Below are 70,828 nucleotides of genomic sequence, written 5' to 3' on the forward strand. Positions count from 1 at the left end.
TTTCTTTCTTTCTTTCTTTTCTTTCTTTTTTCTCTCTCTCTTTCTTTCTTTCTTTCTTTTTTTCTCTCTTTCTTTCTTTCTTTCTTCTTTTCTTTCTCTCTCTCTCTCTCTTTCCTTCCTTCCTCTCTCCCTTCCACCTTCCCTCCCTCCCTCCACTCCTTCCTTCCTTCCTTCTTTCTTTCTTTCTGACATGGGGTCTCGTCTGATCTTGAACTCATGGCCTCAAGTGATCATCCTAGCTCAGCCTCCAGACATTATTCTTAATCTTAGTTTTATATGGATTAATTTACACCCAAAATGGATATTGGCTAAATAAATAGGGCATTTGAAGCACTGGTATTTAAATATACAGTCAGGAAGAAAATAATGATTATGTTATTTTCTGATTATTTTAAGTATTCCTCAACTATTTTACCAATTACATTCATTGAATTGAAACTCTTAAAGGATATCAGTCTTTGGTGTCTCAAAAATCTTGTCTAGAAGAGAAAATATAGTGATTCTTTCATCTAATTGCTTTTCTGTTTATTAAACATAAAACTCAACAAAGGAGACATTTCCTCTCATCATTTTCAGACAAAATATAAACATTTTAGAGAATTGAGTTCATGATCCATTCTTGATGCCCTAAGGATGATTCACTTCAACTTGCATTTTACCATTTGCTGTTTGCTCAAATCAAACACAATATAACAGGTCATTTTAAGAATGATTTGTCAATAAATTGTGCTTTCTCTTGTGAAAGTGGGGCATGGTGACTCAGGTCTGTAATACCAGCACTTTGGGATGCCAAGGTGGAAGGATCACTTGAGCCTAGGAGTTGGCGACCAGCCTGGGCAACATAGCGAGACTACAAAAAATTAAAACAAAACATTAGCCAGATGTGGTTGTAGCTACCCTGGAGGCTGAGGCAGGAGGATCTCTTGAGCTCAGGACTTTGAGGCTGCAGTGAGCTATGCTTGCGCCACTGTACTCTAGCCTGGGTGGCAGAACCACACCCTGTCTCTAAAAAAAAAAAAAATGAAGCCGGGCACGGTGGCTCACACCTGTAATCGCAGCACTTGGGTCACTTGAGGTCAGGAGTTTGAGACCAGCCTGGCCAACATGGTGAAATCCCGTCTCTACTAAAAATATAAAATTAGCTGGGTGTGATGGCATGCACCTGTAGTCCCAGCTACTCAGGAGGCTGAGGCGGGAGAATGTCTTGAACCCAGGGGGCGGAGGCTGCAGTGAGCTGAGATTGCGCCACTGTACTCCAGCCTGGGCGACAGAGCGAGACTCTGTCTCAAAAAAAAAAGAAAGAAAGAAAGAAAGAAAACATAAGGTGAAATTTGTCAGAATCAAAATGGAGTCACTTGTGTCAAACGTTGACAAAATGAAGCTGGGTAAGACACAGAAAACTCTGCCCAAACCAGACCACTGCAACCTTACACAAAAAAAATTCCTGCAAGAAAATCTGCCCAGCAACTGCCTTGGACTGATGCCACACTTGTTATTGATCAGTGTAACCAAGGATAATTGTTTCAACACAATTTATGTAACCCTCCTCATTTTACCTTTAAAAACATTTGTCTTGGCCGGGCGCGGTGGCTCAAGCCTGTAATCCCAGCACTTTGGGAGGCCAAGGCGGGTGGATCATGAGGTCAAGAGATCGAGACCATCCTGGTCAACATGGTGAAACCCCGTCTCTACTAAAAATACAAAAAATCAGCTGGGCATGGTGGTGCGTGCCTGTAATCCCAGCTACTCAGGAGGCTGAGGCAGGAGAACTGCCTGAACCCAGGAGACGGAGGTTGCAGTGAGCCGAGATCGCGCCATTGCACTCCAGCCTGGGTAACAAGAGTGAAACTCCGTCTCAAAAAAAAAAAAAAAAAAAACACTTGTCTCCCCATGCCTCCCTCAATATGCCCATAGTTTGCTATGGCACACTTATTCAGCACTGTGATGCCCATTCCTAAATAAACTCATTGTCTTTGGAGAATCTTCCTCTGTTATTCAGGCTCACACTCATATAAAATTAAAGTATGTTAAATAGCACAAGCCACCCATTAAATGAGAAAAGTGAGAATGCATCAAACAAATTAGGATCATCATTAATATTACATTCAAAACACTTTGTAAGACATCCTTCAATATAGTGATCTAAAATAAGATACTAACATTAAGATACTATGTGCTCAATGGCATGTAAAAATAATACATTTTTATTTTAAAGGTGATTTTCATATTATACATTATGTGAAAGGGGTTCATAGGCCAAGTACTTTTAGGAAACAGCATCTTTTTCTTTTTTCTTTTTTTTTTTGAGATGGAGTCTTGCTCTGTCTCCAGGCTGGGGTGCAATGGCGTGATCTTGGCTCACTGCAACCTCCACCTCCCAGGTTCAAGTGATTCTCCTGCCTCAGCTTCCCGAGTAGCTGGGATTACAGGTGACTGCCACCGTGCCCAGCTAACTTTTGCATTTTTAGTAGAGATGGGGTTTCACCATGTTGGCCAGGCTGGTCTCACATTCCTGACCTCGTGATCCATCTGCCTCAGCCTCCTAACAGCTTCTTTTCGGTAACTCAGCTATTGGACTCGCACAATAACTTGTTAAACAGAGACTTTGAGTTCCCACCCAAACCCAAAAAACAGAGCATCCAAGAGAAATGCCAAGCCCCCCTCTGTTTTTAATAAGCACTCCAGATGATTCTGATGATGAACCTGATCTGGGAAACACCCATCTTGTTAGAAAGCAGGTCCCCAGGGCAGAAAGAAGCCAGATATCATGCTTGCTGGCAGAGGAAGGAACCGGCTGGGTAGAAGGAGCCCAGGTCTGAGTGTAGTCCTGCCCTGGAAGATCCTAGAAAGCTGGGGTAAAGGCAGGAAGAGCCAAAAGGGATGAATGGCGGATTTGGCAAGGCTTAAAAATGGAACGCGGTAGACCCAAATACTTATCTCTGATGTGCCTCCTGTTATGTAACCTTGGGAAAGTTACTGACCTCAGGTTCCTTGTCTTTATAATGGGGATTTTTTAAAAAATCGATGTTCTCAGATTGCCGTAAGGATTAAATAAAATCATCTAGGCAAAGCATTTAAACCCAAAGCAGCTGAACATAAACTGAGAGCCCAAAGAGGCTGAGAATGGTTCTGAAGAGTGATTTTGGCTGTCTTTGACCTGTCTTAGTGAAATTATTTCATTTTGTGAAACTTTCCTATTTTTTTAGGGATGAACAATTTCTTCATAAATACCATCAACCTGGGATCCCATGTCATTTTACTCAGCTGGTCCTTCAGTAATTAAGCATTCTCGCCAAGCCTGGAAATTATTATTCTTTGAGGTGGTTAAGTTAGAGCATTTAGTGAATAAGGCTAGACAATGCTGTGTTTTTAACATAGTTTCTGCAAGATTTTCTGGGTGAAGATGAGTGCTCTAGAGAAAGGTGGTTTTATGCTCACTTCAACCTCTATGAAGTGAGCAAAGCAGCTAGGTTCGGGGTTGGGAGCTGCACATGCTGAGACCTCTGATTTAATTCTCACTGAAAGCAATCTTTTATTTAACATCTTTCCACAATGAGAATATAATTGTTAGGCTTACAAATTGGAGGTACAATTCTAAAGACCATAGAGTAACTCACTGGAAGCATACTAGCTGGTAATGAGATTAGAGACTGAACTCTCAGACATCACAGGGAAAAAAATACATATTCAAATGCCCTCCTGTATCTTTCAGGAAGCCAGGGATGGACTCCCAGTGCAAATAGATGTTATGCAAATACAGTGTGCATATATTAGAGAAGTGATGAAAAATAGAAAGTAATCTTGAAACCTCCTTTTCCTTAAAGAGATGTGGCTGTTTCTGAATTGCTCCTCTGCAAGGCTGCCTCTGCCTCCTCTCCGTGTGGCTTGCTTTGCAGAGGCTGAAGGGGAAGGCCTGGGAAGACACGTTGAAATGAACCCTGCCTGGCTGCTGGGAACCAGTGTGCTCAAGATGCAAACTGAACTGCAGCAATAAAGCCAAAAGAAGGGGAAAGAATGAAATGGCGATTTTCATCTTTATCCCTTGTGGTTAGACATGGTTCCTCTCAATCTATTGTTAGACTTGACTGTATTTCCCTAAGTCTACTTGCCTTTCAGACACAATGCTCATCGCTGCTTAAAATGATTAGCATATTCCAGCAGCAATTCCTACAGCAGAATTATGCCACATGGTGATAATTCTTCGTATCTTGGGAGTTTGGGACATTCCTGTTCATAAAGTTACATATCCATAGGTTCTTCCTTGATGATTTTTTCTCTCAGTCTATAGTCTGACTAAAATCCAGTGCAGAAAAGGTGTAAGTGAATTTTATAAGAAGAACATGAATCATCTGCTACAGCAAATCCAATGTGCCATTTAAAATTTACTAGAAAGGTCTAAAGCTAGTGCCTTTCAAATCGTGAACTCACCTGGGTTTGGTGGTGCAAGTCTGTAGTCCCAGTTACTCAGGAGGCTGAGGAGGGAGGATTGTTTGAGGCCACAGTGCACTCTCAACATGTCTGGAAATAACCATCACACTCCAGTCTGGGCAACACAGGGACCCCTTATCTCTACAAAAATGTTTTTTAATATTATGAACTCAATCTGTAAGTGAGCTCATTAGCATGGAGAAAGTTTCCCTTTAAATGGGTGAGGCGGGGAGCAGTGGCTCACACCTGTAATCCCAGCACTTCGGGAGGCTGAGGCAGATGGATCACTGGAGTTTGGGAGTTTGAGAGCAGCCTGGCCAACACAGTGAAACCCCGACTCTACTAAAAATACAAAAATTAGCCAGGCATGGTGGTGCATGCCTGTAATCCCAGCTAGTTGGGAGTCTGAAGCATGAGAATCGCTTGAACCTGGGAGGCGGAGGCGGCAGTGAGCCGATATCATGCCACTGCATTCCAGCCTGGGTGTCAGGGCAAGAGTGAAAAAAAAAAGTGAGAAAATAGGGAAAATAACAAATGGTCTGATGTCTAGGTGTGACCCCAAACCTTATTTTCCAGGTAGCATTCTCTAGAAGGGATAGAGACCATGGTCACTTACTGTTAGGCGACACTGTGTAGACCCCAGTAACTGTATATATAGGTCACTTTTGCACCAACCTATACAAATTTCTTCTACTTGGAAATAAAACCTTGGTGGAATTAAAAATTGATATGGGAACTTATCAGCGGTACCAGATGATCAGTTTCTAGAATATCATGTTTCCTTTCCTGCAGTCCCTAAAAGACTGATGATTAATGATCTCTTAGACTAATAAATCTAAATTTGAAAAAGATAACAGAAACCCTGACCAGTTACTTCCCAAAGCACAGAGTACTTGTTTATCTTTTTTTTTTTTTGAGACAGAGTCTTGCTCTGTCACCCAGGCTGGAGTGTGTTGACATGATCTTGGCTCACTGCAACCTCTGCCTCTCAGATTCAAGCAATTCTCCTGCCTCAGCCTCCCGAGTAGCTGGGATTCTAGGTGCCCACCATCACCCCCAGCTAATTTTTGTATTTTTAGTAGAGAAGGGGGTTTCACCATGTTGGCCAGGCTGGTCTTGAACTCCTGGCCTCAGGCGATCTGCTTTCTTTGGCTTCTCAAAGTGCTGGGATTACAGGCATGAGTCACCACACCTGGCCTGTTTATCTTGATTTAAGAAACAAGAGTACAGAAGAATTCTCTGCTCGTATTGATGCTGCTCTTACTCTATTTGCTACCTGGTAATAAAAATATGTTGAAGGAATGAGTGGTGAAAGGCTGGAAAAATGTGGGCAAAGAGGAACTTTTATAGGGAAAGAATATATTTTTGTTACACTTACAGAATATATTTTTATTACAGTTGGATAAATATATTTTTTAAAAATTAAAAATTGGGTAGTCATAGGTTTTGCATCTGGATTTATAATTAGCAAACTGGAAAAAAAAAAAGGACAACTGCCAGATCACCAGTAAAGTTACCAACGCATTTAGGAGTTTCATTTCCTTAGGAAGTGTGCTTCTTCATAACATGTTGTCATAGAAACTTTTTTTTTTTTTCTCAGCAAGAGTCTCGCTCTGTCACCCAGGCTGGAGTGCAGTGGCACGATCTCAGCTCACTACAACCTCTGCCACCCGGGTTCAAGCGATTTTCCTGCCTCAGCCTCCTGAGTAGCTGGGATTACAGGTATGTGCCACAACACCCGGCTAATTTTTGTTATTTTAGTTGAGATGGGGTTTCACCATGTTGGCCAGGCTGGTCTTGAACTCCTGACCTCGTGATTCACCCGCCTTGGCCTCCCAAAGTGCTGGGATTACAGGCGTGAGCCATGGCACCCGGCCAGAAACTTTGTTAAAGTGTTGTTTTCTGGTCATTTTGTTGTTTCACTGAACGGCCTGGGAGAATACCCACCAAGTACTGGGTTAAGAAGAGAGGATACCAAAGTCCCCCACACCTTTGCCTCCCTCCTTCCCACGCTCCCCAACTAAGAGAAACATGTGTTCATCATTCCTCAGACAGAAGATTTCCTGGAAATGTTTTTGTTTGAAAACAAATGTTTTTGTTTGAAAACCTCACTGCTCAGAGCTAAGAACAGAGGACGAGTCCCGCTATTAAGGAATAAACCTTGTGAAGCAGGCGGTGGTGGAAGCCACCGTCTGCTTCCTGTATAGTGGAGAATCTGATTTGGGGTAATTTGGGATATGGGCAAATATGTTTACCCACCTTACTAAGATGTGTTTAACTTGATATTTATGTGAAACAGTTAAACGTTTGAGAACGGCCTGAATAATGCGTGGTACCCTGTCGTTTCCCTGTAGGTCTGTGATTTGAAGGACGGTATTCCCAGATTCGGTGTCATTTTCCCCTGGCCAGTCTCCCTTCCTCTTTTCTTATACCTCATGAGGGAAAATGAACAGCCACAGCCATAGAGAAGTGAAATCCATCGGCTATGCCCAGTTTCTGCCCAATATCCTTAGTTGTTAATGTCATTCATTTTTTTGGAAGCCACTTCAAACCCTTTTTGGAATAAAAATAGTTATTATACATAATTGAGCAGTATGTGTGCAGTTGCATTCTAGGAGGAATTACATTTCTTCTAATGTTGGACTCAAAAATCATTGCAATTAATTCATTAGAAAATACTCTTTTCAATTCCATTTTCTCTTACTTTGAAAAATACGGATTATGTGTCAAACCTGTTTTCCTGAAAGGGGCCAGAGGGAGCAAAATTAATCACCAAGGGCTGTTTTCATTGAATATAAAGTTACAAAAAGGCCTCTGAAGACCAGACAGTGCTTCAACTACATGCGGGTGTGGTTATGGATGTGAAATACGTGAATAGCATGTGATTGCTGGCTGCATGCCCGAAGCATGCCCACACGGCCGCCTGGGCAGCCCAGCTATCTCACAGGGATTGCCTTTAAGCAAAACCATCTGTCACTGTGGTCTGAAAGGCGTGGCGTGGGCTCTGCCACGGCAGCGACTTTGGGGTTTAGCCTGCCCCTGAAAGGCAGCGCAGTGGCAAACTGAGAAATCTAACTTACTGTCAGACCGGGATTTGCTGACGCTGAACTTGGAGTGGAGTTCTAGAAGGAGTATAATCAGCATCAAAAGAGATGCCAGTCTGCTGAACTTTAAAATAGGTTATTAACAAAAAGCAAAAGCTGCTGAGTAGTCTGCAATTGCATAGCTTCTAAACTATGGCTGTGGTTTAGCCTAAAGTTGCTCATCAGAACTAGCACTGGTTTCTAGAATATACACAGGGGCACAGGAGTAGGAACAGCATGAAGATCCTCAAGCAGAAACTTACACACACACACACACACACACACACACACACTCCTTGCTCAGATAACATAAGCATTATCAGTAACTTTAATTATTTGTAAAATAAGTAAAAAGCAAATGTTCCAGTTATTCTTAGTTCTTCAATCACTGGCCTAAATTGGATGTTTTTGGAAAGCAGTTTATATCTCCTTATAGATGTATTTACTTATTTTTTAAATTTTGACCTTGTGACTTCTGCTCTAGGCTAACTGAGGTCAGGTCGTTTTGAGCGTCTGAGTTAGAGAACCCCTGGGACAGAAAACTTCAATTATTTTTCTGTCTGGATGAGTGTCAGAACAATTCATCCTAGCAACTGCTACGAATGCACGTAATTCGGTAAAAGTTGCTCCTTGAATCAAGACATGGGCATTTGCTCCATTGCCTTGAGCTTCTTTCTAGCTTCAGTTCACCAAATCCTTTTTACTTGGGCAGAATTTAAGCCCCGTGGGTGAGGTATACACAGTCATAAGACAATGGGTAGCAGAAATTCGACAATTAGCTAAAATATTTGAGAGGTGCAGACAACTAAGGGAAGTATTTGGGCTGCGCTTGGAAGCAAATATTCTGGCCAACTAGAGAGAAGGAGAGAAGGGTGAAATAGAGCTTTCATTGAAATACCCTGGTCTGCATTCAGCAAAGCTGGGTGAAAATATAAATACACAAAAAAGCCAAAAGGGAATCAGGATGTGATTATTTGTTTTAGAAAGGAGGGTGACGTGGGACTCTAATGTTCTCTTGGCTTGTAGTAAGATCTCTTCAAACATCATCTTGACATAAACTTTCCCCCACTTACTAAGACTAGCCTTCAAGAAGAATTAAAATTGTGTCAGTGACACAAAGAGAAATAAACCAGGGTTCCCCATCCTGTATGGGAAAACTTCTTGTCTTGTATATCACAGTAATGCTCTTGAGATTCTAACAGAAAGGCCACAGGAGGGAGGAGACAAGAAGTTTGCCTGCAAAGAGAGGACAGGAAGAGCCTAAAGTCACCTGGAGGGTGTGGGCGGGAACATGGTGGCAGGCAGGAGGGACTTTGGAATGGCAGCCAGCATACACCACCACCTCATGGAAGCCAAGCCATGTCTGTGAATTGTGCATTGCAAGTGGTGAGAAGCTGCTTGTCCTGTCCTCATTGGGCCAGGACCTGCGAGAGTACCCACCTGCCCATCTCTGCCCAAACACCTCGATGAGCCCCCTCGTGTTACCTTCCTTGAATGGCCCAAACCATACAATTCCCCCCAAAACAGCATGGGTCCTTGCTATTCAGAGATGCTGTTGGGGACAAATCCAAGCCTGTCATGTGGGTGAAGCTAAGCGGTGAAATATGCCACCTGTTACAAATTCACGTCCATTCAAATAAATGTATAGACATTTAGTCAAACCATATCTTTCCAGGAGCCTGTCTACTCCATCAGGTAAGGGTCAATGGAATTGAGCCTTGGTTTTCTGAACCAAGAGGTCTTGCTCACCTAGTCCTAAGTGGATGACCATGTGATTAGATTGAGGCTGCACAAAATGAACAAAATGCTGGACACATAGATATGAGCAGATACCAAAGGAGGTAGACTCAACCCAGAGCCCCCTCCACAACTCCTTGAATGAGACTGAAGGATCTCAATCCCCTTTTTACTCCCTCATAGAATAAAAGCATGACTGGGTACCAGCCTAGAAAGTTTCTATGTTACGTGATACTACTCATGCAAACACAACCAGGACAACATCTCTGCCCTGCTGGGCTTTAATGATTTTACAACCAACATTCACTGTAGTTAAATGATCACAAAAGTCCTTTTCACTAAAGTCCTCTTCAGCTAGAATGTTAAATGATGCTATTAAAGTTTAGTTGAATATCTATCTCAGGGCATTTGGGTGTAAAATTCAATATTCTGGACTTAATTTGCTGGGGGGGCTGTTGTGTGTTTTGGCGAGTGGTATGTGACAAGCCAGGGCTTCTCAGGAATAAGGGGGCTTTAAACACAGATGACGCCACACTCATCATCACCCTGTGGATACGTCTATGAAGGTGTATTACAAGTTCATGGCTCTATGAATTCGTATTACATACAAGACACACTGTTGATTGATTTTGGTTCTTTTTCTTGACCTTTGACTCAGTGAATAATAACCAGTTTGGGACTAATTTTAATGTGCTTGATAAAAAAAATCATAGCCATGAATGCTTAAATAGTATCTGAGCCTTAATATCACTGTGAGAATGTCAGTGGAAATAAGCTGGGCGTGGTGGCTCACATCTGTAATCCCAGCACTTTGGGAGACCGAGGCGGGCGAATCATGAGGTCAGGAGTTCAAGACCAGCCTGACCAACATGGCGAAACCCCGTCTCTACTAAAAATACAAAAATTAGCCGGGTGTGGTCCCAAACACCTGTAATCCCAGCTATGGTGCTGTGCGCTTGTAATCCCAGCTACTTGGAAGGCTGAGGCAGGAGAAACTCTTGAACCTGGGAGGTGGAGGTTGCAGTGAGCTGAGATCACTCCAGCGTGGGTGACAGAGTAAGACTCTGTCTCAAAAAAAAAGAGAATGTCAGTAGAAATAAATGGTTTCTCAAGGCAGACAACAGGTCCTTGAAACCATGTTTAGATTATCTGTATATTAAAAGGAGTAGAAATATAAATATTATTCTCCCTCTCCAACCTTTTCTTGGAAAAATTTTCAAATATTCAGAAAAGTTAATAGAATAGAACAGTATAATAAAGGCCTAAATCCTTTCTCTTAGATACAACAATTATTCACATTTTGCTATATATGCTTCCTAGATTTACCTACTGAGTTATTTAGTTATTTATTGTGAAGCCAGTTGAAAGACAGTTTTTAACATCACAACACTTCATTACTGAGTACTTCAGCATGCAAAGCCTAAAAACAAGAACACTGCCATTGCAAAATACCGTTAGTGCACTTAAGAAAATAAACAAAGGCCGGGTGTGGTGGCTCACGCTTGTAATCCCAGCATTTTGGGAGGCCGAGGCGGGCGGATCACCTGAGGTCAGGAGTTCGAGACCAGCCTGGCCAACATGGTGAAACCCCGTCTCCAAAAAAAAAAAAAAAGAAAATAAACAAAACTTCTGAAATATCATTTGCATCCTGTTTATATTTAAGTTTTCCCAGTGTTCTAAGAATTATTCTCTATCTTATGATATAGTTTCATTTTTATGTACTAGCAGTGACTTCATTGACAGTTGGCTTCATTCTGACATCAGAAAGCAGTACTTGAGAGGCTAATCTAATACTGAAATTAGCCTATTGGTAAATGCACCCCTAAACCCAGTTACTTGGAGGCATTTTATCTGAGAACAAAGTTTACCTGGCAGGATCACTAGAAATCTATGTTGGTGAACTGTCTATGTGTATAGCCATGTAGCCGACAATTAGCAAATGTTACTTTGAAATTTTCCCAGGTCCAAATCACCATGGAGCACTTTACGGCAGATGAGGCTGGGGTCTTGATGTTCCCCTGTTCATGCGTTAGGACAGCTCCCAGTCTACTGGAAATTTCAGTTGCAGAGTCTCCTCATTTCATGACCAAATAGACTTAAGAGGTTCCTCAGATGTTGTTGTGAGGATTATCAGACCCAGATAGGAATTTTTACATGATGAAAAGATGTCCATCCTACAATCCCAGTGCTCAGATCTACTTTTAAAAGCACGTGGAGGCCGGGTATGGTGGCTCATACCTGTAATCCCAGCACTTTGGGAGGCTGAGGCAGACAGATCACCTGAGGTCAGGAGTTCGAGACCAGCCTGACCCATATGGTAAAACCCCGTCTCTACTAAAAATACAAAAATTAGCTGGGTCTGGTGGCGGGCATCTATAGCAGTGAGCCAAGATCATGCCACCACACTCTAGCCAGACTCCGTTTCAGAAAAAAAAAAAACATGTGGGTACACCCTCAGCCAACAAGACAGGATACCTGCACTGCCCCTGGGCGGAGAACACAAACTTCACCGTTTGCTGTTCTCGGGACACAGCAGTCTATAGAACAGAAAAGGGCCCTCCTCTCACAGGATGTACATGCTAGTAAGGAGACAGGTCATAATGCCTGCATGCCGTACGCTCTGAAGAAACACAAAACACACTGAAACAGAATGATGGGCAGCGGGGGGAGTGAGCTCTTCCAGGTGGGTGGCCAAAAAGGGCTTCTCTGAGTCGGTGGTGAATTCAAGCCAATATCAGGGAGGGAGCCATTTGGGAGCACACAGGGCAGAGTTTCAGGCTGGCACAGCAGCGACCACAAAGCGTAGATATGCCAGGGACCCAAAGGGCATATCTAGGAGGAATGTACCAGAGAATACAGGAGTGTGAGGGACACAGTGAAAGGCTGGGGGGACAGTGTGAGGCACAGGCCATGTAGAAGCCTTGCAGGTCAGGGTAAGGTTGCGGAGTTTAACTTTGAAGCATTAGAGGAAAGTCATTTGCAACCCACATTTAGTAACTGAATGGACTTCGATGGCCTGCTTATCTGTGGACCAATTTTCCTCTGCTCCTTTTTGTCTTCTACATTTTCCCAGGCCTTAAATTGTAATTTATGCATTTTTTATTGTATGTATATTTTGGCAAGTCATCTTAAATCTTTTGTGGAATCAAATAAGACACATCTGTATCTACATATTTATAACTATGTTTCTATCTATCCATGTGGTAAAAATTCAAAAGTTACATTACTTGTTTGGGGCTTATATTACTGGTTAATATGAAGACTGATATCTGCTCAAAACATTTCAGAACAAAGTTCAGGCACAGAAATTTTATTTTTATTCAGAATATAAGAAAACGCTGAATCAAAGTGTAGCAATGATCTCTTATTTTATTTATTTATTTATTTATTTTAAAGACGGGGTTTCACCATGTTGGTCAGGCTGGTCTTGAACTCCCGACCTCAGGTGATCCACCAGCCTCGGCCTCCAAAGTGCTTGGATTACAGGAGTGAGCCACCACTCCCAGCCAATGATTTCTTATTTAATCTAACCATATAAAGAGATCCCATGTTTGTCGTGATGTAATAGATAGTTCCAGCATAAATATTATGGGCAAACATTATGTCTTTATGTCTCAAGTCAATGTTGATTTCAAAATATTTCAGATTTGAACTTCAAACTTTCCTTATTTTTCCTACATAGTTTCCACAAACAAGCTCACTAACTCTGCTCATTCTAGCCTATAGAAAGTAGGCTGAGTGAATGTCTCAATGAGCTAATAAATGTAAAAAAAATAGTTTACCTTCAACTCCCAAAATAATGTTAAATCACTTAACGTATGAATGCATTCACACCATTAGGGATAATACAGTGGGTTGTGGAGGAGGTACAAACTGTCCATAGGCTGTTTCCTGAATAACCTCACAGCTTATATATTTATTTTAGGAATGTTTACTGGAATGCCAATATGTGAAAAGCATAAAACTCCAGTGCCCCGCCCCGTTCCACCCCCAATCCATAGGATTATTTAGTGCTGTGACTTGGGTTTTCATCGATTCTTAGGAGTCTGGGTGTTCAAAAATGGCAACTTAAATTTAGCAAATAGCTCAGTAGCAGCTTAGGCCTTGAGTCACAAATTCCATCCTTAGAAAGCCAGCAGCATGAAACATAATTCACACTGGCAGAAATGCAGAAATGAGATAGTCAGGAATGAGGCTGGGACTGCTGTGGAATAGCTAGGCTGAGAAGGAATACACAGATAAAAGATTCATAGAGAATTCACACTGCAGAGAGTCTCGGTGATCATCTGTAGCCCCCCTTTCTTTGTATGTGAGGAACAGAGACAGGGTAAGTACGAGTGATGGGCTGTGGCCACATAGATAGTTCATCTGCAGTGACAAAAGAGAAGTGACCTTGGAGATAATTCAAAGAATAATTTGCTTAGATGAACTTTCAAATCACTGCACTAGTGCTTGTTCATTGCATTAAATTTGGAAAACACGAAAAATGCACAAGGAAAAATAAAAGTCAGTAATCCCACTCTTGAGAGATGATCACCATGAACATTTTAGTTTGACCCCTTTTAAGATGGTCCCTGCCTAGGATATGAATGAGCCTCCAGTAAAACCTAGACTTGATGATAGGTTGCAAAATTTTCCCCAATGTCCCATTATTGGCCCTTCACAAGATCAAGGGACAGCATTGTTCCTGTGGGAAAACCAGTGTTGGCTCTTGTCTTTCATTCACTTATCCATTTGACAGTTATTTAGTGAGCATTTATCATGTGTCGGGTACCGTGCCAGGCACTGGGAATACAAATAGGAATGAGTGAGTTCTAGTCCCTGCCTTCGTGGAGATTACACTTCAGCCAGGAAAACACAGCAAACACTCATTATAATTATGAACCAAGGCAGGCCACCAGGAGATGGTACAATAGTGTCTCTTGACATATCCCAGATCAATTGAGGCCTATGCTAGGATCAGCCTTGCTGCTCAGCGTGGCCGGCAGATGGTCATGAGCTCTGGCAGCCTGTCAGAAATGCAGAATCCCAGGCTCCATCCAGGTCTCCTGAATCAGAATTTACTTTGTAACAAGTTCCTGGGAAATTCACAGGCACTGGAGGGTTTGAAAAGCCCTGTCTATGGCCAGGCGTGGTGGCTCATGCCTGTAATCCAAGCACTTTGGAGGCCAAGGCGGGTGGATCACCTGAGGTCGGGAGTTCAAGACCAGCCTGACCAACATGGTGAAACCCTGTCTTAAAAAAAAAAGGAAGAAAAGCCCTGGTCTAAAGCAAGAGTAGCGATGAGCAGTTCAGGGCAGGGGTGGGAGGCATTCCAGGCTGAGGGCCTGTGAGCAGTTCCCCTCGGGAAGGCACAGGGCCTTTGGAGACCATGAACACCCGTGTGCTGGAAGCCCGGCCAGATCAGGGGGTGAATCTGCAGGAGCTGGGCCAAGCAGGGTCTTCATGTGGGGCTAGCCTGCCACTCGGGGCCTCTCCAGACCCTCTTGGAGGAGCCTTGTTTCCTCAATTGCTAAGGAACCAGGATCTCTTCCAGCCCCCTTGGTTGTTGTGAGGATCAAATTGGTTACTGTATCTGAAAACATTCACAACTCTGAGGTCCCATTCCTTTGGTTTTGAAAAGAAACACAGAAGAGCTACAGTTTTTGTTGTTGTTGCTGTTTTTTGAGCCAGAGCCTTGCTCTGTCACCAGGCTGGAGTGCAGTGGCACGATCTCGGCTCACTGCAATCTCCGCCTCCTGGACTCGAGCGATTCTCCTGCCTCAGCCTCCCAAGTAGCTGGGACTACAGGCCTACAGGTGCGTGCCACCATGCCCAGCTAATTTTTGTATTTTCTGTTTGGTGAAACATGGGGTTTCACCACGTTGGCCAGGATGGTCTCGATCTCTTGACCTTGTGATCCGCCTGCCTCAGCCTTCCAAAGTGCTGGGATTACGGGTGTGAGCCACCACACCAGGCCAAGAGCTGCAGTTTTGCGGGATGTTCACTGAACTGTCTTACCATGTCTAGAACAACTGTGACTAGAACAACTGACCGGTGAGGCAGAACTGAACATGCAAATCATGGAGCTTTTGTGAACAGCTGGTCAATCACATGAGGCTCCAAACTCTTTGCAAACACAGATAGTGATTTAAAAAAAAAAAAAAAAAAAAAGACCCTCTTTAGCTCTCCCTTCAGGGGTTGAGAGAAGTAACGTAGATGGGGTGGAATGGGGGTCACATATAGTGGAACCTGTGGGGTTAGGGCACCACAGGGCCAGCATCTCCTCTCCCATCCCACACTCACTGCTCACTTCTGGCTCTAGAAGTTAACCTTATTTTTCAGACTCCGGGCAGCACGGGGCCCCCTATTGTGTCGTCAGCTGTCAGATGAATGGGTCACAGAGGGAAGCCTGCAGGGATGCCTCCCGGCCTTTGCATTGTCTTCCTCTTCACTTTGAGGGCCAGGGAGAACAGATAGAACTTAAAAAAAGAAAATCTAAATCCAAACAAAACCACCGCCGAAGAAAATAAACAGGACACCCCAACACCCCCTCAGAAGAAAGGCCTTGAGTTTCATGAAGTCTTCTCATTACTTACTCGTATTAATCGGACTGAAGTGTCTGGTTTCCAAAGCTCTTACCTACAACAGGGCTCCTCCTTGGTTACACCTTTGTAATTCTAAACCAGGCTTGGAAGATGGGCGGGTGACCCTGAGAGCTCCTCTTTGTTCTCCATTTGCAGATTCTATTATGTAACATATCAGCTAATCAGCTGGATTTACAACCCAAAACCGCTCCACCTCCTCTGTATCTCTTATTGACATTTATATAACACAAGTCCTCAAAGGTGTCCACCGCACCCTTTCGGCATGTATCATTTTATTTAACCTCACAACGGTCATGGGCTTTTCATTTTTGTTTTAAATTCCCATTTCATGGAAAGGCAAATGGAGGCAAAGACACATCAAGTGAGCAGTTTAGACTACACGATTGGACTTAATCAGCGTCTGGGTAGGACCAACAGTTAGAAGTAGTCAGAAGTTTTAATACTCACTTCAGAGATTCTTTCATCATCATCCTTATTTGAAAATTATTTTTGTCTAATATCTTTAATAATTATATCATTTCTAAAGCTTTCTTCCACAAAGGGGCATTAGAGTTCTTCAATTTACTGCAAACATATCTTTTTTAAAGAAGTCGGCCCTTATATTGAAGCTATAATACAAATTTTCTATTTTCTTTTCTTTTCTTTTTTTTTGAGACAGAGTTTCACTCTTGTTACCCAGGCTGGAGAGCAATGGTGTGATCTCAGCTCACGACAACCTTCACCTCCCAGGTTCAAGTGATTCTCCTGCCTCAGCCTCCTGAATATCTGGGATTACAGGTATGTGCCACCATGCCTGGCTAATTCTGTATTTTTAGTAGAGACAGGGATTCTCCATGTTGGTCAGGCTGGTCTCGAACTCCCGACCTCAGGTGATCCACCCTCCTCGGCCTCCCAAAGTGCTGTGATTACATGTGTGAGCCACCACACCCGGCTATAAAACAAATTTTAAAATTACTGGCATTATACTGTAAAGCATAATGAAGAACATCTTATTTATTTATTTATTTGAGACAGGGTCTCACTCTGTCACCCAGGCTGGACTACAGTGGCGCAACCTCTGCTCACTGCAACCTTCACCTTCTGGGTTCAAGAGATTCTCGTGCCTCAGCCTCCCGAGTAGCTGAGATTACAGGCACCTTCCACCATGCTCGGGTCATTTTTTTGTAGTTTTAGTAGAGACAGGGTTTCACCATTTTGGCCAGGCTGGTCTTGAACTCCTGACCTCAGGTGATCCACCCACCTTGGCCTCCCAAAGTACCGTGCCCGGCCATAAAATCTTATCTAAGTTTAAAGGGGATTTATATTTCACAGGGCAATAAATGCAGCAGATTTCTTATTTTTCTATATCTACAAGCAATGATGATATTTTATAGGCTAATTTCTAAAGAGAAGCACTTTTTAAATGATAAAAGCCACGTTTTGTTCAGAAATGCTACTGTTCACCGACCACGTAAGTTGTTTTACAGCACATACCAGTTTGACAGGCTCCAGATGGCAAAATGCTAAGTTGTGGGTTCAGTAGTGTCCAGCTAGTTGTTTTTCTGAGATCCGGCAGCATGTACGGTTGAGAGAGGACACCGTGTTGCCGCCACTTCTCATAGCTGAGTCTGCTATGGTAGACCATTCATGTTCTTAAGATGCAAGTCTTAGCAAAAAGCCTCCCACAAATCCACTGGCGATCACAATGTTCTGTTTAATCCATTCTGTTGCTCCTTCAATTGTATGGTTGATTTCAGGTGCTGCTTTATTTGCTCATTTCTTGGTCTTTTTGCTTTATGTCTTTTTTAATTCTCTTCCAGTCAGTTTGGAAGTCACTGCAGTTGCTGCAAGCTTCCCAACTTTTTCGGGAGCAAAAATCCTGCATACCAGCCAGTCACACCACACATTCCAATCTGGGTAGCTACTGAATATTTTTCTTTCTTTTTTTTCTTTTTTTTGAGATGGAGTCTCCTTCTGTTGCCCAGGCTGGAGTGCAGTGGCACGATCTGGGCTCACTGCAACCTCTGCCTCCTGGGTTCAAGCGATTATTCTGCCTCAGCCTCCTGAGTAGCTGGGATTACAGGCTCGCGCCACCACGCCCAGCTAATTTTTGTATTTTTAGTAGAGATGGGCTTTCACCATGTTGGTCAGGCTGGTCTCGAACACCTAACTTCATGATCCACCCACTTTGGCCTCCCAAAGTGCTAGGATTACAGGTGTGAGCCACCTCGCCCGGTGCAACTGAGCATTTTTCTGTAACACCATAGGTCCCACACTGGGGTCAAATACTCAGTTCTACCACTGATGTCTTCTTGCACACTTAGTTAAATCCAACACTTCGTAACAGTCATCATCACTTTCAAATTCTTGGGGACTGGGGTTAGAAGTCACCATGACACCACGGGTGGCCTATTTTGGGGTGGCCCCTGCCTGCCCTCCTCTTCCTGGCACTTTCAGAAAATAAGTAACAAGAAAATACTGAGAAGAAAATATGAATAGTCTTATTAAGCAAATGGGCTTGTGACCGGTGGAGGGTGTCCAGGTTCTCAGAGTCTTGAACCAAGAATTGGACAAAACACACAAAGCAAGGAAGGAATGAAAAAGATTTATTGAAAATGAAAATACACTCCACAGTGTGGGAGCAGCCCGAGCATAGGGGATCAAATGCCCTGTTACAGAATTTTGGGGAGTTTAAATATCCCCTAGAGGACTCCATTGGTTACTTCGCTTACACCCTATGTAAATGACTAGGATAAAGTCAAGTCTTTTACAGCTATGCCCTTTGGAGAGAATATTTCCTGTTATAGCTGAAGTGTGAATTGGTCTTATGTTCCCGGCCTCCGGAACCTATTTTCCTGCCTCAGGCTCACTGCCCGATGTACACAGAAGCCAATACCACGGTACTGGCTTTTGAGAAAAGAAAGGCTTTATTGCAAGACCAGCCGGCAAGGAGACAGGAGGCAGGTTCAAATCTTTCTCCCTGATTTGGGGTCTGGGGCAAGTTTTAATGAAGCAGAGGGCAAAGGAAAGGACTTAGGAATGTTGGCGTGGCAGGGTCTGTTTGGAGGCCTTCAAATTTTGCCATTTATGGTAAGGTATGTTGAGGTGGATTTTAGTCCCTACCTTCTGGGCCCAGAGACCCTTCCCTTCTGAGAGTTCGCATGTTCGGGTTCCAGTCATGTCCCAGTCTTCTGCCTTCCAAGGAGAGGAATAATTGGTGCCGGGTGTTGTTAGGTGAAATCTTTTTCTGTTGTGCATGCCTAGGGATTTGTGACTTAAGAGTTTTTGGCTGTGCTATACCGGTAGGGTAACTCAACATTTTGTTATAAACAGAGTAGGCCCATTTGGGCTAGTCCCGTCGTCACAGGAGCCCTTATCCCCACCACCTAGAGTCAAGTGCTGCCGGCACACTGGCTATTTACTTCCAGTGCCCACGGCCCCGTTTCCATATACAAAATGACACAGGAAACATAAGCGTTTATTTAACGAACAAGTGTATGTAAGAACACAGACAAAGGAAAAGTCTCTCCTGGCGCTCTCCATCTTGACCTGTTCACCGCCCCAGACCAGGTGAAGAACTGTGAAGCTAGGCTATCTGCAAGTCACTGGCGCAGTCATAACGAAAGCTGGTCATGGTGGTGGGGGACATCTGGGTTGGGAGTGACTCGAGGCAGGCCACCTGCCTTTGGGCCTCCAACATTTCGGTGCTGCGCTGGGCTTTCCAGGCTTTTCAGAGCGCCGCGGGGGCGGGGGCGGGGGTGGGGGGGGTGAGGGGCTCGCCCCGGCTCTCCCACCCCTGCCTACACGCTGTGAGGTCACTCGAGTCATTTCTGGAGCTGACTTGTAATTCTCAAGCGCCATTAATTCTCTTCCCAGTAGGAACGGCCTCAGTAACGCGCCGCTGAGTCCGTTTTCAATGCCAGCCGTTTCCTCAGGTCCACTCCCGAGGCCCCTCAAGCGCACCCACGGCGTCCGGCTCCCCAGGGCGCTCTTTCTCAGGAAACCTTCTTTTCGCCACTGTTTTCTCCTCTCTTCCCACTTCTCCGAGGGCTGCCCAGCGAGCCGTCTGTCCGGCCGCGGCCCCGGCCTTGGCGCGGCTAAGGCACGAGCGGAATGCGCGGGAGGACGCGAGGCAGGGACGCGGGGCAAGGAGGGGACGCGGGGCACCGAAGGCAGCCGTAGCCTGGGCCCTCCTCGGGGCGGGTGGGGGCGGCGGTCGGCCCGGCCCGCGCCCCCCGCCCCGAAATTCGCGGCCCCGCCTCCGGACCCCCGGCAGTTGCCATCCCCTCGCGGGCCGGGTGGGGCGCGCAGCTCCCAGCCCTGGGAGGTCCCGAAGATCGCGAAACGGAAAGAGAAAAAAGTCTGCGCCGAGCGCTTGGCGAGCAGGGCCCGCCCCGCCTCCCTTCCCGGCTGGTCCAGTCACGGACCTGCGGCTCCCGGGCTGCGAGGGAGGAGGCGCGGGGGGCGCTAAGCGCGAGGCGGGGGCGAGCGCTGGGGGCTCGGGCCCGCTCCCGGCTCCGGGGGTTCCCGCGGCCGCAGCAGCGAGGGCTCTGCGGAGGCGGCGGGGGCGCGGCCGGCCAGACCTCTTCCCTTCCAGGGCTGCCCGCGGCGCCCGTTTCCCGGGAGGCGGGCGGGAGGCGGACGCGGCCGGGCCTCGACGTCGACGACCGCGCCGCCCGCGATGGGAAGCGCCTTATAAAGCCGCGCCCGGCCGGCCCGAGCCACTTGCCGCCGCGCCGCCCCGAGCGCGGGCCGCACGCACCTCCCGGAGTGCCGGGCCGACCTCGGACGACCCCGGCCCCGGACGCGCCCCGGACGACTCCGGCCCGGACTGACTCCGGACGACCCAGACCCCGGCCCCGGACACGCCCCGGACGATCCCGACCCCGGCCCGACCCGTGACTATCCCGGCCGGGGCGCGCCTGCTGCGGGCGAGCGGGCGGGCGGGCTGCGGGGCCGGGGCGCCCTTGGCGGGGGCATGCGCGCGGCATGGCCTCGGCGGTGTTTGAGGGCACGTCGCTCGTGAACATGTTCGTGCGCGGCTGCTGGGTGAACGGCATCCGCAGGCTCATCGTCAGCCGGCGCGGCGACGAGGAGGAGTTCTTCGAGATCCGCACAGAGTGGTCGGACCGCAGCGTGCTCTACCTGCACCGCAGCCTCGCCGACCTGGGCCGCCTCTGGCAGCGCCTGCGCGACGCCTTCCCCGAGGACCGGCCCGAGCTGGCGCGGGGGCCGCTGCGGCAAGGTGTGGGGCCGGGGACGCGGGGCCGGGGGCGCGGGGCCGAGGCCGCCTGGAAGTGCACGGAGGAGGCGGGGAAGAGACTTCACCCGAGATTGCGACTTTTCCCTCCTGCCCGCAGACTAGGGGTGCCTGGGCGGCGGGCAGGAGGACGGGGGCCTGCTGAGCCTGGTGGCGCTCCCGGCGGAGGAGCGAAATGGGTCGGGAAAGGGTCGAGACCGGCAGGGCGGGCGGCGGACGGTCCGGAGGACTAGTCACTTCCGAGGAGGGCGGGGGCGCCCGGTGCTGAGCGGCTCCCAGGGTCGGCCGGGCCCCAGCCCCCTGCTGGGTACCTCAGAAGGGCAGGCCGGCGGCGGGCGCTCTGGGAAAGCGTCTGGGAGCAGTTAACTGCGGGGTTCGATGCCAGGAGTCAAGTCGGGTCTAGCAGCCACCCCCAAGTTCTCCCCGCGGAGGGCGCGCCCCCGCTCTTTGAGTGCGAGGGTGCCACGCAGCCCTTCCGTCCCTCTTCGGAGGGGCCGCCCTGCCAGCGGCTTCCGCAGACAACCGGGGTCCCCCCACCCCACCCCAGGAGACTAGTCCCACTCTCATTTGATCAGCAGCGCCGCTTCCTCCCCGACCTTGTGACCGTCCTGGCCCTCGGGAATTGTTTTCAGAAACCGTGGTGGCTTCCCTTTTCCTACGGCTCTGTCCGAACTTCCTTTTGGAGGCCGAGCTGAGAGGGGGCTCGAGGGAGGGAGGACGCAAGAGAGAGGTGCTGGAGTTGAGACGGGAGGAATTGCGGGGTGCAGGGGGGAGACTGGGGAGAGGAGCTACCTGTGAGGGCCAGGACGGGAGAAGGGGTGGGAAGACGAGAGGACTTCCAAGCCGGGCCTCCCCGCACTCCCCAGTGTGTGACCACCTGTAGCTCAGATCATTGGGACAGTGACCCAATAGCGTTCCTTTTCGCAGTCCTCCTGTAAGCAGAGACCCCCTCCCCCAGAAGCTTGGGGCCAAGTTACTAAAGCAGAGGGTGGCCGGTGCAAGTCTCCCCAGCCTCCTGTCTGGCTGCGGTCTTGAGATAGCCTTGGCTTTCCCCTGGCGATGGCCCCCACCCCAGTGTGTGAATTGCGTGGATAATTAGCTGGGTTCTCATGACGCATCCTTTGGAAGGGCTCCCACAGCCAGCCATTTGGGGCCCTGAGTGAGAAGGCCCGCCTCTCAGGCCTCCCTCTGCTCCCCAGAGCCTCACATTTATAGCTGTTCTCCAGACAGTTGGGGTTATTTCAAGCATCGAAGCAGTTTTCCTTGGATTTGCTGTTTGTTATGATATTTTAAATTTTACAAATGAATGCCCAAATCAGGAAAGCATCGTGAAGGAACAGCGGTTCATTCAACGACCTTTCCTGGAACGAGGCTTAAACACATGGAATCCCTGAGCCTGGCTGTGGTCAGGCGTCCTAGCTCTGTGACCCCAGGCAGGCTGGTTGCAGCAGGCTCCTCGTGGGGCTCCTCCCCTGTTAACTTTGTACCTGTGGCTTCTGACGTTTGTGAGAACTGAAAGGCACGGCGGAGGGTCTGACAAGAGCAGGTCTTTCATAAATGCCAGTTGTCACTGTCACCACCCACATCAGCTGCTTCTGGCTGGGGTTGGGCCAGACAGTGGAAAGAGGGTGTGGTTTTAGTCGCCTCCACGCAGGTGGAAATGCCTGACCTGGAGCAGCAGGGAGGGCATGTGTGGAACTAGACTTGCCCTGCACACGTCCTGGCTCCACCTCGTTTGCGCTCATGTGGATTGTGAATTGTGCTGGGTCCCTTACGTGGTCACCAGGTGTGTGGACATGCAAGAATGTCTCCAAAGAGTGAAGAAAGGTTGAAGACGTGCATGGTTACCACCATGGAGAAAAGACTCGGAAGGGATATGAGAGCTACCTCCAAGTACCTCAAGGGGAACTCGAATCAGAAATAGGGGTCAGAGGATGGTGGCAGGGTTGGTGGGTGGTGTGAGGCCCAGCGGCTGGGTATAAAGGATTTTTTTGGGGAGTGGGGAGGGGAACGGAGTTTCTCTCTATTGTCCAGGCTGGAGTGCAGTGGTGCCATCTTGGCCCATTGCAACCTCCTCCTCCTGGGTTCAAGTGATTCTCCTCACTCAGCCTCCAGAGTAGCTGGGACTACAGGCTCGTGCCACCATGCCTGGCTAATTTTTTGTATTTTTAGTAGAGACAGGGTTTCATCATGTTAGCCAGGATGGCCTTGATCTCCTGACCTCGTGATCCGCCCGTGTCGGCCTCCCAAGAAAAGAACTTTCTAACACTCACCATGGAACTGTTGAAGCTGCTGCCTCTGTTGAGTCCTGGTGGTGGAGACTCCTGCGAGGGCCAGTCTGGCACCCGCTGGAGGGAGTGAAGAAGGAAGCCTGGGGGCAGAGAGGGAACCATAAGTCCTGCCTCCATTCTAGTCCTTGGTTTTCCTTGGGGCAGTTAGCTGGCCCAGCACCACGTGGGTTTTGTTGTGCAGCGCCAGGGAAGTCCTTTCCTTTTCTTTGATCCTTTTAAGTCCAGGGAAATTATTTGCCAAGTAAAATATATCCCAGTAATGTAAAAGCAGATTGCCCCTTATTTCCATGCAGATTTATTATTTGCATAAAAAGATTGTCTGGATATACGAACTATAAACACAAAAAGCAGCCAGATGTGTGTGCCCTGCTGTGCTGTATTGACAATGCCAGCTTTTCTCTGCATAATTCCCTATCAGATTCCCCAGTTTACAAGTATTGAACTGTTTCTGGGCTGGGTTAGATTTGCGTCCTCTAGTTCCATTTAAGAGCTTTGTGAGGAAATCTGAGTTTCTGAGCTTCTGCTGGCTCTTGGAAGTGTCTGCACACCCTTGGAGGGTGTGGGAACTTTGGCCCCATTTGCAGTTTTGAATCTGCTAGCAATTAAAGGGGTGCTGAGCCCTTTTCTTGGTCCCTTGAGTATTGCAGTGGGAAAGAAAGTGCGTTTCTCTCTCTGCACACACACTGGAGTGGTGCTTGGAGGCCATCCTTGGGCCTTGTATGTTTCACATCTGCTGGGATACCTCAGCCCTTGCCTGGGGTGGAGGCACAGTGCTCACTAGCGCACCCTGCTGGCCTTCTGTTTGTGTGAGGTTGGACCAGGCTGTCCTCAGGACTTGCTCAGCTTCTGTTCTCTGGCCCCTTACCTCACACTCTCGTTCTCCCATCTGACCTTCTCCATCTGGATAGGATACGCCCCATCTCCCTTTCTTGTCTCCCAGCTGTAGGGCAGGGAGCTGGCTGTTTCCTGGGGATATTATCGCTGGGTTACCAAGGTGTTCCATTCTTTTTTTTTTTTTTTTTTTTTTGAGACGGAGTTTCGCTCTTGTTACCCAGGCTGGAGTGCAATGGCGCGATCTCGGCTCACCGCAACCTCCGCCTCCTGGGTTCAGGCAATTCTCCTGCCTCAGCCTCCTGAGTAGCTGGGATTACAGGCACACGCCACCATGCCCAGCTGACTTTTTGTATTTTTAGTAGAGACGGGGTTTCACCATGTTGACCAGGATGGTCTTGATCTCTTGACCTCGTGATCCACCCGCCTCGGCCTCCCAAAGTGCTGGGATTACAGGCGTGAGCCACCGTGCCCGGCGGTGTTCCATTCTTATGTTTTCCAAACTCAACACCAGTGGGCCCAAGTCTTTCATTTAAATTCCCTCTGTGCGATACATAACATGGTTCAGGGTTACCCTTTATTTACATCTGTCACATGTAGGAAGGTTTAGGCTTTAAAACATTAACATGCTGGATTTCCTTATTGGCAGTTTGAGGCTCCTAGACGGTTTTGGTCATTGTTTTCATAGTTTCAGGCTTTGTCATGTCTGAGCCAACCAGCTCACCCCTGCAGCAACAAATTGTATTCCCGAGTAGTCAGGTGATCTTTGATTCTTAGCAGCTGTACAGTCCACATTTTCGTTTTACATTCATTCATTCCATCAAATGTCTACACAGTGCCTACCACGTGTCTAGGTGAGGGTGGCACAGCAGTGAACAAGAGACCAAGAACATCCCTGCCCTCGTGATTCTTATATTCTGGTTGGGAGAAATCCAATAATAAACAAGATAAACAAGTAACAAAATATAAGAGATACTGATAATGTTCAAAAGAAAAAAGTAAGCAAAGAAAGGAGCTGTGACTTGCAGGAGCAGGGAAGAGGTTTTGTGTTTAGATGGAGAGATCAGGGACAAGTGACCTTTGAATAGAGACCTGAAGGAAAGTGGGGAACAAGCCAGTGGATACCTGGGGAAGAGGATTCTGGGCAGTGGGAAGAGCAGTGCAAAGGCCCTGAGGCTGGCATGTGCCTGGTGGGGTTGGGGAGTGAGGAGGTACAATGGCTGGTGTGGAGAGTGTTGGTCAGGAAGGGAGGGAGAGGGGCATGTTGTGGTCACATTTGGGCTCTTTGATTCAGAGAGGGCTCTGAGCAGAGAAGTGATGTGGCCTGACTCAAACTTGGGCTGCTCTCCTGAGAAAGACCAACGAGGGCAGGTGCTGGGGCCTGGTGCAGCAGAGCAGGTGGGAGAAGCGGGCAAATGCTGATTTGCATCGAGGGAGAGCCACAGGGGCCCTGCAGTGCCAGACGTGAAATGCAGAGGAGTGTGCGGATGACCCCAGCGTTTTCAGCCTGAGGTGCAGGACTGGCAGGATTGCCATGAAGGAGTCTACGGGAGGAGCTGGCATGAGGCAAAAGGTGGCTTGGGAGGCGGGATTTTAGCCTTTTTTCTTAGTAAGGCCCGTGATCATGAGCCCGTGTGGTGCTAATGTACCTGCCCGTGCTCACCGTCATCACCAAGGACATTCATCTACCCGCATGCTAGGAGACTCTCAGACTTGAGAGCTGAGTGCCAGGGAACTAGCATCCGGGACATTACCAGAAAAGGGATGGATACAGGTGTGACCACCTGAGTCCCACTGCCGTGACAGCTCTAGGAAGATGTGTGTTTCAATCCATGGCCTGAACCTGCTCATGCTGTTCTCAGGTGGACAATGACAGGGGAAAGCTCTGTGTTACCCCGAAACACAAGGGAGACGCCCACCTGAGGGGCCAGCTGCAAAGCCGGGGAGTTGACTTTCTTAGGGACAGTGGCTAAAAAATGATCATGGGCCACACCAGTCCCGGGCAGCAGAGCAGGGGCACAGAGGCACCATCTCTGGCCCAGCCGGTGGGCCCTTGCAAGTGGGGTGCTGGGTGAGCCTGCCCTTTGCCTCCAGCCACAGCCCTGCCCCCATGCAGAACCTCACCTGTGTCTTCGGCCCCACCCAGCAGGGGTAGTTTCACTTTTCAGGGGACTTGGATCTTCTTTTCTGACTCACAGACATATTTTTGACTCTCTTGACCTGGCCAAGTCACCATGTACTGGGGGCGCCCTGCTGGGGCTCCTGTGGGACCACCCACCTTCACGCAGCCTCCTCTTCCTCTCTCTTCCTTCTGTCTGGCTCTTCTTTCCCAAGCCTAAAGCCTGCCTTCCACTCTGCTTCCCCTATCCTGCTGTACCTGGGATCCTCTTCCTTTTCTGTAAAGGGCCACTGGGCTGCGTTTGGTTTGCGGCCCCTGACATCCCAGATTGAGCTCCTGGACCTCAGGTGACACCTGAGCTCACCTCCCAGCTGGGACCGGACACTTCCACAGACGGACCTGCCTCCAGGGCTACTGCCTTCCACTGTGGCGGTCGGTGCTGAAAAGCCGCAGCTTCCTCACAGAGCAGCCAGGACTCGGCTCAGGAGCACCTGGATCTGAGCTCCCTGCTTGGTGGTGAGAGGAGCTGAGCGCTCAGCACGTGTGGTGACATTCTTCTCCAGACAGACGCCTCTAGCTGTGCCCCCTCTTGCCTTGCCCCACAGGGAGTGGGGACATCAGACAGACCATGCAGCTCTTTTGCCAATTTACACCTGCACGATTTCTTCCCATGTTTAAGAAACTGCTTATGTGTTAGACTCAGAGGAAAACACAAGGTGGGCAGCCGTTGGACCGGGCGCAGAGGGGGAGGGCAGAGCTTGCAGTTCAGACTTTGACGGGTGCCAGTTCTCAGTCTCACCACAAAGATCGAGGCCTGCCGGATTTCTGGGTCACCCACCTGGGACACAGCTGGGCCGTGGTGGGAGGGGTCAGCCCGTGGCTCAGCCACCTGGGACACAGCTCAGTTACAGTGAGAAGGGTCAGGTTCAGGGATCCCCCTACCTGGGTACACAGCCAGGCCTTCCTAGGAGGGGTCAGGCTCAGACTGAAAGCACTGGCTTTGGACCCAGACAGGTAGGGTTGGATGCTGGCTTTGCCACCTACATGTCACTCCAGGCAAGTGGCTCAGTTCCTCAAGCCTCGGGTGCGTTGCTGATGCTATAGCAGTAATAACATCTGCACACAGGGCGGTTGCGAGCATCGAAAGCAGTGGTATCCGCAGAGGGCCCAGCACCAGGCTGGACGCGTGCAGGCTGCTGGCTTTGGGACCGTCTGCCCTTTGCCCTGGCATGTGCTGCATTCCCTTGATGACAGTGGTCTGCGGGAGAGTGTTGGCTGGCTCTTGGCAGGACGGCTCACTCATGGGCCTACCTCCCCCCATCCTCCCTGAGAGAATACCCCTGCCCTGGCTAAAGAGACAGAGTCCACAGAGGGGGTCATCACCGACTTCAGTGGGATCCCTAGGACTGGGCCTGTGGCCTTGCTGGTCCAGAAACTAGAATTGGTGCTGGGTGTGGGCCAGACTTGGATTACCATAAAATCCCGGGGCCAGGGTACCTGTGACCCTAAGAAAGAATTGTTGGATGTGGTGACTCACGCCGGTAATCCCAGCACTTTGGGAGGCCGAGGCAGGCGGATCACTTGAGGTGAGGAATTCGAGACCAGCCAGGCCAACATGGTGAAACCCCATCTCAACTAAAAATACAAAAGTTAGCTGGGTGTAGTAGCACACGCCTGTAGTCCCAGCTACTCGGGAGGCTGAGGCTGGAGAATTGCTTGAACCCTGGAGGTGGAGGTTGCAGTGAGCTGAGATTGTGCCACTGCACTCCAGCCTGGGTGACAAGAGCGAGACTTTGTCTCTAAATAAAATAAATAAAAATAAATAAGGATTGCCAAGTGCACAGAGTTCTCCATGGGAAGCTGTCACCTCCTTTCACAGGGTTTGTGAGACCCTGCTTGTATTTACTGGTCTCAGCCTTCCCCACTCCTGCCCTCCACATTCCCCATCGCACTCCCCTTTTCCCCAACCCCTTTCACCCTTATATCTGTTCACCCTTCAGGCTGCCTCCTGCCCCGGAGTGGGGGGATCCCCTGCTGTACCTCCTCTTAGCATCCGGATTTGCCAGGTGGGGGACACTTTGTGGTCCGCGTTTGCCTCCTGCTGGCCCTCCTGGCTAGCATGAAGGTGCCGGGAGGCCGGGATCTCGTCATCTTGTTGGCCGTGGTATCCCCAGCCTGGTGGAGGAGGAGCTGTGGTGCTTTGGGTAGAGGGAGCCAAGTGCTTCCTTCCCGCCTGGGTGGGCCGCTCCGCCAGGTACCTGTGTTGCTGCAAGCCCGACTGGCTAAGTGGATGGCTGTTGGAAAATGTTGAGTGTAAAATTTAGCCAGGGGATTTGACTTTTAGTGGGGAGAAAAATGAAAAGGCCTAGAGAAGGCAGGATTATGGGAAGAGCGCAGCTCAGTAAGGTTAAGTCAAACACGTCTTTTCCACTCACTCCAGGAGCCTCGTTCCAGGTGCAGGAGGCAGTAGCTGCTGCAGAGGAAGAAAGGGAGGCTTCCCTCAGGCCCCGGCTTGGGTCCTCCGGGCATTCTCTGTTTCCTCCACCCCTTCCATCTCTTCCTCCTGCGTTCTCAGCTCAGCTCTTCACTCCTGAAAAGCTGTAGGGTGGGGGGTGGGGCTGGCTGTGGACCAGCTGCTGGGCACCCCTGGTGCATTGCAGGGTGGAGGTGTGGGGGGAAGCCTTCTGTCCTGGCGCAGGTGGAAGTGCGGAAGTGCGTGAGTCTCAGAGCAAAGAGCAGCCCCAGGTTCCCGGGGAGTTAGAACTTCCTTGGGATGCTTAGTTATCCATCGAATCACCAGCTAGTGAGTTCTTAACTGGCTGCTTCTAAGTATTGACTGCCTGTTTAGAAAACAGGTACTTAGGAAGTTTTAAAGGTTTTCCCGAAACATTTTAGATATTTATTTTCCAAAATGTGTATTATACTCCACCTTTAGAGAGTGTCTGCCTCCTATGCAGACACGAGATGAGGCTCCATCCCCCCTTCACTTCTGCGTCTGTGTAGTGTGCTGATGGGCACGTTTGTTAAATGGAAAGGACACAATGGAAATGTAATTTATGATTTAGTCTGAAAGTTCACTTCGAAGAGCGTTTCCCCGGGGCTGTCTGTTGTGTGCATGTAGGAAAGCGTCCTCAGAGCACTCAGAGAGGCCTGTTTTTGGGTAGTGGACGGTCCTTCATGCGTGACCTCCCAGCGCACCCGAGCAGCATCCCTCTTGGGGTTTCAGAATTGTGGGAGCAGGACGCCCTCCCACTAGTCAGATGGCCAAGGGCCTCCCTGAGGAAGCTGGGCCAGTTACCACAAGTGTGGAGCCCAAAGCCTCAACACTTCCCAAAAAAGTGCGACTCTGGACCCGGGTTTCTGAGACTCAGAAGCCGCGTTTGTTTATGTTGGCTCTCACTGTCAGATCCTTGTGCTGACTCCAGCGCGTTCAGTTGTGTCTCCAAGAACAAATCAGGTGCTTGTGTTTGCAGAAAGCAGCGAATCCCAAACTGACAGATACCATGCTGTGTTTTCAACTTCCCAGGCCAAACTCCTTTAGAAAGAAAAGTCCCACCGCTGCCTCCTGCTGATACTCAGCCCCCAAGTGCGTGTCCAGCTGACCCACTGGTGTTTATGTACTGTCGTGTTACCAGTTTTTTGGTTTCAAATTCTTAACTCTTTGGCTACATCTGGATGAAATTCTCATGTCACAAATTGTGTAGGATGACATTTTAAAAGTTGAGGTCATATTAGTGATTATACTTTATCAGAAATTAGAACAGTTTCCGGGGCTGTGAGCTCTGAGCTTAAGACGTCCCTAAGCGTGCGTTGCAGTGAACGCCTTCCTGCGTTTTCTGCGGAGCGTGCGCGCCTCCTTCTGGCCAGTCCTGAAAGCTGACTCAAGCTGCTCTGCTTCCGTTTGACGGTTCTCTTAAGAGAATAGGCAGCCCTCTTACCTGCCTGCGGTATTTATCTGTGTGATCTCAGACAGTAAAACTAACTCGGACAAGAGCCCCACAGAATTGTTATACCATTAACAATATTTGGAATATAAAAGCAAAAGTTTTAGATGATCTTAATTGTATTTAAGTGCAGTTTTGAAAACAAGTTTTCAAATCGTTGCTTATGATAAACAGGTGACATTTGGAAAAGTTCCACTAGCCATCGGAAGCCGAAGCACTTGAGTTACGAAGGAAGAGTACACCAGGTAGGATAGAAAGAAACACAAATGCGCACAATAGTTTGCTCTGGGGGAAGCAGTATTTCTTAAACTCATAGTTCTTCTCATCTGTCCCTGGAAAATAAAGCAGTGTCTTAAATGTGGATTCTGCTCAGAACCTTTTCTTTATAAATTTGAGTAGTTGTCATTTGGTGTGGTGGCAGCAGGCATTTGAGGTTTTCAGCTGTGGAACAGAGAGTAAAACCATCCAAAATTGCAAAATGAAGACTTCTTTCATTTCTGCGCTGTGATCCCAGTGGACAGCTACACAGTTTTTTTTAAAAAGCATTTTCCTTCCACATGAAATACACTCATCCGTTTGGTGTATTTAAAACATTTTAAAAACAATCGAAGGGGGGAGTAGGGAGATGTGAACTTTGGCGTTTTAAGAAGGCCAGGCTGTCTGTAGCCTCTTATCGGGGCCACATCTTGATTGGGGGTGGGGGGGAGGTCTTTGCTGCTCAGGGCAGCACCCGACCACATTCTGGTGGGTGTGCTCCGGAGCTCCTCTCGCAGCAGCTGGAGCAGCCGCCGCCCCACTGTGCTGCCGTCAATCATGTGGGTTTCAGTAAGTTTAGCAGAATTCATCACTTCATGAATCAGCTGCGGCCCCTCCTGGCGAAGGGACCAGCACTTGTTGTCTTTCAGGTGGACTGTCTCCATGGAGAAGGGACTGCAGTGTCCTGAGAAAGCTGATCCAGATGACAGTTTGTCACCACGAGCAGCTGGAACAGGGAATTCTTTAATGGAAGTGGCCCTAACTAAAAAGCCTAGGGCTTAAAGAGTAAGCACTGGTCGTTTCTGTGCTTGCAGGGAGGGATTCCAGCTCCTCACTTTCCCCATTTAAATTTTCCCAGGCCGCTTTTGTTTGGTTGGTAAGCGTGTTTACATTCTCAAGGAGCACAATTTGGCCTCCATCCAGAAACATAAAAACAGGTGAAAGGAAGCAATGTGGTTCTGCACATTTCTGCAAATAAAGTCAAACCAGCGTGGCTCAGCAGTTTTACTGCCGCTTGGCCCTGGAGACTCTTCTTTGAGGCTGGTGACCTAAGAGCCTGCTGCTGGTCATTTCTGCCTGGGATCAGGCAGAGAGAGGGTAATGACGAGAAGACTGAGGCTGGGGTGCTGCCCCAGGGCAGCTGGAACCCACACAGGAGAGTAACTAACACCTGTCTACTTGTGCCTCGTGTGATGCAAGTTTATTCTGCCAGCAAACAGCCAGCGACCATTGCATCCCTTGCGTGGTCCGGGCACTGTGCTGGTTGCTGGTCACTGGGAGATGAGCCTATGGCGCCTCCTGCCCTATGGCTCCCACTAGTCCCTGGGGAGACCCGCAGGTGAAGCACAGTCATCGTAGAGGGGCAAGAGGCTGTAGAGGGCGGGATGGGCTTTCTGGGCCCACAGGGAGGACCCAGTCCCATCGTCACAGAGCAGGTGGCTTTTGCCCGAGTGGATTTGCCCCATCGTGAGCCTGGAGGTGAGGGAGGCCGGAGGACAGCTCTCCTGGAGGCTGTTGGACAGCGAGGGCCTGTGTCTCAGGGTTGGCGTGAGGGTGGGTTTTTACAGGGCACAGAGTTGGTGAGGTAGGTGGGCTGGGGTCGGGTGGAGAAGGGTCTGCACGCTCAACTAAAATACTAACGTGTCTCAGGGTTGGCGTGAGGGTGGGTTTTTACAGGGCACAGAGTTGGTGAGGTAGGTGGGCTGGGGTCGGGTGGAGAAGGGTCTGCACGCTCAACTAAAATACTAACAGGGTTTCCAGGGGCCCGAGCAGGTACACTTGCCATTCTGTAATTTAGTCTGGAAGATGAGTCACAAAGAAGATAGTGTAAGCAGATAAAATACAGGATCCAAAGTTAGGTCTGAATGTCAAATAAGCAGCAAATATGTTTTTAGTGTGAGTCTGTCCCTGCTTTTGCATTATTCGTTGTTTATCTGAAATTCACATTTAGTTAGGCATGCCGTGTTTTATTTGCTAAATTTGGTCATACTAAAAGGAGACCAGTGAACCACAGAATGTATTTATCTCCCTAGTGTTACCCTTGGAGGTTAGCAAGCCAACCAAGAGGTGCACATGAATCAAATCAAACATGTAGCCAAAGAGATGTCAGCCAAGCAAAGATAAAAGTGTTATGAAACCCTGTGATACTTACAAACTGTTAGATCGCGCTTTCTGTCCTATGAAATGAGTATACATGTGCTGGATGCATTGACTATGCAAGAAGCTGATCTTGTAAACTGAATACAACTACTGTGTCATCATTTGATCAACTTAAAACTAGTATTCTAGCTGTAAGAAAAGTTGAAATAGAACAGTAGTTTTGCGTGTCTTCAAATAAAGAAGTGCTTTGTGGGAATGAGTTATATAATTGTCTTTTCTTTAAAAACAATTTTTTCGGAATTTTGAATTGGCTCCGTTTTCCTTGGTAGACTTCCCTGTAGCAAGCAGAGGATCAAAGCATTTTGGTTGAAAGAGCGGCGCATATATACATCTTGTAGTATATAAATATTTGAAATTCTGTGTAGATTGCAGTATATAAATATTAGAAATTCTATGCAAGGAGTTCAGGGCTTGGGGAAGAGACATCCAGAGAGTCGGTTACTTTTGTTGTTTTCTGTTTTTCTTCCTTCTGCCCCCTGCTCGCCTCAGCATGTGGGGAGGTGGGGTGAGGTTGGGGAAGATGGCAGAGGGTGGTCCAGTCCCTTCCTCTGGTGACGGCCAGGGAATTGTGTTTAGGTGTAGGCACAGACCACATGGACGGAGGCCCCAAGGTTTACTAGTGGGTGACTCGCAGACAACAGAGCCTGCCCCGCTTGGACACTTATACCCTGCACAGCTGGCCGCTTGGGCCCGGGTGGCTGAGGTCAGTGGAGGGGGCAGGTCAGACACTGCCAGGCAGGGATGCCTGCTAGGATACCAGCTGAGCCAGGCCAAGGGGCAACTGGCACGTGATTGAGGAAGTGGGGAGAAGGTTCCTGGCCTCCACTGACTCCTGTGGACCCCAGTTATGAGGATGTCCCTGTGATAGCCCATGCTTTCAGGAGTGCCTCTATCTATGTCTAGGGAGCCGTGGCGGGAGTTTCCATGGGCTCTGTGCTCTGGAGCCTCTTAACTTTAGTCAGGAAGTATGAGAACTTATTTTTTTTATTTTTTATTATTTATTTATTTTTTGAGTTGGAGCCTCACTCTGTCGCCCAGGCTGTAGTGCAGTGGCGTCATCTCGGCTCATTGCAACCTCCACCTCCCGGGTTCAAGTGATTCTCCTGCCTTAGCCTCCAGAGTAGCTGGGACTGCAGGTGTGTGCTACCATGCCTAGCTAATCATTTTTTTTTTTTCTTTTTTTTGCATTTTTAGTAGCGACAGGGTTTCACCATGTTAGCCAGGATGGTCTCGATCTCCTGACCTTGTGGTCCACCTGCCTCGGCCTTCCAAAGTGCTGGGATTACAGGCGTGAGCCACCACACCCAGCAGAAATTATTTTTATCTCTTTTTATAAACCTATTCAATGAATTGCTTGAAAACTGAACAGACTTTTACCCTGTAAAACAAAATCAGACCAGAACTTCTGAAAACCTTAGCCTCTGTGACTGGAAATACTAGGTTGGTGCAGAATTAAAGGCAGTCATCACGGTTTTTGCCATTAATAGTTCTAGAACTTAAGGCTTTGTGGTTTCGTCGCCGCTCACAGGCACGTTTGCATCAGCCTTAGTCACATCAGTGTGGGGGAGAGGCCAATATCCTTGGGAACCTACTTCCCCATCCCTGCGAAGCTGAGGGATAGCAGCTGTGATGGGAAGACTTCTGCTCTGTCTGTATTTCTCATGAGGAGCTAGAAAAGCACCCGAGTCTTCATGCCTTGAGTTGTGGTGTTTTAAAAATAAAATACTGTAAGAGCCACTCAAGCATGTGGTTGACCGTAAGAAGCACGGAAGCTCAGATTCCTGGAAAGTGGCATGAGTCATGTCCACTTTCTCCAGGCAGACATCTGACTTCTTTTCCTTCTGAACATGGCATGTAAATGACTGGTCTAAACAGGGGCTCCATTTCCAGGGGTCTGTGATCTGAGCAGCCGTGGCCAGCAGAGCGAGTCCTTCCCTGTGTCATTGGGGGTGGGCTGGTCCTGGGCCAGCACCCCGGCTGTGGCCACCATGCTCATGGGACCTGAGCCGCCCTGGGCTGAGCTCTGGCCGTGACCAGGGTGATTATGGAATCTGCCAGGCTGCCCCACTTGGAGGGATCTTACGCCTCTCATCCCACTTTGAGATTGACAGCACCAACTCCATCACAGACTTATCGTTCATTGGGTATCTGAAACGTCGAATGAAGCTTAGAGCAGGCCTTCCAGGATGGGGCTGTAGCTGCGTGAGGCTGAGCAAATGTTCCCGACGTCTCATTCATTACAGAGGGCCATGCTGGCCGTTCGTGGGCGCCTGTTGTGGATTGAATTGGGAGCGCATTTCCTGATGTGCTTTTCTGACTTTGGGCATTTCTGTCTCAATTCTAGGACTGGTTGCCATAAAGGAGGCCCATGACATAGAGACTAGGCTCAATGAGGTGGAGAAGCTGCTGAAGATGATCATAAGCATGCCCTGTAAAGTGAGTGTGGTCCGGCCCCGGGCTGGGCGGGGATGTGGGAGGCCTGGCACCTCCCACTATGAAAGGCGTCCGTCTCCCAGAGAGTTGACTCACTCTGGCTCATTTGCCAGTTTGTTCCCCCGCTAGAAGTACCGGGTGATAGGGATGAGGGTGAAGGCGTGCAGGTGTAATCAGGGAAAGAAGGCTTTTGTGGGCTCCAGTGGCCCTGGTGCTTCCTCCCTGGGAACAGAGTGGAAGTGAGGGATACAAGGAGACGTGAGCAGGAAGGGCATGGGGCCCCTCAGCTGCGGAGGGCTTTGCTTTCTGCCTTGGCTCAGAATCCACTGTCTTGCGAGGGGGGTTTTAGAACAGACATGTAGAAGCCATGCGGAACGCTGGCGTCAGCACAGTGGGGCACATTGCGTAGATTTGATGGATTTCCACGTCAGCCTGTGGCCTTCGGCGTGAGTGGTGGTTAAGAACCTGGACTTGAGCGCCAGGCAGTCCGCCTTCACTCCTGGCAGCTTCCATTTCTTCCTGGCAAATGGGGAGAGTGGACACGGCCTACAGTTATTATAGAGGGAGGGAGGCGTGAGTGAAACTGCATCGATCGGAGCTGTGATTCCCTCCACTGCCCACGTCGCTGAGGCCTTGTATTCCTGCCGCCTGAGCTATGAACACATGAGGGCTGGGCAGTAAGGGCAGCCTCGCCCCTGCGGTCAGCCATGGGGCGTCCGGACATTCATGGGGCATTCGCGTCACATGGGCCACCTCTGTGGAGGAGCAGGGCCACCTCTTGATAGATAGGGCCAGTGTGTGGAGGCTGTTCATTTTTAGTAATCCCTGTGTATCTCCCCAGTATTCTAGATCAGAAGTTGTACTCACCTTCTTTGAAAGATCTCCTCTGGATCAGGTGTTAAAAAATGATAATGTACATAAAATTCAACCCAGCTTTCAAAGTCCAGTCAAAATATCAGGTAAGAGCCACGGGGGAGGCGTGGGGTTGGCGGGGGGTACTGCTGTAGGGTCTGTGGGGACTGTGGGGGCTGAGGCTTCACAGAAACCCTCCCAGCCGGCTGGCTGTGCAGCTGGGCCACACTTTCCCAGAAAGGCAATCCGAGAGAAATGCACATTCAGGGAGAGAGGCTGTTTTCTGATTTCCCCTGAGCGCTGTGTTTCCCTCTGCGGCTCTCACTCCTGCTGTGTCCACTGGGGTTTGTTTGGCATATAGATAGAAACTCAAGAAATGGTATAACCGTGAACACATTGATGATATAGTTTGAAGCGAACTACTGGAATCCACAGTTCAGCCTGCTGAAGCGAGACAGCCCATGTCACGCGGCATTGAACTGGGTTATTACTTTTAGGGGCAGCCATAACAAAAGGGACACACAGGCTTAGGTCTCTTTAGTGTGGATGTGGGACTGTGTCTCCTGGCGCAGGAAGGAAAGAAGGGGAAGCCTGGGCTTCTTGGCCAGTCCAAGTGTGGTGACTTACTAAGATCTGGGTTACAGGTGTCATGAGAACACTAGACTTGTTTTTTGCAGCACGATTTTGGCAAAGGCTGCCGAGGAGGATTTCCTAGGGAAAAGAGCTCTGTCCTGGGAGTCTCTAGGACTGGGTTTCCCCAAGAAAGTGGCAGTTGCCTTGTGACATAAGAGGTGACAGTTGCATGCGATCTTGCCATGGCCTCCCTGGTGGACAGAGAGGGAGGGGAATCTCAGGAGACACGGCTTGGTCAAAGGAGAGCACCTCCATGACGCTGTGATCTGTAGGAAGGAGAGCAGGGACCTGTTTCTGAATGGAGGAGGAAGCAGAGAGAAGGAGGGGTGGAGGACTCAGAAGGATGTCAAGGAAGAACAGCAGATGAGGGGGATCTGAGCTCAGGGCTGACTCAGAAGGAATTGGGGAGACCAGATGACGATGGGGATGAGTGACGGATGCTGTTGGCTATGAACGTGGCCTTGCTGATTATGGGCCACAGCACAGGCGGGATTCTGAATTGTGTGCTTGGGAGAACTGGGTGGGGTGGGCAGGTTCTGGAACCTGGGTGGAAGATGGGTTTGTAGATATTAATAGGATTGTGTGTGCACAGGGTGGCGGTACACCTGACCCTGTCTGTGGCTGCTGCTTTGTTTTGCTTTTTACTTTTTTGTTTTTACTGACACATAATCATTGTACATATTTATGGGGTAAACTATGATGTTTCAGTAAATGTGTACATTGTGTAAAAATCAAATATTTAGTATGTTCCTTATCTCAAACATTCATCTTTCCTTTGTGGTGAGAACATTCATAATTCTCTCTTCTAACTATTTTGGAATACACAAGGCAGCATTGTTTGTTTTTTTTTTTCTTATTTATTTATTTATTTATTTTTAAAAGATAGGGTTTCACCGTGATGGCCAGGCTGGTCTTGAACTCCTGACCTCAGGTGATCCACCCACCTCAGCCTTCCAAAGTGCTAGGATTACAGGCAAAAGCCACTGCGCCCAGCCCCTAGTCACCCTGCTGTGCAGTAGCTTGTTCCTCCCACCGTAACTTTGTGCCCACTGACCAGCCTCTCCCTGTCCGCCGCTGGCCCCTCCTCAGCCTCTGGTAGCTGCTGTTCTACTTACTGCTTCTGTGATCTCCCCTTCTCAAGACTTCGCATATGAGTGAGGTCTTGTGACATTTGTCTTTCTGTGTCTGGCTTATTTCACTTAACATAATGCCTCCAGGCTTAGTCATGTTGCTGCAAATGACAGCATTTCATTCTTTTTAATGGCTGAATAGTATTCCATTGCACACATGTACCACATTTCCTTTATTTGTTCATTGGTTGGTGGACATTTTGGTGGTTTCCATTGTGTGTTGTTGGCACCTTTGTCAAAAATCAGTTGGCTGTAAGTGTATGGATTTATTTCTGTGTTCTGTATTGTGTTCTATTGATCTCTGTGTGTTTTTTATGCCAGTACCATGCTGTTTTGGTTACTGTAGCTCTGTCGTGTGTTTTGAAGTTGTGTAGTGTGATGCCTCCAGCTTTGCTGAAGATTGGTTTGGTTATTTGGCATCTTTTGTGGTTCCATATACATTTTAGGATTGTTTTCTCATTTTTGTTGTTGTTTTGTTTGTTTTGTTTTGAGACACAGTCAACCTCTGTTGCCCAGGCTGGAGTGTAGTGGCACAGTTACAGCTCAAGTAATCCTCCTGCCTCAGCCTCCCAAGTAGCTGGGACTGCAGGTGCACCTCTCCATGCCAGGCTAATTTTTGTATTTTTTGTAGAGGTGAGGTTTTGCCATGTTTCTCAAGCTGGTCTTAAACTCCTGAGCTCAAGTGATCCACCTGTCTTGGCCTCCCAAAGTGCTGGCATTATAGACATTAGCCACTGCGTCCAGTCTACGATTGATTTTTTTTCTGTTCCTGTGAAGAATGTCATTCATATTTTGATGGGGATGGCGTTGAATATGTAGATCACTTTGTGTGGTATGCTGCTTTTGATATCTCTATAAGATAGCTTCCTGTGTGTCCTTAGACAAGAGCAGTGAGTGCAGGAGCCCCTCCTTAGCTGGCACTGGGTCTGAAGAACCTTTATGGAGAGTGAAGATGGCTGGGTCCTTCATCCTGGCTGAGTGTCTACAGATCCTCATCTCATAGGGCTCACAGAGGGCTCTGGAGTCCTAATTGTCTGTTGCTCTGTGTTTTGCATTTTGTAGCGTGGAGCATGGGGAAGCCTCGTTCTTTAGTCTGAGCTGGGAGAGTCCTAGCACCAGTGTTTCTGTTTTGCTCTGTTTTAGGCAACGGAGAGCAAGGAGCAGCAGAGAACTCTTAGGGCCTTGCCTTGAGGGAGAGGCTGCACCGCTGCTTCAAGCCGACCCTGAGGCTCCCGAGTGAGAGTGACAGATTAGAGTGAGAGGGATAGAGTAGAACTGCCTGGAGCTGCCTTGCTGTTGGAGAAGCTCCTGAGGCTCAGTGCCCGGAACGTGCTCCAGCCCGCCCTGGCCTCCTGTTTCCATCAGTGACTTTTATGAACACATGGCCCATGTGTACCCTAAGGGGTGAGCATAGTGAGATGAAATTTAACAGGGAGAAACGTAGAGTCTCATGTTGCAATTGGGAGTATGTTCTCTTTGCCTTTTTGCAAGGGCTGAGGACAGGTTTCAGCCACTGCTGTCTGTGGCCTTCCGTGCATGATGTGGGGTGCAGTGTCCAGGTCTAGAAAGGGTCCTGACCTCCTTGTGCAAGTCAAGACTGTCCCTGGGATGCAGCAAGATGAATTATTGCATCCAGAGAAGAGTGTCTGGTGGGCAGGGGTCAGAAGAATAGGGGGAAATGTGGAAGAGCAGCTGTGAGGAAGGGATGCCAACCCTCAGATGTTGGCGGGCTGCCACGAGGAGGGGCCAGGCAGCGGCTGGCACAGGGCCTGTGGCTAGAAGTAACTGTGGATGACTTTGGCTCAGCACAGAACACGTTCTGCCTTCTGGGGCTGCCTAACGTGGAGTCTGCACTGGCCTGTGGCTGACAGTCTCATTGCAAAGGCCGGGGGCCTGGAGGTGTTACTGCAGGAGGCAGCAGGCGGTACAGCCTCTCAAAGCCTTGCAGAGCTGAGGGTCCCGAGTACTCTGGGTATCTGCCCCCTTCCTCTGCTTTGCCAGTCACCGAGTCAGATGTTCTCCCTCTGAACTCCCAGACCCCCTCTGATTTCTGCTCCCAGTCTAGCTGGACCCTCACAGTGTCTAAGGGAATTTCCTAAGCTAGAGCAGTTGTATGAGCTGGTGGCGAGGCGGTGTGCTCACCCACACCATGCCAGGTACCTCCCATCAGGGATGCTTTTTCATGAAATTACTATTGACAATGGCCCCGACATCCCTTTGAGAAAATGGCTCACACCTCAGCACATCATATTCTCCATCTTGGTCCCATATTTAATGTGTTTCTGGATCCGTGGGTCCCCAGGCTGAGGCTCGGGGTCTGCAGAGCCCCAGCATCACCTGAGACTGTCCACATGGCTTTCTCTCATGCCATCCCCTTTCTCCAGGTCATGAACCCCAGGACTGAGCCAGTCATCCCAACACTCTGACCTCTGAGGCTCAGTTGATTGTCTTAAAAGCTCACTCTCACAATCAAGCCAAGTCCTTGGCCATTCTGGCCATCAGAGCCTGGCCCATACTAGCCTTTTGATTTTGCCACCTCCACTCCAGAGTCTTGGCCTCCTGCAGTGGACCGGCCAGCCATTGCATGTACTGTGGCCCTGCAGGGTCCTTCGTGCAAACCTGCCTGTCCTCTCCTGTCCTGGTTAATTCCATCCATTCATAGCAAGAGCCACACCCACCCTCCTCCTTCGTTTCTTATGCTACTGACGTAAATGTAGGGAGGCAGTGCCATGGGAGACGGGCACTGACCCTCTGTGCACTCATCATGTAGGCTGGGGATGGGGGCCCACAGGTGCCCAGTGCCTAGGCTTTTCTGGGACAGTTTAGTTGTCAGGGGCTCCACTAGATGGCGCCCGGTGCTAGCAGTCACGGGAACTGTGTCCACATCCTGGGGCCACGGCGAGGACAGTCAGGATGGATGGACGGCAGCCCTTGGCAATGCCTCAGACCAGTGCAGCCTTCATCATTCTTTGTCCGATGCTTATCAAATGTAAGAAAGCAGGAATCTGGAGCATTCTGTCCCATGGCTGCAGCTGTGCAACGTAGAAGGAAATGCAAACCTCGGTTTTGATCTGGTAACTTGGACTCATCAGTATCAGCCACAAAATCTCAACATTCAGGCTTAAGAGGCCTGGGAATGAATCACAATTTTATTTTTCATTAATCTGGCTTCTGGCCAGTCTCAACCTTATGTTTACTATGTAGCGGTAGCCCAGCTAGCCAGATAATAAAAGGGCACTGCTTTGGGTTTTGTTCCGCTGCTGGAGCGCGTTGGAAATACAGCAGGAGAGAGGAGGTGAAAGGGAGGAAGGCTAGAGTCTGAATGCTTTCACGGCTGAGACTGTGTGTCTGCTGAAAAAAGGAATAGTTATTGAAGTGAGGGGCTGCAGCCTTTGTGGGGTGCATGAAAACGTGGCTGCATCTAAAAAACAGAAAAATTGCCATTAGGCAGACAGGCACACTGGTAATTGTTGCAAAAAAGATCCATTGATTGATAGAGGCAAAGATAGGGGGTGAAACTTTGAGGAGAAACAAGATTTGCATGGCCTCGAGGCATCCTCCCTGAATAATTACACAGGGAAAGGTGGTAGCTTCACTGTGGAGACAGCTGGCAGAAGCCTCCCCCCCCACCCCCATGTGCCACTCCAGCTCTCATGCAGCCTCGTGGTGTAGGCTTCCTGCCAAAAATGCATCACCTTGATGGAAGCACTCTGAAACTGCCAGCAAACCCAAATGGAGGGACATTTGCCAATATAGCTCAGTGCTATGTAAAAGTGTTATGGTCATGAGGGACAAGGAAGATGGCAGAACTGTCAGAGGTCATAGGAGACCAAGACAGAGGAACTCATGGCAGCAGGGGTCCTGCATTAGGACCAGCATGGAAAAGAGGAACATTGGTGGAAAAACTGTTGAAATTCGAGTGAAGGAGATCTTTTGTTTAGTTAACCATATTGTGCTAATGTCAGTTTCCATGGAAGAGCAGGGCTCTTTTCATGTGGAAAATATGAGTGTAAAAAAATAGCTTGAAAGTGAATTATTTCATGGAATCAGTCATGCATGCGATTAAAATGGTTACATTGGTCAAAGATTCTTGCTATAGATATCGAGCGGACTTCTAAAACATTCACGTTGTATATTTGAAGAGAGACCCCAGATGCTATAATTTTTCTTTAATGACAACATTTTCTTCCCTTCTTTTTTATTTACATCATAACAGATGTAAGGCCATTACCAACGATGGTAACAGCTGTAAGGAAATGCAGATCTCAGCCTTGATACGGTGACTTGAACTCATCAATTTCAGCCACAAAATCTGATCGTTCAGGTTTAGGGGGCCTGGAAATAGAACATTGTTTTTCATTAATGTGGCTTCTGTATCATCTCAACCTTACTTTGACTATATAGGGGTAGCCCAGTTGGCCAGTTAATGTTAATGAAAGGGCACTGAATAGTCAGGATAGATCACCCAGGACTCTTGACTGAGCCTGCAGCATTTGCTGGATTCTTTTTTTTTTTTTTTTTTTTTTTTTTTGAAACGGAGTTTCACTCTTGTTACCCAGGCTGGAGTGCAATGGTGCAATCTCGGCTCACCGCAACCTCCACGTCCTGGGTTCAGGCAATTCTCCTGCCTCAGCCTCCTGAGTAGCTGGGATTACAGGCATGCGCCACCATGCCCAGCTGATTTTTTGTATTTTTAGTAGAGATGTGGTTTCACCATGTTGACCAGGATGGTCTCGATCTCTTGACCTCGTGATCCACCCGCCTCAGCCTCCCAAAGTACTGGGATTACAGGCGTGAGCCACCGCGCCCGGCCTGGATTCTTTACATACATCATCTCCGTCTGCACACTGGACTTGGGAATGGATACCGTTATTCCCATTGTACAGATGAACAAACTGAGTGAGAGGTAACCTGCTCTCCAGGCATAAGTAGCAGAGCGTCCCTAGCTGCAGAGTCGACATACCCTCCAACCTGCTTGTGCCTCCTGAGGAGCCAGCATCCCACACTGCGGACACGCCATACTTCCTAAGGCTCTGGCCGAAGGCACATGGCAAGTTACCGGTGGACCCTGTTACAGGTTAGGCTCCCTGGTTCCGTAGCCGTGAATCTCAATGAAGCCTTTTGCTTGAAGGTACAAGTTCATGGCCTACACCATCCTCTTGTGAAAACTGACCCAGGAGAGCAACTCCCATTTAAATATCTGCTGTCCCTGGTTGAAACAGGGCACAGACTACAGGCTTAGCAGGATCATCTCCCTAAATCAGTGGTCCCTACAGTTAGAGGCTTGCTAGAGCTAAGTGCTTTTTCTTCTCTTTTAAAACTGCGGACCTGTACTAATTTGTACAGCTTTCCCTAGGACTTTTTTGTTAAAGTGGCCAAGTAAACAAAAATATGAACTGCTGCAGAATCTGTGCTCCATTTTCGACTAGGACAGGCGTATGAAATGTGCACGTTTCCGTAGCTTTTAAGACAATTTGCTTTTCAGTGAACCATCCCTTTCTGAACCCAAGTTGGGAATGAATGCTCTGGAGGTTGCTGCACGCCTGCCAGCAGTGTAGCCCGGCTTGCCCCAAAGTGTTTTGAGGTCCTGGGGCCGAGAGCAGAGGTGGGATCTAGGAGGGAACCGGAGCTTCTCAGGGACCATCTTTAGTGAAAGGCAAGGGTCTAAGCGAGGCCCCTCTCTGGGCCAGGCCTGAGGCAGCAAGGTCCATGCAGGAGGCATCAGACACACCTTAGTGTTTGCAGGGCCCAGCCAGTCTTCCAAATAATTAAACCACATGTATATGCATGTGGCTTCTTATCATAGGTTAAGGAATTATTTCTTACAGGTCTATTTTTTGGGGCACTGGTAAAGACTCCATTTTGTAGAGCTCCAAATTTCACATTTACGAAAGATTAGGCATGCAAGGTAACCCTTCAGAATTTCCTTCAGAAGTGATTTGCAGCAGTGACATTTGTTTTAACTTGTAGGCCATCATCCAACCAACTTCCCTTTGCAAAGGGGTGGGAGAAAGGGGAGGGGGCTGTCAGCAGGCTGCCTGGAGGTTGCTCTGAGGTTTCATGTGCTTCCCAAGAAAGACAGATTTGGGTCAGAGTTAATGAAAACAATAAACGCAGTGGTTCTGTGCTGCCACCCATTTTAGATAGAGAGGCGAGGGAATCTTAGTTTGTCTTGTTCAGATCTAGCAGTTTTCAGTCTGCCTGTTCAGTGAGGCTTTCGTAAGCATCTTTCTGCCCCTTTTGTACCTGGAAGTGTGGCTGACCCCAGAGTTGGGACACTGACCCCTCTTTGCTTTGCAGAGCTCCTTCTCAGGGCCTGCAGCCCCACCAGGTGGGACAGGGAAGAGCTGAGGACTGATGGCCCTACGAAACACCAGCAGCCCCTTCTCCAGAAAGACAGGCGGAATTTTAGCGATGACTTCAATAATCTGACTGACGAATCGACATTTTGATCATATGGGGGGGCGAGGAGAGAATCTGTTTTTCTTTCCTCATTTTTGCGTTAATTTCCCTACTTGTCTTCATATGGAAAGAAGTTCACAGGACTGAGAACCAAATACCTAGAAAGATTAAGAATAAACAGAAAGTGACCATTTCAGTTACACAAAAAGCAAATCCATACACCAGAACAAACCAGTCTGAATTGTGGTAAGGCATAAGAAACAGTGAAGGAAAACAGTCGCCCAGGCAATCAAGTCATCCGATGGGGCAGTGAGCGGTGTTCCTGTCGGGCCTGGCGTGTCCCGGGAGAGGGTGGGCTGTCTGGAGCTGTGCCCCAAATGGGAAGAAGATAGTCCCTTGGGTTTGAGAAGGCACCAGGAATTTGGAGTTGTTTTTGGCATGTCTTTTATGATGGGGTACATAGAGGTTCTGATTCGAAAGAACAGGCAAGGTGGTCCTGGGTGTAGAAGTGAGGTTGGGAGACGAGCAGCCTCGTGAGCAGCTGGAGGGATTCAGCGCCAACAACTGGCCATTGCTACCAGATCTCATCTGCTGAGCGAGGGGACGGAAACGCCGTCCCTCAGAAAATACAAATGAACGCTACAGCTGAGCATCCACCACCCTTGCTTTTTATACTTAGATGGACCAGATGGTGTTATGGGATCCAGGAGTTCATGGGATTTCAGAGTGAGGAGGATCCTCAGAGATTAATGCACCTTTGAAATTTTCCAGTGGAAGAAACTGAGTCCCAAGGCTGTGGAACTCATTGTCCTGGCTCTCATTCTTCATTCCAGCCTTTCCAGCCAAGGACGAGCGCAGACTTCCACCCTCTGTAGCTAATGCATGCGGCCAGTGTGGACATAGGAAGTCATTTTTCTTTGTTGGCTTTTCTAAATTACCCAAATCTGTGCTTATTTGGAAAAAAAAAAAAATCATTTACATACAGAATTATATCAAGTAGAAAAGTGAAAATCACCCTTTGGTTTAAAATACACACTGAGAAGTAACTCAGGAATGGACAACCAATAATATCATGTGTTCTCACTTACCAGTGGGAGCTAAGCTATGAGGATGCAAAGGCATAAGAATGATATGGCATTTGGGGAATTGGAGGGAAGGGTGAGGGGGAAGGGTTAAAAGACTAAGACTACACATCAGGCATAGCGTACACTGCTTGGGTGACGGATCCACTAGAATCTCAGAAATCACCACTACAGAGCTTATCCATGTAACCAAGACCCACCTGTACCCCAAAAACGATTGAAATAAAAATAAAATAAAATGCACACGGATCTCATTCAATCAGAATACAGCAACCCAGGGCAGCCGGTATTGTTACTCCTGTCTTCGCCATGGGGAGAGCTCAGCAAGGTGGGTACCCTGGGCACAGCCATGCATCACTGTGCCATAGATCCGCTCTCACATATAAACTCACAGATGTGAGCCCGGTGCTCCTGCTGTGCACTCCAGCTTTAAGCCCACAGCGAAGGGCATATGGTGAGAGTCGTCAGCCAGCAGGGCACCTTTGTCTGGGTAGACACGCAGCAGGCCTGGTGCCTGTGGGGGTTGACCTCTGCCCTGACTTTGTGCAGTGGGGCTCTGAATGGGTCTCAGGTGCACAGCGTTCTCTTACAGTGTGGAAGAGAGAGGTGGGGAACAGGTGGAGGAGAAAGGAGGAGGATTGGGGTCAGCCCCAAACTAAGAACTCAAGCACCAACCCCTCTGGAGGACTCACCTTACTGCTTTGATTTTCAGAAATCATGAGGTCCAATGGATTTTGTTTAGCAAATACCGAAACAATAGTAATTGACCACAGTATACCAAACGGAAGAGACCAGCACCTGGGCGTGGACCCGACAGAGCACTTGTAAGTATGCTGGTTTCAGTATCATTTCATAGACTGTCCTAAGCCGTTTGCCTTGCAGGATGGGGCTGTTTTTATGGAAGTCACTGGCTACCCAGAGCCACCCAGCAGTCCCTGTGTGCATTTGGACACTGATTTTAAGTTTGTCTTTCCTAGAGTCTGGTGAGATCTTGATTAGTGAATCTGTGGAAGATGGAGTTGCCAGCTACGAGGGGCATTTAGGATACATTTTGGGGTTGGGGGCCTGGCTTTTGTGGGGCCCTGAAGAGTGTGATGTTGTCTCCAGGGCCAGGAAGGCCACATACCTCACACACAGCAGTTCTGATTCCCTGGGACGGCGACACGTTTGCCTCACTGGCCGGCTATGGGGTGGAGCCTGGCCTGCAGCCCTGTGCTAAAGGTGTAGGCTGTGTCTGATTACTGAGGCTGGACAGCCAAAGCCAGCACTGTCTTCTCCGCTCTTTCTGTCTCTGATTTGACTGTCACACATGCTCTAGAGAGCCCAACACTGGGGCACTGTGAGGCACAGCAGCCTCAGCCTTGGCTTTCCTCCAGGCATCTTCTTGGTGAATTACGGGGGCACCAGAGCTTGGCCTCTCTTTCCTGACACAGCCAACTCCAGGCTGCTTCTTGGCTGTATGAGCTCAAAAAGTTACTTAACCTCTCCTGACTTCTCTTACCTTCCTGGGACCATTCTGCCGGTTATGTTGAAGGCCACGGAGGACGAGTATAAAACATCCCACTCGAGACCCGCCCCCCCCCAGAGGCAGCTCTGGCTGCAGAGTCTCCCTGTGGGCCCAGGAATGACATAGGCTGGGGATGGCCCAGGTCTAGCCCCACCCATTTGCTAGCCCTCCGCAGCAGCAGATTGAAACTAGAACTAGGCCGGCCACGTGTGCCGAGCCCCACATCCGGGTCTGTGAGCTGCGGGGTGTGAACCCAGCCTGAGCCGGGGCTCCAGCCGGTGGCCTGAGCCTCCTCTGCTGACCCCTGCTCTGTGACTGAGCATGGAGGGGCGTTCCCTGTCAGGCTTGTGGGACTGGCACCTACTAACAGACCCCACGTTCTCAGTTCTAAGTGTGTCTCTCGGGTAGACGGTTCGAGAATCTTTCCCAGTGGAGGGGTCCTGAGCTGCTGGTGGCAGGAGCTGTGCCGGCCTTGCCCTGACCCCACTGTACATAACTCATTCCCTCATTTCGTGTGGGTCCCCCATGCTCGCAGGCTGGCACCATGGAAATATGAGGCTGGAGTTAACTATGAATGAAAGAAAGAGGCCCTTTGGCTTGGCAGGGGTAGTGACTGGCCAGGGACTATGAGGGGGCGAAGGCAGATGGGGACCCTTCCTCATCATCATTTGTGCAGGCCCTGAGTCTGCAGTGTTTCCAAGGGCACCTCTTTCTATCTCCAGGAGGCCCTCAGCATCCTGGAGTGAGGCCAGATTTAGGAGACAGGTTCAGCTGTGAGCAGCCTGGAGCTGGGGAGAAAGGCACGGAGAGGGAAGAGGTCCGGGAGGCGTGGCTCTTGCGCTGCCCGGGCTGTGTGTGGACAGGAATGACAGGTTTTGAAAAGGCAGCCACCTGTGCTGGGACACCTGGCTCACAGGGAGAGAGGGTCGGGAAAGTCTCCATGATCCCAGGAAAGCCTAACAGAAACGCCTGCCATGGGGCTCAGGAGCATTTGGAAGGAGTTCCGGCTCAACCTCCTGGGCCTGTCTCTGGCTGCTCCAACCCAGGCAGCGCAATGGAGTTGGTGGTCTAGTTGCAGTGTGTCTCAGGGACGATCTGTTTCTACACTGCACTGCTGTCAGCGGGGTAGGGGTTGAGATTGACCAATGGCACAGAGAGATGCCATTTGCAGAGCTGGAGGCCTCACCCCCCCACACAGCTGACCTTGCCGGCACCTGAGGCTCACCGTCCTTGCCGGCATCCAAGGCTGACCACCCTCGCTGGCACCTGAGGCGGACTGTCTGGTCTGAGCCTGTGAGCCCAGTGCTGCCAGGCCCATGGCAGGGCCCCACAGCAGAGTCTTAGCAGGCTGCTCCCCATCTGGCCCCAGGGGGTAGTGGGCACCAGTGCCCTGCACTCAGGGAATGAATGAATGTATCTGATAGAGACGGGGCTGGCGGGACTTCTGGGCCCCTGCAGGTGACAGTCTCAGCTGGTGAAGAGATTGCCTGACTTCTGGGAGGTCATTCAGGACCAAGGGACCAGGCAGTTCTGTGGGGACCTCCGGGGGGCTTCAGTCCTGTGACTCATTTACCCCGAGCATCCCAGTCCCCCTCTGTCCTCATGTCCCCAGCGTCATCTTGTGATCTGGGCAGGGAGGACAGGCAGGTGGTGGGACACTGTTTGGGCAGGCACTGTGGACCTATCCCTCACCTGACTTGAGCCTTTCAGCAAGTCCAAGATTCCCCCTCGGGTTTCCGTTCAGCCCTGGTTTAGCGAAGGGATTTCACTCCCTAGGATGAAGTGGGAGAGCTGCTCTGTCCCCCTGAGCTCGCACAGCTCTCCTACCTGCAGCCAGGTCTCTCTGTGCCACGGCCTCCACCCCAACCTCGCACTGCCAGGACCATGAGCACAGGGAAACCGAGGCAGGGGCTGACCCCCCCCCCCCCCACACACACACACACACACTCCAGGCCTGGCCATGGAGGCAGAGGGGAGGCCCACCTCTGTGGCCTCAGCCTCTCCTATCCAAATGCCTTAAAGCTGCCTTCCCCCTTGAGGTCAGCGGAATTCGCACAATGTACTAGGTATAGGGGACTTGTGCTGGCCCTGCCTTCTTCTGTGTCCAGCCAGGGGCCCGAGACTCTGTAGTCTTCTTGGTCACAGCAAAGCTTTCCAGATATGGCTGAGTTCCTGCAGCTGTCGACGGGCCAGGGCCACCTGCAGGCACTGGGAGGCAGCTCTGAGGTGGCTCCCAGGAGGGCGGGGTGGCCTCCCTGGCTTGGGCTGATTCGTAGGTTGAGGCAGATGGCAATAGCACAGGCAGCACTGCTCCGACCCCCTTCCTGGGGAGAATGTTCTTCTTGTGCTTTTCTCTTTGTTATGCCCTTTTAAAGACTTGGAGTCTTTTACCAGCTTAGGAGGCCGTGCCGGGGCTGGAGAGGGAGTGGAAGCAGTTCAGTGCGTGGGGGTCAGTATAGGGGGCTTTTACATCCCCTTATGTTTGGGGTTTGTATTCTTCCCGTAGTTGTCCACACCCCATTTAAGCTCCCCACATTTGGATGCTTCTCATCCGCCAGAGCCCGAGTGAAACACACGCCCACATGCAGGCTTCCCCGCTGGAAGGTGTCTCCCCGTGTGACCTCCACGGGCCTCGCCAGCTCCTCTCCAGCCTCCTGTTCCCTCGACAGCCTCCTGTGCGGACATGTGCCGTCTCCGCTGTGGTCAGGCTGTGAGCCCGTGACCATTCTCTCCATGCTGTCCCCAGGGCTCAGCACGAGGCAGGCGCCTCTTTCCTGAGGACAGACCCTGCCTGCCTTGTCCACCACTGATCCCAGAGCCTGCTGGGCATGGAACAAGAGGTGAAACTCTGCACTCCATGAATGAAGGCATGAATGGAGGCCTCGCTAAGGAGTGACTAACTAAATACAGACGGCAGTCTCCAAGGCAGTGGAAACCACAAGCTCTGGCAGTCTCAGAGTAGGAGCCAGCTCACCAGTTAATTTGTAGCCATGGTTTTTTGCACACTTCCTAGTGGGCATTGAAAGCCATGCTCACAGGCCCAGTGATGTTTGGTGGTGATCCCAGCAATGAGCCAGCCCTCACCTCTGTTTTCTCTAATTTCAGATTTGAGAACGGCAGTGAGTTTCCCTCAGAGCTGGAGGACGGGGACGACCCGGCAGCTTACGTCACCAACCTGTCGTATTACCACCTGGTCCCCTTCGAGACAGACATTTTGGACTGAGCCTCTCCATCGGGCCTCCCCCACCTCAGCCCTTCACTGCCAGCTCTGGTGCTGTCCACTGTGCTGGCCGCCATGGCCACAGCTGCTGCCCCAGCCCTGGACCTCCCAGACGACCCAGGCCCCACTGACGCTAGGAGACCGAGGTGTCCTGCGAGTGGAGCAGCGGGGGCTCCTAGTGGTCCAGGCTGACCGTGGAGTCTCCAGCAATCCAAGCCCACGGCCCAGAGGCCACAAGGCCTTTGTTCTGAGGGTCTTCACTCCCTGCTTGGTGCTTGCAGGGCTGCGCACTTCAGGCCCGGGGCAGCTCCTATGAGCTCGCCCTCACTGTGACTGCTTCCTAGGAGCTGCATCCAGCTTGGTCAAGTGGCCCAGTCCCCCCGGCCACCCTGGCTCCCCACTGTTCCCTCCCACGGCAAACACATAAAACGTCTTGAGGGAGATTTTGACAAGTCACCCATTCCAGATGCCACAGGCAGGGGATGTTTAGTAATCCAGGATTTCTCTGAGAACTGGGAGGTGTGGCTTTTTGTTGTTGTTGCTTTTGACCTTTTATCTGAAAACTGGGTTTGGGTCAACCCTAGGAGTGTTTGCAGAAGGCCCAGCACGGTGGGGTATTGGCTGCAGGGCAGAGAAGGCGTTCTCACCAGACGCCCGTGTGCGCTTGAACTGAGCGAGCCTTAGTGGTTCTTCCCAGAGGAAAGGAATTTCTTCCCGGCCTGCCAAGTCTCCGGGCCTTCAGTACGGGCCCCGGGGCTGCAGCCACACTACCCTGGTGTGCTCATTGACAGAGTTGCCACCGTGAACCTGAAAGGACAGAAATGGAGGGAAGCCGGGCTCCTTGCCCACGGGAGAGGGCCCCCGTTCTTCCAGCGTCTCTGCTCCCAGTGTCTACTAACGACCGACATTTGCTAATGTAAATAATAGTAAATTATTGAGAATTCTAATTCTTTTACACAGGCTGTTTTTAATCTATTTTAATTAAATAAAATCTGTGCTCTACTTTGGTCTGTCCAAGATGTTTGTGTATAAAATATAAAGGCATGGTTCTTTTTGTCCCCTGCCTTGGGACGGGGTGGACACCAAATACCCCGACTCCTGGGGCCTGGCCCCTCCCATTCTTCCGGTCACATTCTGTGAGTTAGAAAGTGTGTTATGTTCTTACCCTAGGGGAATGATCTGCGCACATTGGAAAATGAACACACAGCTTGTTTTATTTTGGAAGAAGAAGGGGGTTGACAGGGATTTTTCTTTTCTTCCATACTTCTTTTTGGCAGCCACAGGAAATCTCTTTGATGACCCAGCTGCAAAGCACATGGGCTTTCCTTGGGTTTTTCATTTCCCTCTGCTTTCCAGCTGCGTTGTTTAAAGCATTTTGATTTCAAATAGACTAGTAGGCAGCAGACTCGGGTTGACTAGTTGCCTTTTTCTTGACGCGTCAAATTCGGTTCTGTGCAAGGATGGGGCTTCCTGCTTAGTAGCTAAGGTTAGAATTGATCAGCATGTTCATTTACTGCCCATCTGACTTTCAAAGATTGATTCGCCGTTTGGTCTCATTCTCCGGCTGAGAGGCGCTTCTCCCAGCCATGCAGTCACTGCAGTGCCGCTTCCTCAGCCATCCCCTTGCGCAGGCTGTGTTCCTCTGCCAAGACCTGAATTTGGCTCCGCAGCCCCATCCCCTGGCTCAGCCTTCACTGAAGAAGTTTCTCTTCCCAATCCTTGTATGGTGAGGTCTTGAAAGTAGGGATAAGATGTCTAGACATCTGTTGTCCTATTAAGCACATCAGAGCATTCCCTGGCTTCCATTTTTTTTTTTTTTTGGAAAAACCTAAGTCTTCTAAGTCCAATTTTCATATTCCCACACTTGAAAGAACCCTAAGTACAAACAAGTGTTTCTTTAGTACAATGATACGTGCTTACTAGCACTCAGCGGCCCTGCTGGGAGCAGTATGGAGTGGTGGGGACTGTGGTGAGCAGGAGCGCTCAGGCCCCGAGCCAGGGAGCTGCTACCCCTGCTCAGTTGAGCTGGTGGTTTTGCCTGGAAGCATGGGCCCGGTATGGCCAGACATCCTAGTTTTTCCATGAAAGCTAGAAATCTGACTCTTCTTTGTGAAATATCACAATTTCAAAGTGTTGGCAAAAAAATAAAAATAGATTAGAAACCTGACCAAGTGAAAGAATTGTGAATTTTCAGCCTCTAAACTGTCATTTCAGAAAATCAATCCCAGAGCAGTTCAGGTTCATGTGTGAGTTTTCACTCTTGCCCGCACAATCCTCCAGGGACTGGCTTTTCTCCTCATTTGGCTTTCATGCTCTTTGTGCTGCTCTGGCAACCAAGAGACCCTTGGCAGCCGTGGCTTGGACACTGCCCTCAGTCACCGACAATTGTGTGAAGGCTGCTGTCATGAACTCCGTTTACTACCTTAGGCTCCTGTGACGTGGTGGGCGAGTGAAACAAATTCCTGCTGCCAAATTAAATCATTTAAGTCACCCAAGTTTCCTGTTTGAAAAGTGCTTTCGGCATACACGGTTTATGGACTGTGGAATCATCCCTTCTTTGTCCGTTTTGTAATAAATACCCATTTTCATGTATGAGGCCTACTTAAAGTGACAAATGCACAATGTAAACATCACCTAGGCTCGCCACATGATGATTCCTGCAGAACTGATGCGTTTTAGCACTTCCCTCCTTGTGGGGAGGCACATGAGCACAGACCACCCAGTAACGGAGCCGCCTGTGGGCTCATTTATGAGCATACAGTTCTCGTGGGTCTAACATTTATTAATAGAAGTACACGTGGGGGTGTTGGCAGCCAAACTGCCCTGAGCAATGTGTCCTAACCTTCACCGGTTTCTCCTGCTGGGATAGAACATATTCTTGGCTTTCATTTAAGAAGCATTCTGTGAAATTATAAGTTATAAATGATAAAATTATAATTTTCTTTTTATTGCAACTAAAATTGCATGTCCTCTGTGCCTTCCTCCTGTAGGCCCAAGGTCGTAAGATGCAGATTGTATTATTGTTCAGGATGGCAAGGCCAACAGATGAAGAGGTGACTGCCATTGAAAAGATAGTTTGTAATACAGGCAGATCCCACATCAAGGGGGCACATATGCCCTGGGGAAGCATACGGGGAAGGACCAGGATACGTCAAGAGGCAGAAGAATCAAGGGAAGACGTAGCAGGAGACTTTACTGTGGTTACTGTGAGGAGGAGATGGGGAGGCGGACTAAGCAGGCTTAAAGACTGGCTAGTTTGCCGGGCACAGTGGCTCAAGCCTGTAATCCCAGCACTGTGGGAGGCCGAGGCGGGTGGATCATGAGGTCAGGAGATCGAGACCATCCTAGTCAACATGGTGAAACCCCGTCTCTACTAAAAATACAAAAAATTAGCTGGGCATGGTGGCGCATGCCTGTAATCCCAGCTACTCAGGAGGCTGAGGCAGGAGAATTGCCTGAACCCAGGAGGCGGAGGTTGCGGTGAGCCGAGATCGCGCCATTGCACCCCAGCCTGGGTAACAAGAGCGAAACTCGGTCTCAAAAAAAAAAAGACTGGCTAGTTTGATAATTTCAGCAGCCTCCTGGAAATGGGGGCTGTTCCCAGTTATCTGGTGCCTGGTGCTGGGATGATTAGGGCAGGTGGATGGTGACCCAGAGTATGGAAGCCAGTAAGGGAGGTGGTTGGGCTCTGGATTGGTTGGTTTGCATGTGTCAAGCAAACTGGCAGATGAGCCCTTTAACATCTCTAGGAACTGGATCATTCCTGGAGGGGCAGTCCAGCGTCAGCATGGCCCCATGATGTCAAAGCATCAATTACAGAAACCAGAAACCATGGTGATGACACACACCAATCCCTGTGGGTCCCTGGTTGATGGAGGCATTTGATTTTATCTTTTGTGGGAACACAGAGAAAACCAAACGTGGCATGCTTGTATGCTTCATGCAAAAGAGCTTCCAACATGAACAAGGCTCCATGTAGATGTAAATGTTGCTTTTTAAAATTTGAATGGGTGATATATTCCTGTGGTCCAAAAATTTAAAAGCTTTGAAAGGTTTTGTAGAAAGTATCACTCTGCTTCCTGTCCTTATTCTACCTCCCAAAATTGGTTAGTTTCTGGTGTATCCTGCCAATATTTCTTCATGCAAATGCCAAACAAATGTAAGCATACACTTTTTAGACAATAGCTGAAAGAATTCCTCTCGAGTCCATATAGTTTAGCATTTATGGTCAATAACAACGTTGCTTGAAGCTGTGTCTATATTGTTGTCTGTCTGTCTGTCTATCTAATCTATCTGAAGCACTTTGGAAATAGATCATCTGCTCAAACTTCGTAAGTTTTGCTTCTAAAGGGCTTGGCTGATGTGCAGCACATCACATCTTAAATAAGTGCAATTTTATTAGAATTCTGGGCAAAGCATTACACTCCTGTTATTCGCTGCTGTCTGTTTTGGGGGTGGAGGTGAGAATAGGGGTGGTGGGGAAGTGCCCCAGGATGGTGAATTTGCCACAGGCCAAGGGGATGCTCTTGGTCTTACAGATAGTAACCTTGAGAGCAAATGTCTCTCCTGTGCGCACACTCACACTAAACAGGCTTGAGGCAGATGTCGTAACACCAAAATAACTGCCCATTTATATATTTACAATAGAAATAACTGACCCCCAAATCAGAATACTTAGAAATTATGTCCTGCCAGAGTATTTACTCCCTACAAGTAGGAAAAGTCAAATAATGATCTAAAGCTGGCTCTGCCAATATAGGAAATGTAATGGAGGGAATTAATTAAATTAATGCCTCTGAAAATATTATTGGACCAAGACTTTGGAGTTTTCACAGAGGGCATTTTCACACCAAAAAAAGAAAATCAATAAGCCATTTTAAAAAGTGACTGTACCATGCTTTTTTCCCCCACTGTGGACAAGTGAAAACTCGACATAAGCAATGAGTTTATTGGAAATCTCTGAGCTGAATGAAGAGACAACAGGAATGAATTCACCCAGGGAGTCTAAGCCGTAGTGTCTCTCATGTCAGAGCAGCCTTGCCCATAGGTGGCTGTGACTGGAATGTTCAGATGTGGGTTAGGAGGGAGGACCCTCCTCCTAGTCTTAAAGAGTCCCACCTCACCAGGGAAACATTTCTCCAGGAGGAGTGTGATGGGAGAGGACAGGGCACTCATGTTTCCATGCTCTGACGGTGCCCTCTTAGATGGAACTACTATGGCTGACTGCTAGATTAGACACTCTAAGTTGGTTGGGTTGGTCTAGATTTCCTCTCCACCAGATGGTGCTTGATGGGCAATGAACAAGTTTGCTTCTGCAGCGCTGCTGTGGCTGACTGCCCTTCCTCCAACATGTTCTTCCTTAGACGCTTCGGTACATATAGACAGGTCTTACAGCCAAGATTCAAGATCCATTCTTTCCATTCAAAAAGAATTGACACCTATCATTTATTCTAATCAATTAAGTGTCAGTTTTGGAACATAATGTACAAATAGCAATCTTTTATTATGATTGTATTTTTTTAATGACAGGGTCTCACTCTGTCACCTAGGCTGAAGTGCAGTGACATGAACATGGCTCACTGTAGCCTTGACCTCCTGGACCCAAATGATCCTCCTACCTCAGCCTCTCAAGTAGCTGGGACTACAGGTGTGTGCCACAACACATGGTTATTTTTTTTAATTTTCATAAAGACAGGGTCTTGCTATGCTGGTATTAAACCCTTCCCCTCAAGCAGTTCTCCTGCCTCAGCCTCCCAAAATGCTGGGGCTAAGAGAGAACAGATCTGGAGGTGGAGATTTGGGAAGATCATAAGGAAAGAGGAACTATGTAAAGCCACGAGACTGGACTTGATCACCATGAGAGCAAGAATAAATAGAAAAGAGTTCTCAAGACTGAGCCCTGGAGCTCCCTAACATCAAGAGATCCCAGGGAAGCAGAGTGAGGCACATGTGAGCTTGTGTTACACAGCGAACGCTGACTGATACAAGGGCTAATTTCCTTCACGTGCAAAGAACTCCGACTCCTCTTTCTTATTCAAAGAACCCCTATGAATCAATAAGTAAAATAATAATAAAAGGAGAGTGAGACGGGTCAGGGAATATGAAAAAAGTGAGAAGAATGTGGAGTCCTGGAAGCCGAATGAAGAAAGTGTTTCAAGGAACAGCCAAGGAGCAGTGTATAAGAGAGACTTCTTATACATACGATGAGGATGGGAAAAGGATCTGGATTGGAACACAGTGGAAGTCACTGTCGACCTTCACAAGAGCAATTTTAGTGGAGTGATGAGGGCAGCAAAGACATGATTGGAATAAAAAGGCGTATAGTAAAAATTATCCTTCTCCCTCCTATCAATCATCTGCCCATCTCCTAGAACTCCTACTCCGACCCAGGGAACCACTTTTATTACTTTCTTATTTACACATCAAGAGTTTTTATGCAAATGTAAGTATACATGAAAATATATATTCTCACTCTTTACTTTTTTATACAAAAGTTAGCATTCTATGTAGACTTCTGGATACCTTGCTGTTTTTCCTAAGCTATCCTGAGGCTCTTTACCTATCTGTTCTTAAAGAGCTTCCTCATTCTTGGTTGGCTTCTGTACAATGGTTCATTGTGGATGTACCCTGACCAGTTCCCTGTTAATAGACATATGGGCTGTTTCCAGTGTTTTATTGATGATTATAAAAACAATTCTTCAGTGAATGACCTTTTCACAATACATGTGTGGGTATATTTATAGGGCAATTCTTCCAAAGTGGCTTTCTGTGTCCAAGGTTAGATTAATTCGTAATTTGGTCAATGTTGCAAATTTCCACAGGAGTCATGCCAGTTTGCGTTCCCGTCAGCAACATATGTGAAGACAGTTAAGCCTCGATTCATGGAAAGTAAGATTATTTGAGATATTTTGACATTGAAAAATAAGAAGCAAAGGATGCACCTGAATATGCAAAATTTCTTATCCATGAGAATATATTTGCAGAATAGAGATTCTGATTGATTTGCAGGGGTTCTTTCCATTACCACAGGAAGGAAATTAGTCCTTGTATCCGTTAGCTTTTGCTGTATGAGACAAACTCCAAAGTGGGTGGCTAAACAGCTATTTATTCAGCTCCTGGTTCTTTGGGCCTGCAATATGGGTTGGGATTAGCTGGGTGCTTCTGCTCTTTGGGTCTGGGCTGGGCTGATCTTGGCTGGGCTTGCTGAGGAACAGCTAGGGTGGGAGCACTCAGCTGGCTGTTTTTTTTCTTTCTGCTCCATGTGATCAATCAGCCTCCTCCATCAATGGCCTAGGCTTTTTCACAAGGCAGCTCATGGTTCAAGAGTGCTCAGAGCGCGAATGCTCTCATGCAAGTGCTTTTCAAGCCTCTGCATCACATTCCTACTATCCCATTGGCTTAAGCAAGTCAAGTCCAGTCTCCAGGTGATAAGACACGACCCAATGCTATGGATACAGGGAAGCATGAACAAATTAAGGTCATTACTGCGATCAATCCATGGCGGTCCACAAAGGCCTAATCTTAATTCTCTGTCCTAAGTATTTTGGGTTATCACTCTAGTCCCTTTATTGATAAAGCAAGGGACTGTGCTAGAAGTGGCAATGATCCTTGAAGCAACGGATCACAACAGTTTCAGTTCTGGAGGATGAACTTCCTTACAGTGAAGCTCTTACCTTCTGTAGAGAGACCACTCATGATGGTGACAGAGTTATGAGTACCGGGTGCAGGACTATGTGGGATGTGGAATGTGGATCACTTTCATGGCTTTAAAAGCAGATTTTTATTTTCCAAAGTGGTCGGTTTTCCTTCACTCAAAGGGAGCTTAATGACCAGGTATCCCTCTGGCATTCCATACAACCCAGCAGGACAGGTTTGATCTTTGCTGATTTCAACTGCTAACGTGTTTCAGTGGAAACAGACCACATCCAAGCCAGAGCTCTCAGAATCAAGCTGGGACAGTCAGGTGACTGAAGTGAAATGTTGACTCATTGAAAATAGTCTTCTTGACCCTTGTTCCCATCTAATTTATATTTTTCTAATTTATATTTTTCATTTCATAAATGGAGTTGAGTTGACTGAGTCAGCCTAGGAACCTGCTATTTTGGGGCGAAAAGTCTATAATAAAATCCATGAAATTAGTCCTCTGAGAGTGTGGGTGGAGAGGTGACAGTGGCTGTGTGATCCCTGAGGCATGACTGTTTCTGTGACGTGATGTTGTCACCCATGTGCAGGCCTGGGAAACCAAGGAGAGCCCTTGACAGAGGGCAGGAAGAGAAGGAGAAAGAGAAGTGAGTTTTATTGAGCACCTACTGTATCCCAAGTACTGTACAAGGCACTGTGTATACAGAGATGCATAACATGCTCTCTCAGTCCTGAATAGACATCTGACAGCATGTAAGAAATTCCACGAAAACACAGTATCAAGAAGGAAGAGGAGAAGGTGGCGCAGATAGGGAAGGAGGAAAAAGAGAAGAAACAAAAGGAATTACAGCAAAAGAGAAGGTATGTCAAAGACCAACTACCTGGAGGGGCATTGGAAGACTTTCTTCACCATTGTCGAAAGAGGCCCTGACTGTTTCAGTCTCTGGTTGGCTTTCAGATAGCATCAGCTCACAAAGAGTGTGAGCTTCAAATCCACCCCGGTTGCAGGGGCGGGCAGGATCCACAGCCTGTTTATTCCTGAGAATGCGCTGCACTCCCGGCTCAGATTTGAGAGTTAAGAGTTATGTGGCCTGGAAACTTCTTTCACTGTCATCCTTCCACTGGAATTTGGTGTGGTTAAAAGTATTTGGACTTTAAGTCTGAGAGACATGGGTTTAAATCCTCCATCCTGTCTGCATTCACTCACTGGTCTCACAAGTAGGTGTAGGGCGGCTACTCTGCATGGGCTCTGGGGTTATAGACAAGGCAGATGAGGGTCCCGACCCTGCGGGGGTTTACATTCTAGCTGGAATGACACAAAATGCAGTGGTTAGTTACAACAGGGATTGTGGCCGGGTAAATGCATGTACCATGGAGAGACCCGATGTGGCTGGGGATCTGCAGGAGCTTTCATGAGTGAGTGACTTAACTGAGTGCTGAAATGTAGAAGAAGGATAAGTGAGGGGATGGGACGTAGAGGAGGGCAGCCAGAGCGAGAACAGCATGTGCAAAGGGCCTGAGGCAAGAAGGAAGCTGGCCTAAGCGTGGTCTCACTTCAGTTTACGACCTGCTTCCCTACATTGCTCAAGAAGAGTGAGTTAGGCTGGTCACAGTGGCTCAGGCCTGCAATCCCAGTATTTTGGGATGCCAGGGCTAGGAGATGGCTTGAGGCCAGCAGTTTGAGACCAACCTGGACAACATAGTGGGACCCCCATCTCTATAAAGCATTTTAAAAAGTATCCAGGCACAGTGATACACATGTATAGTCCTAGCTACTCAGGAGGCTGGAGGATCAAGCCTGGGAGGTCAAGGAAGCCAAAGAGCTATGATCGTACCACTGCACTCCAGTCTGGGTGACAGTGTGAGACCCTGTCTAAAAAAAAAAAAAAAAAAAAAAGCTGCATTGAAAAGAACAGTGAGTGTGAAGTGCCTCATTGGGTGGTTCATAGTAGGTCTTCTCTTTTATCCAAGGACTTTGAATGTCCACCTCCTCTTTATTAAAGCCCTCTGGAACTTTGCTTTTCTTAAAAAGAGTGGAATTTAGATGACTTTGCAGCAATTGGGGTCCAGGAAGCCAGACGCCCCCCATGGCCCAGGACTGGCCTGTGAATGATAAAGAGGTGAAACTGTGTTGTTGAGCTAATGAGTAGGTGGTAGATGGCTGTTGCCTGAACCAGCTCTTGGTGGGATTGGCCAGGAGAATGTGCGTTTTCCACTGTTACCTACCTTTGTCAAAAAATTACCAGTCTCTTCTTCACACTGCATGAACAAGACAAATGACTATAGGATTTCTCAGCGATAGGTCTCCACTGAGCCTTAATTATTCATATGGATGGATTAATTATTCAAGCTGACGAATTAGGGTGTGCAGTGCGTGGGCTCACCAGTAAAACAAGAGCCCATGTGAACAGAGTTCGGCAGAGACAAGACCGGTTGCTCTGCCGAATTTAATTCAATGCATGCCTGGGCAGAGGGGTTTCTTCAGTCCTGACTTACCCTTAACTTCCAGGCTGCACTCCGTGGGTTTCAGGAGTGACTTCGTTAACACCTTCCGGACCAGAAGAGAAGCGTTGTCAGAGCCTGTCCCTGGGGTGCGGCTGGGCTCCTGAGCTAGGCAATGTTGATCTTGAATTGATGATGTCTCTGCCAAGGTTGCATTTGTGTTTGCTTCTTGATCACTTGCTGTGAAATGTGTTCACTAGTGGTAATGAAGCAGATCTTTGGCATAAATTCTCATCCCAGCAGGGACTGATGAAATTGAAAATCAGCAGAGTCAAGGAGAGGGAGCCCAGTCTCCCAACAAATGTGGATTCCTTCGAGATGTCCCACTAGGATGGCGGGAGCAGCCTCTCTGGAGCCTCCGAGCACTTCTGCTGCCCCACATCACCTCCTCACCCTGGTAGATCCCAGCTCTCTCTGGGGACCCCACTTTCCTTTCACCCCTTCCAGGGAAAAAGGCTGCTAATTTTCCATGTCCACCAAGGTTAGCGCATTACCAATTGCAGGCCATAAGCTCTGTCCTGCACAAGCACCAGTATCTCTGAGGCTCCAGCTCCTCCCCCCTCCATTCCATCATCCAGGGCCTCATAGTTCCTCATAGTGCCCCTCACCTGCAGGCATGCTGACAGTGCAGACTTAGCACCTTGCTCTCCAGCTCTCCAACCACACTGTCTTCTGCTGCCTTCAGACATGCACTCCCATGGCCACATGCTGGACTAATGATCTGAAACTATGCAACCTATAAAAGAATAACCCAAACCTGCAGCAAGAGGCTGCAACCTCTTGCTCTTTGTAGCTCGATGTCTTACTGATTCTAACTGCAATCAAATGCCTATGTGTATGTGTTTGTATGTATGTGTGTGTGTATGTATGCATGTGTATATATACATACACACATACATACACAAAGTATATATACACAGATACATGTATCTGTGTGAGCACATGTGCATAATGCATACGTGTGTACATGTATGATGCAATATGTACATGTATGATGCATATGTGTGGTGCATGTGTGTACGTGTATTTTGCATGTGTATATACGTATGAGGCATGCATACATTTGTACATGTAATCATGGTAAAATATACATAAAATTAATCATTTTAAATCATTTTAAGTGTATAGTTCAGTGGCATTTAAGTACATTTACGACACTGTGCAAGAGTTTCTACCATCCATTTCCAGAACTTTTCCATCTCCCTACCTAAAACTCTGCACCCCTTAAACGCCAACTCTCCATTCTCGTCCCCCAGCACCTGGTAATCCCCTTTCTATTTTCTGTCTCTGTGAGCCTGACTCCTCGGAGTACCTCCTATGAGTGGAATTGCCTGGTATTTGTCTCTTCAGGGACTGGCTTGTTTAGCATAGTATCCTCAAGTTTCCCTCGTGTCATGGCATGTGATGGGATTTCCTTCCTCTTTAAGACTGAATCATATTCCACTGTATGAATGTACTACATTTTGTTTGTCTGCTCCTCCATTGATGAATACTTGGGTTTTCGCTTTTCCGCTGTTGTAAATAATGATGCTATGAACCAAGTATCTATTTGAGCCCCTGCTTTCAGTTCTTTTGGGTGTGTACCCAGAAGTGGAATTGCTGGCTCCCACGGTAATTCTGTTTAACTTCTGAGGAATTGCCAAACTGTTTTTCTCAGCAATTGCATCATTAGTTGTGCAAGGGTTCCAATTTCTCCACATCCTCGCCAGCACTTGCTATTTTCCATTTGTTTGTTTAAATAATGGCCACCCTAATGGGTATAAAGTGATCGCTTATTATGGATTTGACTTGCATTTTGCTTTGCATTTCCCTAATGACAGTGATGTGGAGCTTCTTTTCATGTGCTTATTGGCAGTTTGTCTGTCTTATTAGGAGAAATGTCTTTTCAAGTTCTTTGCCCATTTTTGAATTGGGATGTTTGAGTTTTTTGTGTTGCACTGTGGGAGTGCTCCATATATTTTTGGTTGGCAGTTTTTGTTCCTTTCCATGGGTTGCTTTTTCACTGTGTCTTTTTTTTGTGTGTGTGATGGAGTCTCACTTTGTCACCCAGGCTAGAGTGCAGTGGCATGATCTCGGCTCACTTCAACCTCCGCCTCCCGGGTTCAAGTGATTCTCCTGACTCAGCCTCCCGAGCAGCTGGGACTACAGGCGACTGCCACCACACCCAGCTAATTTTTGTATTTTTAGTAGAGACGGGGTTTCACCATATTTGTCAGGCTGGTCTCGAACTCCTGACCAGGTGATCTGCCTGCTTCAGCCTCCCAAAATGCTAGGGTCACAGGCGTGAGCCACTGCTCCCGGCCACTGTGTCATTTGATAGACAACAGTTTTTAATCTTGCTTAAGTCCAAGTGATCTATTTTTCCTTCTGCCACTTGTGCTTTTGTTGTCATATCCAAGAAATCACGGCCAAAGCTAGTGTTGTGAAGATTTTCGCCTATGTTTTCCTGTAGTTTTTTTTTTTTTTTAATAGTTTTAGCTTTAATGTTTACGTTTGTGATCCATTTTGGGTTAATTTTTGTATATCATGTAAGGAAAGGGTTCAACTTTATTCTTCAGTGTAAGAATATCCAGTTTTCTCAGCATTGTTTGGTAAAAAGACTGCCCTCTTCCCATTGAATGGTCTGGTACCATTGTTACCAATCATTTTGCTGTGTGTGTGAGGGTTTATTTTGGGGCACTCTATTCTAGTCCATTGGTTTGTATGTCTGTATTTATGCCAGTACCTCGTTGTTTTGCCTAATGTAGATTCGTAGTAGGCAATCAGAAAGTCCAAGACATTCCCTTTGAGTATTTCTACCCCCTAAGATTGCCTTGGTGATTTAGGATCTCTTGAAATTCCTTATGAATTTTAAGATCAGGTTTTCCACGTGCAAAATGTTTTGTCTTATTGGATTCTTTCAATTCATTGATCTCACTCATTTCTCTCCACCATTAATCCTCTTACATTCTCTTCCATGGTTCATCCTTATCACTGCTTTCTTGCAAACAGTCTCAATTTTCTTGCCCCTCTGTTCATCACGCAAGCTTAGGTTCCAACCATCTGTCTTCTGTTGCCTGAACTCATGTGTCAGTACTACCATTGTTGCTGCTGCTGTTAGGGTAATAAGAACAACTAATACAGGCTAAGTGATCGTTAGGAACCAGACACAGTTCTAAGCACTCTATATGAATTAACTCATCCAGTTCTCTTAATTCATTGAAATATTGATGGAGAATACAAGAAAGACTAGAGTCCCTATAAATTCATAATTGTTAACACAAATGAATACTCAGCACTGGCCTAAAATCTTACTATTTTTCTAGTAGACTGACTTTTCCACTCTCCAAAAATGATTATTTCTTACTTTCTTCATGGTTTCCAAATCTCAACCTTCCACATTTATTCTCAGTGGATGACCTTGCTTCATACTCCATTGGAAAAATAGAGGCCCTCTGGTGGGAGCTCCTGCTACCAAGCCATGGACCTACGTTCATCTGCCTTCATCTGCTCCTTCATTCTTGGTGGGCTAGGATTTCTCTGCCACAGTCGCTCTACAGGGAACTCCTGATCCATTCTTCCTCAGTCTCGAAAGAATTTCACTCCCTTTGCTGTTTCCTGTCTCATCCTCATTAACCTCTTCATCTACTGGATGCAACGTTTACTACCATCACCACCCTGGATTCCACATCATCTGGCTTAACACGTCGTTTCCTTGACTCCATGTTGTCTGGCTTAGCACGTCCAAAGTAGCTTATCTCTTCCTTTCTTTCCTTCTCTAAACCCCCTTCCTCCTAATGATCCATCTTGGTGAACAGCACCTTCATCTACCAATTTTCTCCATCAGGAACCTTGAGAGACCTTCTTCACACTCTCTCCTCTCCCTCCCTCCATCCATGCAATCAGGATATCCTGTGGATTCTACCTCCAAATCCAATCTCACGTCCCTGCACTTCTCCAGCCCCACTGCCACCTGCCACCTCCTCATCTGGTCACTGCCATCTCTATTCTGCAAGCGGCAGCTACAGTTATTTTCTAAACCCAAAACTGAATCAGGTAATTCTCTGCTGAAAATCCTATAATCACTTCCATTGCATCTGCAGTGAAATCCAAACTCCTCTACCTGGCCAGCCTCGCCCAGCCTCACTGGGCTGCTGCCAGGTTTTCCAGCATCACTTCCTTCCTTCTTTCTCCAGCAACTCTGACCTTCTCTTAGTTCTTCAGAGACACCAAGCTCTGTTCTGCCTCATGGACTTGGCATGAAACATTTCCTCTACCTAAACTGTCCCTTCCCCTCGCTCCGCCCTGGGGCTTCCCTGATTCCTCATCCTTCACATCTTCAGATAAGTGGGTATTAGTCCATTCTTGCATCACTATAAAGAAGTATTTGAGACTTGGCAGTTTATAAGGAAGAGAGGTTTAATTGGCCTAGAGTTCTGCAGGCTGTACAGGAAGCATGGCAGCATCTGCTTCTGGGGAGGCCTCTGGGAGCTTTTACTAATGGTGGAAGGCAAAAGGGCAGCAGGTGTGTCACATGGTGAAAGCAGGAGCAAGTTAGTGAGGGGGGAGTGCCACGCACCTTCAAATGATCAGATCTCACAAGAACTCACCCTCCACTGCTGGACAGCACCAAGGTGTTGGTGCCAAACCATGCATGAGAAACTGCCTCCATGATCCAGTCACCTCCCACCAGGCCCCACCTCCAACGTTGGAGATTACATTTCAACATGAGATTTGGATGGGAGGCTGGGTGTGGTGGCTCATGCCTGCAATCCCAGCACTTTGGGAGGCCAGCGTGGGTGGATCACTTGAGGTCAAGAGTTCGAGACCAGGCTGGCCAACATGGTGAAACCCCATCTCTACTGCAAATGTAAAAGTTAGCTGGGCATGGTGGTGTGTACCTGTAATCCCAGCTACTCAGGAAGCTGAGGCAGGAAAATTGCTTGAACCCGGGAGGCAGAGGTTGCATTGAGCCTAGATAATGCCATTGCACTCCAGCCTGGACAACAGAGGGAGTCTACAAAAAAAAAAAAAAAAAAAAAAAAAAAGAGAGAGAGGTTTGGATGGGGACACATATACATATCCAAACTATATCATCTTCCTTGTCAACACAGTGTCAGGTAGGTCCTCATTCATCTTTCTCAAAGTGCACTATTTATTTTCCCTCATACTGTTGACCTCATGTGAAATTATACATCTATTGCTTTGTCTCTTGTCTGTTTACCTGTTACACCTACATGTGATTATATCAGTTCTGTGTCTATTTGGGCTCATGGCTGTTCTCCTGAATCTAGCACAGGGCCTGATCATGTAATATGTATTCAATGAATCTGCAAGTCTGCAGGAAGGTGAATTGTCTCTCAGGTGTTTAAAAGTGAGCTGCGGGGTTGATACATAGCCTATGTATTTACTCCCAGAAAACTGGTCAGCCCACTGTGTTTCATAAAAGGAAAACATGGCCACAGCAGAATCCCAGCAGAAGTCTGTGACAGGGCTGGTTGGGGAGGTGGGGGCCAGGCAGCCTTGTAAACTGTAATAGAGCAGATTTTTATTCACTGGGAATTTATGGATTATTGTATCAGAATGAAACTGAGTTTTTTTTGTTTTTTTTTTTTGGGACGGAGTTTCGCTCTTGTTACCCAGGCTGGAGTGCAATGGCGCGATCTCGGCTCACTGCAACCTCCGCCTCCTGGGTTCAGGCAATTCTTCTGCCTCAGCCTCCTGAGTAGCTGGGATTACAGGCACGCACCACCATGCCCAGCTAATTTTTTGTATTTTTAGTAGAGACGGGGTTTCACCGTGTTGACCAGGATGGTCTCGATCTCTTGACCTCATGATCCACCTGCCTCAGCCTCCCAAAGTGCTGGGATTACAGGCGTGAGCCACCGCGCCTGGCCGAAACTGAGTTTTTAACCGGCAGTTCCATAAGTACTTCCAACCCCACATTTTCTTGATCTGAAAAGACGTACGCTCCTTGGGTTTCTGTTTCCCTGTCAATGTAGGTGGAAGCAGAGACAAAGATGGAGCAAGAAGACCCTGATGTGAAGGGCCAGTGAGCACCTGGGCTGCAGGTCCACTCAGCCAGCTGTTGGGGTTGCCCCACATTGGGCGCCACTGTCGGGGTCACCACTTGCGGGGGGGGTCTGTCCTGGAGACCCTGACTCAGCAACAGATGAATAAACTACACTCACACACAGAATACAGTGAATGAGTGGGCTGGGTTTTCGTGGCTGCTTACAGACTCCCTGGAGAGTGCTGTAAAGAAATAGCAGATGCCAATCCCCACCAACCAGTGAGACTTGCATTTATTCAATAAAGTTTAATTGACAAAGGCTGAGTCAACACCACTAGAGATTGAAGATTAAAGGACAGGTTCTGATGCCCAAAGTAAACACCATTAGAGGATAATTTCCCCTTCTGGCATCTTGCTTTCTTTTCATTTTTCTTTCTTTCTCTCTTTCTTTCTTTTTTTGTGTTTTGATATGGAGTATTGCTCTTTCGCCAGGCTGGAGTATGCAGTGGCATGATCTTGGCTCACTGCAACCTCCACCTCCCACGTTCAAGCAATTCACAGCCTCCCAAGTAGCTGGGACTATAAGCAGTCACCACCACACCTGGTTAATTTTTGTATTTTTAGTAGAGACATGTTTCACCATGTTGGCCAGGATGGTTCTGTCTCTTGACCTCGTGATCTGCCTGCCTTGGTCTCCCAAAATGCTGGGATTACAGGCATGAGCCACTGCGCCCGGCCTCTCTTCATTTTTGTTTTTTTTAGTGTGGGCTGCCTGCATGCGTGGCACCCTCCTGATGCTTGGGAGGTGAGCATGTGCAGTGTGTTGACTAGAGTTGTATGTGTGCTTATCTGAGACTTTCTTCCCTTTCTGCTGGAATGCCCCCAAAGGTCATGTCTCTTAATATCCATACCCAAGCTCACTTGCCTGATTCCCGAGATTTTATTGGAAGCTTCTGACTCCCAATTTCAAGTGCTTTTATATACTGGAAAATTGCCTCTCCCTGGTGCCTGCAACCAATTTTCACCTTAGTGTGACAACTGTGGGCCATCAGGAAATCGCCTTTCCCTGGCGCTATCTGCCAATTATCGTTTTTAGAGAGGTAGTGTGGCAACTGCCAAACCATCACCTGATGGTCGCCTGACATTTCTGGAGGGTGGGTGTTGGGGAGCCCTCTCCTGCCTTGCATACCTGGTACAGTGGAGGAACTTGTAGAAATTGGTCAGGGCAAGCTGCGATTGGTGGCAGGGCCAGGAAGGGGACCCACCTTAGCAGCTCAGACTCCCTTTGCACTTGGGCCCCATTCTCTTCCCAAGCATGCTTCCGGTGTCATTGATCCTTCAGGTCTCAGCTTATTGAAAACAACAAGAACTAATGTTTAGTAAGAGCATACTCTGTGCCAAGAACTTTACACGCATTTTCTCATTTAATGTTCAGAATGACCCATGAGTTGGGCAACATCAACATCATCATCACCTTCTTCTAGTTTTTTATTTTTAAATGAGGAAATTGAACTCAGTGGTAAATTTGCTTGCTTCGGATCATGCAGGTGGCAGGATTTGAGCCTGAGTCTAGTTCTGATTCCAGGGCTCCATTCTTAACTTCCTCACTCTCTCATCTCTCCCAGACCACCTTGGTCAATCTGGGTTAGGGGCATGGGTGCCTCCCACACTCCTACCAAACCAGTGCTCTGCAGGTGGGGACCAAGGGGACTGAGGGATTGGGGGACACCTCTTCATTCTGAGAGTCCTGCTTGTCAAGCTCTGGGCCCACTCAGAGGGGGTGCCTTTTCCTGATTTGCACAAAGGCACTGCATGGGCATCATGTTGTTTTGAAGGGATTGTCACTGGATTTGTAATCTCTTATTACTTGTCATTCTCTTTAAGGACTGTTCTGTAACAGCAGAGGCTGTGTTTTATTCAGCCTGGGCCTCCTGTCCCTAGCATCCAGAAGGCACTTCATGCATATAGTTGTTGAATGAGGAGTGGCCAATGAAGAAAGGCCTTAGCACCTGGGTGTAGGTGCCTCACCCCTGCCCCTGGGCACAGAGCATGCTGACTCACACCTGCACGAGTGCTCAGAGGGTTTCTTCACCCCTCAGAAGAAGGGCTGACATTTCATAACTCCTTTTCCTGTTACCTGTTACCTGGAAAGAAAGTTTTAGATTTTCATGGACTGCCTTCATGCAACTTTGATCATCCAGAAAAGTGCTACAAAAATGATGAAAAGAGGGGTTAGCTCTGCCTACAACTGCGGGGCTCCTCATCTCATAGTAAGGGGAGAGATGCCAGAGGTGGGTGATGGGGAGGAAGGCAGCAAATCACACTGCCACGTGTGTACCTATGCAACAATCTTGCATGTTCTTCACATGTACCCCAAAACCTAAAATGCAATAAAATAAATAAATGGGAAAATAAAAAATATATATATATACAAATAACTCCCTAGTATTGAAGCTTGTCTCTCCCCTAGCTATGGAAACCTGTAATTTAGCTTCTCCTGGCCTCAGTTTCCTTACCACTGAAATGGGGATAATAATGTCCACCTCATAAATGTATCACATGGGTTAGAGGAGGCAACCTGTGAAAAGGGTATAGGATAGGACCTGCTGCAAGTTAAGCCGCACAGTAGCTGCTAGCTCTGTGTGTGATTATAACTTCATTATTATTACTGTGGAAGTCATGGCCTTTGAATCCAAGTTGCTTACTTTTTGGACAAAACGGATACAATAAAAGAACGGCAACCCATGGGTTACAAACTGGGTGAAGCAGACAATAACGGCGTGGCAGCAGAAGTGAGAATGGGAACCCTGGGTCTCAACCTCGGCCGGGAAGGCATAAGAATGTGGGTCTGAGCTGGATTTGGAGGGATGGGTAGAAGTTAGGTAGACGGAGACATGGGGAATTGCAAGTGGAAGACCAGGAGTGAAGAGGTGTGGAGGGGATGGAGGAGAGGTGTATTCCCCATCCTCTCAAACTCATCAGTGGGACTCAGCCTAAGTGCCACTCCTCAAGCCTTCCCTGATCCCTCCATGTGGACATCCGCTTGTTATATGTGCTTGCATTCTGGCACCAATGCTCTGACACCAGCTGAGTGTTCTGCAATTCAGTTCAAATCTGATGCTATCTAAAGTTAGCACAGAGCCCCCAAATTAAAGGGCACAGCCCCAATAAGACTGTACCCATTTCAGATGACAGCTGCACTTTGGGGGTTCCCAGGCCACTTGCACTTCTGTCTGACTTGGCTACAAATTTGGGGGTTCCCACAATCCCCAACTCAGTCTCAACAATTCACTACAGTGACTCACAGAAATCAGGAAAGCACTGTGCTTATATTTATAGTTTTATTACAAAAGGGAACAGCCAAATAAAGATGCATTAGATGGGGTGGCGAGGACACAGAGCACCCAAACCCACTCCTCAGGGAATCCAAGTGCTTCTTTCTCTCAGCACATTTACTGTGTTTGTGACTGCAGGACCTGCCCAAACTAGGTTTACTCTGTTGATAACAGGATGGCAAATCACCTTGTAGGCATAACAGAGTGAAAACTTCAAGTAATGTAGGCCAGGCATGTGCAATAGAAAAAGGTGTGATCTTTAACAACACTTGGAACAAGGATTCCTGCCTGGAGAACCAAAAGGCTGGGAAATGACGGGAGCTTGAATGTTGGAACTCTCTCAAAAGTGAGAGGTCCATTGGCCCAGAAGACCTGGGGCTAAAATCCTTACTGTAAATGGTTCATTGGAAGCTCTCCCATCAGACTCTGCCAAGTCAACATTCCTAAATCCTTTCTCTTGCCCCCCTACCAACACTTAAAACTTGCCCCAGAACCCAAATCAGTGAGATAGATATGAACTGCATCTCCGGTCTCCTTGCTGGCTGGTCTTGCAATAAAGCCTTTCTTTTCTCAAAAGCCAGGCCATCATATTGGCTCTATATGTGTCAAGCAGCAAGCCCATTTATTCAATAACATCTCCACCAAGCAGAAAGTTCCAATGAGCTTTGGTGTCCAGAGTTTTTATTGGTGTTTCATTGTGTAAGCACAATTGATTGAATAATTGGCCACATAGTTGAAATCAGCCTTGAGGCCTCCATTCCCTGGAGATTGGGCAACTGAAAGTGCAACCCTATAATCACATGGTTGGTCTTTCTGGTGGCCAGCCCCCATCCTGAGGCTACGTAGAGGGTCCACTGGGAGTCACCTCATTAGTGTCACAATGACATCCCTATAATTCAGAAAACTCCAAGGCTTTTTGAAGCTCTCTGCCATCTGAGGACAAAGACTATATGTTTTAAAAATTATATTACAGTTCTTATATTACTTTTCATGGCTGAAATATATTGCTTTTGGAGTTAAATATTTAATATGTATTTATCCAATAGACTATAAGTTTCAAGAAGAAAGGTACTTTGTTTTTGCTCCACTGTAACCTTACCATGAAGCTCAATTCATGGCAAGTAGTATTTGCTTTGATTGATAGATCTGATTAGAATATACAAATAGTGGGTTTAAAAGTTAAAGAAAGAGAAAAGAAACACAAAAAGCAGCTCAACAGTCAAAGACAGGTTTATTTTGGAGAATAAACCTGAGAGGGGTGTCTGTTCGATTTTGGTCAGGAGCACCCTCTCTTACGGACTAACAGTATTTATTGATTTTAGGGTGAGAGAGCTTATTACAGGCTTGGAATGTTTCTGTGTGGAGAAGTTTATTGTGGGTTGTAGTATCTCTGATCAGAGGGGAGGTTATCTTGGAGCTGACATC

General features: G+C 48.2%; 1 protein-coding gene, 2 long non-coding RNA genes and 1 pseudogene across 3 annotated transcripts; 3 read left to right on the top strand and 1 right to left on the bottom strand.

Annotated features, from left to right (window-relative positions):
- Positions 1–6,352: 6,352 nt before the first annotated feature.
- LOC116531400 lies at positions 6,353–7,013 on the top strand. Its single transcript, XR_004260404.1, has 2 exons — positions 6,353–6,653; positions 6,783–7,013. It is a non-coding gene; the product is annotated as an uncharacterized LOC116531400 (long non-coding RNA).
- A 10,063-nt stretch (positions 7,014–17,076) lies between these two features.
- On the bottom strand, positions 17,077–18,415 carry LOC116531337 (annotated as a pseudogene).
- Positions 18,416–20,669: 2,254 nt separating this feature from the next.
- On the top strand, positions 20,670–50,958 carry PXDC1 (PX domain containing 1). The gene is made up of 5 exons (XM_032250059.1): positions 20,670–21,059; positions 35,019–35,110; positions 35,949–36,066; positions 45,919–46,030; positions 49,819–50,958. Exons 1-5 carry the CDS (start codon positions 20,804–20,806, stop codon positions 49,934–49,936), a joined length of 696 nt encoding a protein of 231 aa, XP_032105950.1. The 5' UTR covers positions 20,670–20,803; the 3' UTR covers positions 49,937–50,958.
- LOC116531338 lies at positions 28,064–32,870 on the top strand. Its single transcript, XR_004260378.1, has 2 exons — positions 28,064–32,099; positions 32,209–32,870. It is a non-coding gene; the product is annotated as an uncharacterized LOC116531338 (long non-coding RNA).
- Positions 50,959–70,828: the final 19,870 nt, after the last annotated feature.

The sequence above is a fragment of the Sapajus apella genome, unplaced genomic scaffold, assembly GCF_009761245.1.
Source record: "Sapajus apella isolate SASKATOON/1434 unplaced genomic scaffold, GSC_monkey_1.0 scaffold70, whole genome shotgun sequence".
Classification (NCBI taxonomy): Eukaryota; Metazoa; Chordata; class Mammalia; order Primates; family Cebidae; genus Sapajus; species Sapajus apella.

Bases quoted from the DNA above. Each gene is read 5' to 3' on its own strand.
- PXDC1 (XM_032250059.1), top strand. From the start codon at position 20,804: ATGGCCTCGGCGGTGTTTGAGGGCACGTCGCTCGTGAACATGTTCGTG. The intron at 35,111-35,948 runs GTGAGTGTGGTC...GTATCTCCCCAG, and splicing joins TCATAAGCATGCCCTGTAAA to TATTCTAGATCAGAAGTTGT. The intron at 36,067-45,918 runs GTAAGAGCCACG...TTTGATTTTCAG, and splicing joins AAGTCCAGTCAAAATATCAG to AAATCATGAGGTCCAATGGA.